Raw genomic sequence first — 71,888 nt, forward strand, 5'->3', positions numbered from 1 at the left:
CAGTATACAGCAGCCAAGAGAAAGTAGTACATCTCTTAAGGTAGTTCTCTTAAGGTGGAACAGGTTACATACACCACAGTTACATCAGTTGCTATGTCAAGGCAAAATATGGAAATGGACTGAACTGTGCAACGAAGCTTTCGCCCAAGCAAAGAAAGCATTGCTGAAATCGGAGGTCCTGACACACTTCGACCCAAAGCTACCCGTGCAGCTAGCATGTGATGCATCACCATATGGTGTGGGAGCAGTCATATCCCACATCATGCCTTCGGGTGAAGAGAAACCTATCGCCTTCGCATCACGCACCTTGAACAAGGCCGAGAGTAACTATGCGCAGATCGAGCGCGAGGCCTTGGGAATCGTTTTTGGAATTCGAAAATTTCATCAGTACCTGTTTGGGAGAAGGTTCACACTCCTGACGGACCACCGTCCATTGACTTCAATCTTCGGGCCCCACACCGGAATTCCGTCTCTCGCTGCAAGCAGGATGCAAAGGTGAGCTTTACTGTTGTCAGGACACACATACGACATCAAATATCGCAAATCAGACTTGCACGGCAACGCAGGCGGTCTCTCGAGGCTACCCTTGCCTGTTACTCCCCCAGAGCCTCGTCAGATAGACATCTTCTACTTTTAGACAAGTGGAGGGAGCACCTGTCACTGCAGTTCAGGTGCGAAGGTACACCCGCAACGATCCAGTCCTGTCTGAGATAATGGACGATGTCATTCGAGGGAGAGCTATAGGAGATTCTCCTAGTTTGAAACCTTACGTTTCAAAAAGAAATGAGCTCTCCGTCCAGGCAGGTTGTCTTCTTTGGGGACGCCGTGTCATCATTCCGCCACCTCTGAGGGAACCTATACTGCAACAACTTCATACAGGCCACAGTGGGATGGTTCGGATGAAGGAAATGGCAAGAAGCTACTTCTGGTGGCCAGGTCTCGATGGGAATATTGAGGAGAAAGCCAAAACATGTTCCCCATGTCAAAGGGTCCGGAATGTTCCACAGCTGGCAACCCTACACCCCTGGGATTGGCCTGCAGAAGTGTGGCAGCGAGTACATGTGGACTTCGCCGGTCCTTTCGAAGAGAAGATGTTTATGGTGGTTGTGGACGCTCATAGCAAGTGGCCGGAGGTCGCTGTGATGAGGTCTACCACGGCAGAGAAAACAATTGAGAAACTTGGTGAGATGTTCAGCCATTATGGCTCACCGGAACAACTTGTAAGTGACAACGGTCCACAATTTGTATCACAGGAGTTTGCAACCTTCCTGCATGTGAATGGTGTCCAACACATCAGGTCTGCGCCCTATCATCCCTCTACTTACGGCCAGGCAGAAAGGTTCGTGCAAACTTTGAAGCACGCCTTGAAGGCATCGCAAGGTCAGGGCTCAATCCACCAACGTCTGAACAGCTTCCTGTTGTCCTACAGGAACGAGCCGCATGCCACAACCAAAACTTTCCCCGCTTCGCTCATGATGAAGAGGCAGTTGCGGACAAGTTTTGACTTACTCAAACCTCCAAGGGCAGAACAGGTTGTCCATTGTCAACAACAAGCTCAAGTTGAAAAGAGAGAGAAAAGAGCCAAGGAGAGACAGTTTCACCCTGGAGAGCACGTCCTAGCTCGAAACTACAACACTGGACCGAAATGGGTTCCTGCTACGGTGATCGCGCAGACGGGCCCTGTGTCTTACACGGTTGAGACTGCTGAGGACGTCGTCTGGAGAAGACACACAGATCAACTGTTGCTAGGAGCAGAGACAGCCACAGAGGCTCCAACGGCTGGTTGGCCTGAACTGTTTCCGGATGATACCGCAAACCAGCATCCTTTGCCACAGTGCTCTTCTCCAACACAGGAAGTCAAAGAGACTGTTCCACCTGTGCAAACTCCTGACTTTCAACTGACACAGGCACCTTCTCCATCCAGGCCTGTGTCAATGCCTACTGCTGTGGAAGCCAGCGATGACCGCCGGTATCCTGTCAGAGAGCGGCGGCCTCCAAGACGCTTGGATCTGTAGGCTTAGTGACTTACCCACAAGACTGGGGCAGAATAAACCTCAGGGTAAAGTCAGGGGTTGAGGCAGTCTACTTCTACCCTTGGTTCGTTGAGTGCATTGAAATTAACTTACCTGTTGAGGAATAATGTGGACCTTCCATTTAAGAGGGGAGGAAATGTTATGTATTGTGTGTTCTATTGTGTGTTCTCCTCCCACCTGTGGCGGCGCTGTCACAGGAGATAAGTGGTTGGGTGTTCTCTGTTAAGTTTAGCTCTCTTTGTTCAGAACTTGCCAGAACTTCCTTTCCTTCCAATAAAGCACTTCATGTTTGAATCTCTGAGTTCTGAGTCCTAAATTGTGACTAGGTAGAAAGGTACTGACACAACAGGGAGGAGGCTCGAGTGGAGCATAAATGGCGGAATGGACTGGTTTGGCCAGCATGGACTGGTTGGGCTGGCATGGACTGGTTGGGCCGAATGGACTGGTTGGGCCGAATGGCCTGTTTCTGTGCCGTATATCCTGTGTAAGTGGAAGTGCTTCACAGATCTAACAGCAGGGCCAAGAGCAGCGTTGCTGCAATCCACTGCAGATTAAATTCTGCTAACTGCCTAGTGATTCCAACACATCGAATCCTTCAGTGAACCTTGGGTTTCCAGCTCCTGATCCCTTGTCAAAATGTTTCTGTGTAGCTTTAAGCGTTATCCTACGTGGTGTCAAAAACTAAATACAGTATAAAAAGCATGGCCATACAGAGAGGGTGGTGGTATTTTGCTTACATCCAGCGGTGCTGTCACGCATAATAGTGATCCACACGCAAAGTCGGTTGTCAATTTGCACCTGATTGGTTCAAATATCATATTCATAAAACAACAACAAATCACACCTATGAATGATCAAGTAGAATCATAGAATGATACAGCACAGAAGGAGGCCATTCAGCCCATCGTGCCTGTGAAAGAGCTATCCAAATAGTCCCATTCCCCTGCCCTTTCCTCACCCCTTCATGTATTTATCCAATTCCCTTTTGAAAGTTACTATTGAATCTGCTTCCACCGCCCTTTCAGGCAGCGCATTCCAGATCATTACAACTCGCTGTGTAAAAAAGAAAAAAAAATCTCAGATCACCTCTGGTTCTTTTGCTAATTACCTTAAAACAGTGTCCTCTGGTTACCGACCCTTCTGCCACTGGAAACAGTTACTCCTTATTTACTTTGTCAAGACCCTTCATAATTTTGAACACCTCTATTAACTCTCCCCTTAACCTTCTCTGGTCTAAGGAGAACAAACCCAGTTTCTCGAGTCTCTCCACATAACTGAAGTCCCGCATCCTTGGTACCATTCTAGTAAATCTCATAGAATTATAGAAATTTACAGCACAGAAGGAGGTCATTCGGCCCATCTTGTCCGTGCCGGCCGACAAAGAACTATCCACCACCCTTTCAAGCAGTGCATTCCATATCATAACAACTCACGGTGTAAAAAAAAATCTCCTCAGCTCACCTCTGGTTCTCCTCTGCATCCTCTCCAAGGCCTTGACATCTTCCCTGAAGTGTGGTGTTCCTAAAGCTGAAAAGTATCATCTTTGTTTTAAGAAAAGCTTATAATTGACCTTGGGATGTGTCTAACCACTGGGTCCAGGTTAGTGGTCAGCCAGATGCAGAGCTGTAACATCTGTTGCAAGGACACCTGCAGCTACCAGGCAGCACAGGACTTGCACATTCAGTGATAGTAACGGTCAGTTGTTGCCTGAAACTTGGCTCTACCCTCTTGTACGCATGTTGCAATTCTGGCCTTTGCGGACAGTGCTGTGAAATTGGCTCCCGGTCCGGCAACGCCTCAATTAAAAAAATTCTCATCCTTGTTCTCTGTAGCCTCGTCCGCCCCTACAAGCCTTTAAGATCTCTGCGCTCCTCCAATTCTGGCTTCTTGCGCATCCTTGATTTTAATCACTCCAAACTTGTCGGCCGTACCTTCAGCTGCCGAGGCCTGAAGCTCTGGAATTCCCTGCCTAAACCTCTCCGCCTCTCCCTCCTCCTTTAAGGCGCTCCTTAAAACCTACCTCTTTGACCAAGCTTTTGGTCATCTGTCCTATTATCTCCTTTTGTAGCTCGGTGTCCAATTTTGTCTGATTAAGCTCCTGTGAAGTGCCTTGGGACGTTTTACACCGTTAAAGGTGCTATATAAATGCAAGTTGTTGTTGAATGATGCAGAGTATGATGCAGCACTGCCTCCACTTCAGTAACCATCAAATAGGGGGAGGCTGGGGTCGGTCAGGTGCTGGGTTGCTCTGTCGCTTTCCTAATGGGTCGATATACCTTCTGAGCTTTTCCAAAGGCTTTTGGAATTTTTTGTCCCCTTATTCTGATGCTCCCCTTTATTGACCCTTTTCCTTTAAATTTCATGTTATCACGTTTAAGCAGTTGGTCACACCACAGGCAAAGGTTGGAAAGGCAGAAAGGGAAGGGGTGACCAACAGACAGAGTAGTAGGCGCAGGCAGGTAGTGCAGGGGTCCCCTGTGGACATCCCCCTCTCAAACAGATATACTGTTGGGGGGGATGGCTTATCAGGGGAAGGCAGCAGCAGCCAACTTCCTGGCACCAGGGGTGGCTCTACTGCACAGGACAGGAGGAAAAAAAGAGGGGTAGAGCTATAGTAATAGGGGATTCTATTGTAAGGGGAATAGATAGGCGTTTCTGCGGCCGCAAACGAGACTCCAGGATGGTGTGTTGCCTCCCTGGTGCAAGGGTCAAGGATGTCTCAGAGCGGCTGCAGAACATTTTGGAAGGGGAGGGTGAACAGCCAGTTGTCGTGGTGCATATAGGTACCAACGATATAGGTAAAAAATGGGATGAGGTCCTAAAAGCTGAATATAGGGAGTTAGGAGGTAAATTAAAAAATAGGACCTCAAAGGTAGTAATCTCAGGATTGCTACCAGTGCCACGTGCTAGTCAGAGTAGAAATAGAAGGATATTTCAGATGAATACGTGGCTAGAGGAATGGTGCAAGGGGGAGGGATTCAAATTCCTGGGACATTGGAACCGGTTCTGGGGGAGGTGGGACCAGTACAAACCGGACGGTTTGCACCTGGGCAGGGCCGGGACCGATGTCCTAGGGGGAGTATTTGCTAGTACTCTGGGGGAGGGTTTAAACTAAAATGGCAGGAGGTTGGGAACCTGAGCAGGGAGACAGAGGAAAGGGAAACAAGGATAAAAGCAAAAGATAGGAAGGAGAAAAACAAAAGTGGCAGTCAGAGAAATCAATGGTTTAAATCAAACATGGCCACAGTAAATAATAATTCTAATAGGTCTAAGAGTGTTAAAAAAACAAGCCTGAAGGCTTTGTGTCTTAATGCGAGGAGCATTTGTATTAAGGTGGATGAATTAGCTGCGCAAATAGAGGTAAACAAATATGGTTTGATTGGGATTACGGAAACATGGCTCCAGGGTGGCCAAGGCTGGGAACTCAACATCCAGGGGTATTCAATATTCAGGAAAGATAGGCAAAAAGGAAAGGGAGGTGGGGTAGCATTGCTGGTTAAAGAAGGGATTAACAAAATAGTAAGGAAGGATATTAGCTCTGATGATGTGGAATCTGTATGGGTAGAACTGAGAAATACCAAGGGGCAGAAAACGTTAGTGGGAGTGGTATATAGACCTCCAAACAGTAATGCGGAGGTTGGGGATGGCATTTTAAAAGGGAAATTAGAGAAGCATGCAATAAGGGCACAGCAGTCATCATGGGTGACTTTAATCTACATATAGATTGGGCTAACCAAATTAGTAACAATACTGTGGAGGAGGAATTCCTGGAGTGTTTACAGGATGGTTTCCTGGACCAATATGTCGAGGAACCAACCCGAGATCAGGCCATCTTAGACTGGGTATTATGTAATGAGAAAGGATTAATTAGCAATCTTGTTGTACGAGGCCCGTTGGGTCGGAGCGATCATAATATGATAGAATTCTTCATTAAGATGGAGAATGAAGTAGTTGACTCAGAGACTAGGGTCCTGAATTTAAATAAAGGTAACTATGATGGTATGAGGTGTGAGTTGCGTAGGATTGATTGGGGAAGGTCACTCAAAGGATTGACGGTGGATAGGCAATGGCAAACATTCAAAGACCGCATGGATGAGCTACAGAATTTGTTCATCCCAGTTTGGCATAAAAATAAAACAAAAAAGGTGACTCAACCGTGGCTAACAAGGGAAATCAGGGATAGCATAAGATCCAAGGAGAGGGCATATAAATTGGCCAGAAAAAGCAGTAAACCTGAGGATTGGGAGCAGTTTAGGATTCAACAAAGGAGGACAAAGGGATTAATTAAGAAGGAGAAAATAGAATATGAGAGTAAGCTTTCAGGGAACATAAAAACTGACTGTAAAAGCTTTTATAGATATGTGAAGAGAAAAAGATTGGTGAAGTCAAGCGCAGGTCCCTTGCAGTCAGAATCAGGGGAATTTATAATGGGGAACAAAGAAATGGCAGACCAATTAAATACATATTTTGGTTCTGTCTTCACAAAGGAGGACACAAATAACCTCCCAGAGATGTCGGGGAACATAGGGTCTGATGAAAGGGAGGAACTGAAAGAAATCAGTATTTGTAGGGAAATGGTGTTAGGGAAATTGACAGGATTGAAGGCTGATAAATCCCTAGGGCCTGATAATCTACATCCTAGGGTACTTAAGGAAGTGGCCCTAGAAATAGTAGATGCATTGCTGATCATCTTCCAACATTCGATGGAATCTGGAACAGTACCCATGGATTGGAGGGTAGCTAATGTTACCCCACTATTCAAAAAAGGTGGTAGAGAGAAAACGGGGAATTACAGACCAGTAAGCACATCGGTAGTGGGGAAAATGCTAGAGTCCATTATAAAAGATGTAATAGCAGAGCACTTGGAAAACAGTGACAGGATCGGACAAAGTCAACATGGATTTACAAAAGGTAAATCGTGCTTGACTAATCTACTGGAATTTTTTGAGGATGTAACTGGTAGAATAGATAAGGGAGAACCAGTGGATGTAGTGTATTTGGACTTTCAAAAGGCTTTCGATAAGGTCCCGCATAAGAGATTAGCATGTAAAGTTAAGGCACATGGGATTGGGGGCAATGTATTGACTTGGATAGAGAACTGATTGGCAGACAGAAAGCAAAGAGTTGCAATAAATGGGTCTTTTTCCGAGTGGCAGGCAGTGACTAGTGGGGTACCGCAGGGATCGGTCCTTGGACCCCAGCTGTTCACAATATATATTAATGATCTAGACAAGGGAACTAGATGTAATATCTCCAAGTTTGCAGACGACACAAAGCTGGGTGAGCGTGTGTGCTGTGAGGAGGATGCCGAGAAACTCCAGGATGATTTGGACAGGTTGGGTGATTGGGCAGAAGCATGGCAGATGCAATATAACGTGGATAAATGCAAGGTTATCCACTTTGGTGTCAAAAACAGGAAGGCAGATTATTATCTGAGTGGCAATAGATTGGGAGAAGGGGAAGTGCAACGAGACCTGGGTGTCCTTGTGCACCAGTCGCTGAAGGTAAGCATGCAGGTGCAGCAGGCGGTTAAGAAGGCAAATGGTATGTTGGCCTTCGTAGCGAGAGGGTTTGAGTACAGGAGCAAGGATGTCTTGCTGCAGTTGTACAGGGCCTTGGTGAGACCACATCTTGAGTATTGTGTGCAGTTTTGGTCGCCTTATCTGAGGAAGGATATTCTTGCCATGGAGGGAGTTCAGCAAAGATTCACCAGGCTGATCCCTGGGATGGCAGGAATGACGTATGAGGAGAGATTGGGTCGATTGGGCTTATACTCACTGGAGTTTAGAAGAATGAGAGGGGATCTCATTGAAACTTATAAAATTCTGACAGGACTAGACAGACTAGTTGCAGGAAGGATGTTCCCGATGGTCGGGGAGTTCAGAACCAGGGGTCACAGTCTAAGGATAAGGGGTAAGCCATTTAGGACAGAAATGAGGAGGAATTTCTTCACCCAGAGAGTGGTGAACCTGTGGAATTCTCTACCACAGAAGGCAGTAGAGGCCAATTCTTTAAATATATTCAAGAAGGAGTTGGATGTATTTCTTAAGGCTAAAGGGATATGGGGAGAAGGCAGGGACAGGGTACTGAATTTGGATGATCAGCCATGATCTCATTGAATGGCGGAGCAGGCTCGAAGGGCCGAATGGCCTACTCCTGCTCCTATCTTCTATGTTTCTATGTTTCACTTGCACGCAATTTTCTGTTTCCACCATGAGTGTACTCCCTGCACCCAGCCTGAAGCTACGCAAATAAACTACCCTCATAAAACTGGGTGTAAAGGATACACTTTCATTTGAGTCTGTCTAAAACCCACCACTTTCTTGGGAAATTTGTGTGAGTATACCTTGTGTCAGCTGTGTCTCAGCGGGTACCCCTCTACCCTCTGAGTCAGACGGTTGTGGGTTCACAGTCCCACTCCAGGGACTTGAGCACAAAAATCTAGGCTGACACTCCCAGTGCAGTGCTGGGGGCGTGCTGCACTGTCGGAGGTGCCGTCTTTCGGATGAGACGTCTGCTCTCTCAGGTGGACTTAAAAGATCCTGTGGCACTATTCCGAAGAAGAGCAGGGGAAGTTATCCCCGGTGTCCTGGCTGATATTTATCCCTGAATCAACATAGCAAAAAAAAAACAGATTACCTGGTCATTATCACATTGCTGATTGTGGGAGCTTGCTGTGCGCCAATTGGCTGCCGCCTTTCCCACATTACAACAGTGATTACGCTTCAAAAAGTACTTAATTGGCTGTAAAGCGCTTTGAGACATCCGGTGGTCGAGAAAGGCTCTGTATAAATGCAAAGTCTTTCTTTCTTTTAGTCAGAAGCTGTGTCCTACTTCATTATCTAATTCCATATCCCCAAGTTGGTACGCAGCGACGATGAGATATATAGTGGCAAGATGATGTGCTGGCATTTTCGGATCCTGTATTTATTTACTGTACAGTCTTGTTTCTGTAAATGCGATATTGATATAGGTTTTCGAAGCTATTAACACTGTTATTTAACCTATATCTGTGTGACAACCAAAAGAAGAGAACTGCTATTCTGTTGCCTCATCAAAACAATTCATCCGTTGGATGCAAAGTCAGCCAGAAAGGCAGGCTGATTGAAGAAAATCAAATCCCACATATTATGTGTTTTGTTTGAATGATGGTGGGACCTGTTGACAAAGACAGTATACATGGAAAACATGCAACTTGCCTACTCAGTCATAAATATGTTAAGCTGCTACTTTTAATTTAATCCCTTTTTAAAAATGTTAATTCCTACCCATCTATACGCCTTTCACAGTAGCATGTGCCACTTACGGGTGAGAGAGAAGGATGAGACTAAACTCTGTTTTAATCACCATCATGATGTTTCTTTCAGGCGGGTAGGATAATAAGTGTGCAGCAGTGGGCTCCACGCTATAGGTAGCACTCTCTCTCACCTCTGAGTCAGAAGGTTGTGGGTTCACAGTCCCACTCTACAGACTTGAGCACATCAAGCTAGGCTGACACTCCCAGTGCAGTGCTGAGGGAGTGCTGCACTGTCGGAGGTGCCGTCTTTTGGATGAAACGTTAAACCAAGGGCCCCGTCTGCTCTTTCAGGTGGACGTAAAAGATCCCATGGCACTATTTCGAAGAAGAGCAGGGGAGTTATCCCCGGTGTCCTGGGGCCAATATTTATCCCTCAATCAACATCACTAAAAAAAACAGATTATCTGGCCATTACCACATTGCTGTTTGTGGGAGCTTGCTGTGCGCAAATTGGCTGCCGCGTTTTCCTACATTACAACAGTGACTACACTTCAAAAGTACTTAATTGGCTGTAAAGCACTTTGGGACGTCCGGTGGTTGTGAAAGGCGCTATATAAATGCAAGTCTTTCTTTTCTTTTTACTTAGTATAATAGCATCTGAAAGAAATATCAGCATTGTGTCATTTGAATGCTGTGGGACTTTTAATATTTGTGGTTATTATGTTTTTAAAGTTTTTTAATGTCTGTTACATGCATTTTAAAGGAACAGTAAAGGATTGTGAAATTTCAGTGATATTCCCAGAAATTCGGGTCGGGGGCTTCCTGCTGGTGCAAGCACCTGACCTGCACTTACCTTGCGCGCCGGCCGTTGAGCTGTGGGCCCGCGTGGGATTCCGATCCTGGGCCTCCTCCAACTGCCGGCGCGCAATGCTGGCGTATCCCAGGGGCGCAGTTAGTTCTATGCATCCCCTGGGATCACGTGGGCCATGGGGAGCCAATCGGAGCAGGGAAATGCCCATTCATAAGTTTGACAGGAAGGGTTGTCAAACTTAGAAATACTACGGGCCCCAAAACATCACTAAATCTTCAAATAATTTTTTTTTTTAAATCACATTTTTAAAATAAACTATAAATTACATGAAATAACTATTTTAAACAATAATTTAAATTTTTTGAAAAAAATAATTTTATTTTCTAACGGGGCTAAAAATTAACTTACCTTTCTTTAAAGTATTTAAAAATAATAAACCTGTGGAAAAAATGTTTTAATTTTAAATAATTCACCACTTACCTTGTAAAAAGCAGGCCTTACGCCTGCTTTTTAAATGTGTAACTCCTGGAGACTTACCCTCCCGGAGAAACTTGGAAAAAAAACGTAAGTTCGATGCGCATGCGCTGCCTCTCCTGCGCACGCGTTCGACCTCTGAACCCCTTCGTTCAGGGGAACGGAAGTGCCGGTTTCCCGCACATGCGCAGTGCATGCAGGAAACCGGCACTACCATTGGGCCTACGGGTGAGTACCCCGTGCGTACTCACCCGTGGAGACACGAAGTTCTGGGCCATTATCACCATAGCAACTTACATTTTATTCTTTTTACAATTCGGCCTTATCTGTCAAGTTTTAAAAACCATCACCTGCCTACACTTGTTAGGAGATACATGGGTGCTGTAAAAGTTGAAAATTGCTCCCACAGAGTCTCTCTTCGCCACTTTGGCAATGTAGGCAGTTCTTACTGAGGACCACTTCTGTTCACTGTGTATATCAATGATTTGGATATAGGCCTAGAGGGCGTGGTGACCAAATCTGCTGTTGATACCAAAAATAGGAAATCAAAAGAAGCTGAAAAGGAATATTGATAAAATGGGCTGAAAAATGTCAGCTTAAATTCAAGGTAAGCGTGAGGCGATGCATTTTGGTAAAAAAAAATAACAATATTATATTCTGAATTGAAGTAGGTTTGCTGGTATGGAAGAACAGAGGGATTCGGAGCCACAGATTAAAGGCAGCACCTTGGGTTGGTTGATAAGGCTGTAAGAAAGTGAATTCTAGGTTTTTAATCACAAGAGGTATTGCCCAGAAATTCGGGTCGGGGGCTTCCTGCGGGTGTAAGCCCCCGACCTGCACTTACCTTGCGCGCTGGCCGTTGAGCTGTGGGCCCACGTGGAATTCCGATCCTGGGCCTGCTCCAACTGCCGGCGCACAGTGCTTGTGTATCCCAGGGGTGCAGTTAGTTCGATGCGTCCCCTGGGATCACGTGGGCCATGGGGAGCCAATCGGAGCAGGGAAATGCCCATTCATAAGTTTGACAGGAAGAGCTGTCAAAACTTAGAAATACTACGGGCCCCAAAACATCACTAAATCTTCAAATAAATTTTTTTTTAAAAATCAAATTTTTAAAATAAACTATAAATTAAATGAAATAACTATTTTAAACAATAATTTAAATTTTTGAAAAAAATAATTTTATTTTCTAACGGGGCTAAAAATAAACTTACCTTTCTTTAAAGTATTTATTAAAAATAATAAACCTGTGGGAAAAATGTTTTAATTTTAATTAATTCACCACTTACCTTGTAAAAAGCAGCCTTACGCCTGCTTTTTACATGTCTAACTTCTGGAGACTTACCCTCCTGGGAAAACCTGTAAAAAAACCTAAGTTCGATGCGCACGCGCAGCCTCTCCCGCACGCGCGTTCGAACTCTGAACCCCTTCTTTCAGGGGAACGGAAGTGCCGGTTTCCCGCGCATGCGCAGTGCATGCAGGAAACCGGCACTTCCATTGGGCCTACGGGTGAGTACCCCGTGCGTACTCACCCGTGGAGACCCGAAGTTCTGGGCCATAGAATATAAAAGTCAAGAGGTAATGATGAGCCTATATAAAACTTTAATCAGACCTCAGTGAGAGTATTGAGCGCAGTATTGGGCTCCACACTATGTGAAGGATATTGAGGCTTTAGATTCACTAGGATGCTGCCTGGTATGAGGAGATACAAATACGGTGAAAGACTTTGAAAAATTGAGTCTTTTATAAATTAGAATAATGCAAATTACGGAGCAATATGATAGAAGGGTTTAAAATTATGAAAGAATGGGACAGGGTAGATAGAAGCAGAGTGTTTCCAGTAGTTGAGGTCATGATGAGAAGTCAAAGATACAAGATTAAATGTAAAAGATTTAGAACAGAGGGCAGGAGAAACTTCTTTACACAGAGAGTTGCAAGGATGCGGAGTTTACTTAGTGGTCGAGAAGGAAACTGATATAAGAAAACTACTAGGCACTTGGTCTAAGCGTTAAACAAAGCTTTAATCAACTGTTTTACAACATGGAGGTCTAGTTGTGTCCTTCACTAGTTCCTGTTAAGAATGTCCTGCGCAAGCTGGGCCCGTGCCCGAGTATTTATACTCTCCCTGGACAGCGCCACCCGTAGGCCGCTCAATATTATTTCATAAGTCTTTCTTTCATGAATGACTGATTTATGTCAGAAACTGTCAACCTTTACTATAGGGATTGGATTGGGGCATGATGGAAAGGGGTTGAAGGGACATGGGAGCAGGGTGGGTAAATGTGTTCAGAACTATTTGCTCATGTGGAGGATAAACGCCAACACAGACTGGTTGGGACTGGTTGAGCAGACTGTTTCCATCTTGTCACTTCTATGTATTTCCATGTAGGCATTGCTACCCTCACCTTGCAACAGCGTAACCACCATGGGCAATGCCACGTGAGATTGCTAGCCTTTAAAGAAAACACCCACGCGGACTGGTTGGGCTGAATGTCTTGTTTCCGTGTTCTAAGATTTCTATGTATCTCACCCATTTTATAGATAAAGGCAGGAACCACATTGCCAGAAATGTTGGTCTTGGCGTTAGCACATACGCTACAAGTCTGGAAAAAACATTAGATCATATTTTCACCTAGTTTTGCAAGCCCCATCCATTATCTAATCCTAATTTACCAGTATCTCTAAAAGAACTGGTCGTTGGGAGTTTTTTAAAAATTCATTCACGTGATGTGGGCGTCACCGGCAAGGCCAGCATTTATTGCCCATCCCTAATTGCCCTCGAGAAGGTGGTGGTGAGCTGCCTTCTTGAATACAATTGAGTGGCTTGCTAAGCCATTTCATTGCTATGGGTCTGGAGTCACATATCGACCAGACCGGGTAAGGGCAGCAGATTTCCTTCCCTAAAGGACATTAGTGAACCAGTTGGGTTTTTACGATAATCCGGTAGTTTCATGGTCACCGTTACTGATACCAGCTTTTTATTCCAGATTTATTTAATTAACCAAACTTAAATTCCACAGCTGCTGATGGTCACGTCTCTGGATCATTAGTCTAGGCCTCTGGATTACTAGTCCAGTAACAGAACCACTATGCTACCGTACCCCTGTTGGCAACATAATGACGTTTACAGATTCCGTCAACAAATGTCTTGTGTCTTCCGAAGGAGTTACTGAGGCTGACAGCAAATGAAGTTAACTGTCATACACAAGGGATGATTCAGCATCAACTTCATGTGTTCAATTAGATTTCTTGCATCATCACTCTCAGCGATAATCAATGGTGAGTTTGCACGATATGTTGTTGTAAAGCACTCACTGCTTGAACAGAAATGTTCAAACAAATTAACTGCTCTTAGCTCCTCCTAGAAACATAGAAACATAGAAAAATAGGAGCAGGAGTAGACCATTCGGCCCTTCAAGCCTGCTCCGCCATTCAATATGATCATGGTTGATCCTCTATCTCAATACCATATACCCGCTCGCTCCCCATACCCCTTGATGCCCTTTGTGTCTAGAAATCTATCTATCTCCTTCTTAAATATATTCAGTGACTTGGCCTCCACAGCTTTCTGTGGTAAAGAATTCCACAGGTTCGCCACCCTCTGAATGAAGAAATTTCTCCTCATCTCAGTCCTAAATGTCCTACCCCGTATCCTGAGACTGTGACCCCTCATTCTAGAACCCCCAGCCAGGGGAAACATCCTCCCTGCATCCAGTCTGTCTAGCCCTGTCAGAATTTTATACGTTTCAATGAGATCCCCTCTCATTCTTCTAAACTCTAGTGAATACAGGCCTAGTTGACCCAATCTCTCCTCATACGACAGTCCTGCCATCCCAGGAATCAGTCTGGTGAACCTTCACTGCACTCCCTCTATGGCAAGTATATCCTTTCTTAGGTAAGGAGACCAAAACTGCACACAGTGCTCCAGGTGTGGTCTCACCAAGGCCCTGTATAACTGTAGTAAGATATCCTTGCTCCTGTACTCAAATACTCTTGCAATGAAGGCCAACATACCATTTGCCTTTCTAACTGCTTGCTGCAACTGCATGTTTGCTTTCAGTGACTGGTGTACAAGGACACCCAGGTCCCTTTGTACATCAACATTTCCCAATCTAGCACCATTTAAATAATATTCTGCCTTTCTGTTTTTCCTACCAAAGTGAATAACTTCACATCCAGATCCTGCTGAAAGCGACTGACTAAGTAATCCAGGTTCAAAACTAACCACTCTAAATCTAGGCCCTTCCTATAAAATTTGCACCAGTTGCAGCATTATTTGGCTCGACAATCCTCATACAGAGCTATTGATTGACCAACTTGGCCTCTCTGCCAATAATGAGACCTGCCAAATGGGCAGCTAGAAACTGGAATAACACTACACTGCCTCCAGCATAGCGCACCAAGAAACCAATGCAGGTCCTCAACTCAGTGTCATGCCGCACAGTATGAAACTGCCCGACCTCAAAATCATGAGGGTCTAGACAGGGTAGATAGAATGAAACTGTTCCCATTGGCGGAAGGGTTGAGAACCAAAGGACACAGATTTAAGGTGATTGGCACAAGAACCAAAGGCGACATGAGGAAAAACTTTTTTACGCAGCGAGTGATTATGATCTTGAATGCACTGCCTGAAAGGATGGTGGAGGCAGACTCAATTGTGGCTTTCAAAAGGGAATTGGATAAGTACCTGAAGGAAAAAAATTTGCAGGGCTACGGGGAAAAGGCGGGGTAGTGGGACTAGCTGGAGTGCTCTTGCAGAGAGCCGGCACGGGCTCGACGGGCCAAATGGTCTCCTTCTGTGCTGTAACCATTCTCTGATTCTATAATAGTTAGCCAACACATCCATCCTCAGGGCACACCAACTTCCCATGCCAATTGGAAAGCAAACAGACTCGTCATTACCCGATTAGATAGTCTCGACTGTCTTTTTTTCCCCCATCTCCGATATTTTTACAACTAGTAAACAAAACTGTTCATAGAAAAAAAAAACTTTTTTTTAATACCTCTATGATTTTTATTTACTGGGTTGTTCGCAGCAGTGGCAACCAATGCTCCCTCTAATTTTTTTATGTGCGTGGTCCCTTTAAATTTGCTGCACGGTAACTCTTCCAGCGGCAGCAGCCGGTGAGTGGCCTGGGCGGGACCTCGCGATTGATGCGCGGCCGCGCCCCTTTAGGGGGAACATTGATGGCAACCCTAAATGCATGGACCAGTTGAGGGCGAATGGTCTGTTTCCTGTGCTGTACAATCTACCTGCCAGACAGGAGACCCACAGGATTTGGTGGACAAAGCTTGGAGACAGAGCTGGGAGATCGCAAACGGAGTGGATCGCCAGCAGAGTGGAGGGATTTTGTGAGCACAGCAATTCGGTGGAGAGGAGGAAGGCGGTGTAGACGTCTGACTGAAAAGGAGGAGTGGAGCCACAGAGCCCAAGGTCTCTAAGTTAATAAGCATGAGAGCGGACCTGCGGGAGAGCGAGAGGAGAGGCCGAGACTCCAGGGTGGTATGTTGCCTCCCTGGTGCAAGGGTCAAAGATGTCTCGGAGCGGCTGCAGGGCATTCTGGAGGGGGAGGGTGAACAGCCAGTTGTCGTGGTGCATATAGGTACCAACGATATAGATACAAAATGGGATGAGGTCCTAAAAGCTGAATATAGGGAGTTAGGAGGTAAATTAAAAAATAGGGCCTCAAAGGTAGTAATCTCAGGATTGCTACCAGTGCCACGTGCTAGTCAGAGTAGAAATAGAAGGATATTTCAGATGAATACGTGGCTAGAGGAATGGTGCAAGGGGGAGGGATTCAAATTCCTGGGTCATTGGAACCGGTTCTGGGGGAGGTGGGACCAGTACAAACTGGGCGGTTTGCACCTGGGCAGGACCAGGACCGATGTCCCAGGGGGAGTGTTTGCTAGTGCTGTTGGGGAGGGTTTAAACTAAAATGGCAGGGGGTTGGGAACCTGTGCAGGGAGACAGAGGACAGGGAATCAAGGATAGAAGCAAAAGACAGGAAGAAGAAAAGCAAAAGTGGAAGGCAGAGAAATCAAGGGTGTAAATCAAACAGGGCCACAGTAAATAATAATTCTAAAAGGACTAAGTGTGAAAAAAACAAGCCTGAAGGCTTTGTGTCTTAATGCGAGGAGCATTTGTAATAAGCTGGATGAATTAGCTGCGCAAATAGATGTAAACTTCAATATTCAGGAAGGACAGGCAAAAAGGAAAAGGAGGCGGGATAGCATTGCTGGTTAAAGAGGAGATTAACACAATAGTAAGGAAGGATATTAGCTCTGATGATGTGGAATCTGTATGGGTAGAGCTGAGAAATACCAAGGGGCAGAAAACGTTAGTGGGAGTTGTATACAGACCCCCAAACAGTAATGCTGAGGTTAGGGATGGCATTAAACGGGAAATTAGAGATGTGTACAATAAGGGCACAGCAGTTATCATGGGTGACTTTAATCTACATATAGATTGGTCTAACCAAATTAGTAACAATACCGTGGAGGAGGAATTCCTAGTGTGTATACGGGATGGTTTCCTGGACCAATATGTCGAGGAACCAACTGGAGATCAGGCCATCTTAGACTGCGTATTATGTAATGAGAAAGGATTAATTAGCAATCTTGTTGTGCGAGGCCCCTTGGGGAGGAGCGATCATAATATGATAGAATTCTTCATTAAGCTAGAGAGTGAAGTAATTGACTCAGAGACTAGGGTCCTGAATTTAAATAAAGGAAACTGATGGTATGAGGCATGAGTTGGCTAGGGTGGATTGGGGAATGTTACTTAAAGGATTGACGGTGGATAGGCAATGGCAAACATTTAAAGATCGCATGGATGAACTACAGAATTTGTTCATCCCTGTCTGGCATAAAAATAAAACAAAAAAGGTGGCTCAACCATGGCTAATGAGGGAAATTAAGGATAGCATAAGATCCAATGAAAAGACATATAAATTGTCCAGGAAAAGCAGCAAACCTGAGGATTGGGAGCAGTTTAGGATTCAGCAAAGGAGGACAAAGTGATTAATTAAGGAGGGGAAAATAGAGTATGCAGGGAACATAAAAACTGACTGTAAAAGCTTCTATAGATATGTGAAGAGAAAAAGATTGGTGAAGTCAAGCGTAGGTCCTTTGCAGTCAGAATCAGGGGAATTTATAATGGGGAACAAAGAAATGGCAGACCAATTAAATACATACTTTAGTTCTGTCTTCAGCTATTCACAATATATATAAATGATCTAGACAAGGGAACTAGATGTAATATCCCCAAGTTTGCAGACGGCACAAAGCTGGGTGGGCGTGTGTGCTGTGAGGAGAATGCAGAGAAACTCCAATACGATTTGGACAGGTTGGGTGATTGGACAGATGCATGGCAAATGTAGTATACTGTGGATAAATGCGAGGTTATCCACTTCGGTGGCAAAAACATGAAGACAGATTATTATCTGAACGGCAATAGATTGGGAAAAGGGGAAGTGCAATGAGACCTGGGTGTCCTTGTGCACCAGTCGCTGAAGGTAAGCATGCAGGTGCAGCAGGCGGTGAAGAAGGCAAATGGTATGTTGGCCTTCATAGCGAGAGGATTTGAGTACCGAAGCAAGGATGTCTTGCTGCAGTTGTACAGGGCTTTGGTGAGACCACACCTTGAGTATTGTGTGCTGTTTTGGTCACCTTATCTGAGGAAGGATGTTCTTGCCATGGAGAGAGTGCAGCGAAGATTCACCAGACTGATACCTGGGATGGCAGGAATGACGTATGAGGAGAGATTGGGTTGATTAGGCTTATATTCGCTAGAGTTTAGAAGAATGAGAGGGGATCTCATTGAAACTTATACAATTCTAACAGTAGACAGACTAGATGCAGGAAGGATGTTCCCAATGGCGGGGGAGTCCAGAACCAGGGGTCACAGTCTAAGGATAAGGGGTAAGCCATTTAGGACTGAGATGAGGAGGAATTTCTTCACCCAGAGAGTGGTGAACCTGTGGAATTCTCTACCACAGATGGCAGTTGAGGCCAATTCATTAAATATATTCAAGAAGGAGTTAGATATATTTCTTAAGGTTAAAAGGATCAAGGGATATGGGGAGAAAGCAGGGACAGGCTACTGAATTTGGATGATCAATCATTAAATGGCGGAGCAGGCTCGAGGGGCCGAATGGCCTACTCCTGCTCCTATCTTCTATGTTTAAAGGTAGGCCCGAGAGCCCGGAGGGAGTGCGAGCGTCAGGGAGCGAGGTAAGTGACGTTCGTGCAAGTGAAGGAGCTGATTGGTGAGTAGTTGGTGAGTGGTTTTTTTGTCTTATGTTTATTTCTGTTAAGTTACTTAATAGTCTATTATGTAGGGGCATGGCAGGGCACCTTGGTCCCGTGGAATGCACATCTTGTGCCATGTGGGGACTCCAAGGCGCTTCCCGTGTCCTGGACAACCACATGTGCAGGAAGTGTCGTTAGCTGGAGGAGCTATTGGGTTAGAGTTGAGAAACAATAGAGGTGCCACTACACGACTAGATGTATTCTATAGGTCACCAACTAGTGGGAAAGATATAGAGGAGCAAATTTGCAGGGAAATTACAGAGAGGTGCAAGAACTATAGAGTAGTGATAATGGGGGACTTCAACCATCCGAATATAGACTGGGATAGTAATAGTGTAAAGGGCAGAGAGGGGGAAGAATTTCTGAAGTATGTTCAGGAGAACTTTCTTGATCAGTACGTTTCTGCCCCAACAAGGAAGGAGGCATTGCTGGATCTGGTTCTGGGGAATGAGGTGGGCCAAGTGGAGCAAGTGTCAGTAGGGGAACATTTAGGGAACAGTGATCATGGTATCATAAAGTTCAGATTAGCTATGGAAAAGGACAGGGAGCAATCTAGAGTAAAAATACTTAATTGGAGAAAAGCCAATTTCAGTGGGTTGAGAATGAATCTGGCCCGGGTAAATCAAAGTGTTGAATCAAAGATTGACAGGCAAAACTTTAATCGAACAATGGGCTGCCTTTAAAGAGGAGATGGTTCGGGTACAGTCGAGGTACATTCCCACGAAGGGGAAAGGAAGGGCAACCAAAACCAGAGCTCACTGGATGACGAAAGAGATAGAAAATAAGATGAAGCAGAAAATGGGGGCGTATGACAGATGTCAGGTTGAGAATACAAGTGCAAACCAGGCTGAATATAGAAAGTTCAGTGGGGAAATGAAAAAGGAAATAGGAGGGGCGAAGAGAGAGTATGAGAATAGATTGGCAGCTAACATAAAGGGGAATCCAAAAGTCTTCTATAGACATATAAATAGTAACTGGTGAGTAAGAGGAGGGGTGGGGCCAATTAGGGGCCAAAATGAGACCTGCGCATGGAGGCAGAGGGCATGGCTGAGGTACTAAATGAGTACTTTACATCTGTCTTTACCAAGGAAGAAGGTGCTGCCAAAGTCATAGTGAAAGAGGAGGTAGTTGAGATACTGGATGAGATAAAAATTGATAAAGAGGAGGTACTAGAAAGGCTGGCTGTACTTAAAGTAGGTAAGTCACCAGGACCAGATGGGATGCATCCTAGGATGCTGAGGGAAGTAAAGGTGGAAATTGCGGAGGTACTGGCCATAATCTTCCAATACTCCTTGGATACGGTGTTAGAAACTAGGGGTGCCTAAAAATATATATGGTTATGCGAATGAAACTGTATCGCAAATAATACAGTGTTTAAATGATTGTATTAGTGCTCGAGACAAGTAAGGGGTTATGTATAAGTTGTGTTTTACTGGAATGGTGTAAGTTTCATTTTCCTGGAGGCTTGTATTAGACTTTGAGACAAAATGTCTTCAGTTAGTTAGATTAGATGAGGCATAACATCCCACACAGGGGCCCATCGTATGGCCGTGTCAGCTAACAACAGGCTAGCTGTCTGTTGTTTGTAAGTTTAGGATGTTGACTCTGTTGTTGTGTCTTTAATTTGGCCAGTGAAGGCCCAACCTATGTTTCTTCCATTATTACATATAACCATATTATAATGTTAAGGTAGAATTTGAAGTTTGTTTAACAGAACTGCTTACGAAGATAATTAAAAGTTAATTAATATAAAGGACATAGAATAGAAGGAATTTATGGGAATTAAGGTACCATTTCAGTCTGTTAGATTAAAGGGGAGATAAGGGGATGGCGGCTGGTTGAGTAAGACAGCTCTGGCTTGGGCCTCTGATTTAATGGCCCAAAGCTGTGCCTGGTACACGCACTGGCTGCACCAGGGGGGTCAAAACAGGATGAGATAAGAAACTATTGCTTTGGAAGGAAAGGGCCAGATGAGATCAGGGAGGACAGTCCTCAACATGCTGTAAGGCCATGATTGGTCAAGTACAGAAAGCACGTGTAATGGTTGTGAAGACCCCTTGAGGGAGGGTCTTCCTCGGTAGGTTTAGACAAAGAACTCGACATGCTATTGGGCACCTTGTTTTAAGGGGAACCTCTATAGGTTAAATGGTCTTGTCCATTATTCTACCTCAGGCCCACCCCTGAAAAGAGAATAAAAGGAAGAGCTAAAGAACTCTTAGCTCAGACCGTGGAGTGAGGGGATCCCAAGGGTGGAAACGGTGGTCTAACACTCTTCAGAGAGTGGACCCATGCGGACCCTAGTCTAACACTCTTGGGTAGTTCAGAGAAAGAGAGAGAGAGACACGTGAGACAAGAAGGAGAATGAATAAGAAGAGTTGTTCGTGCCTGCCAGCCGTCTGTCTGATCGGGACCGGTACCAGCTGCTTGTCACGGTCGTATGTTTTTGCTGTACAACTAGTGTGTTATATTCCATCCTAAACTCTGAATAAACACAGTATACAGCAAGCAATTAGGAAAGCAAATGGTATGTTGGCCTTTATTACAAGAGGATTTGAGTATAAGAGTAAAGACGTCTTACTGCAATTATATAGGGCCTTGGTCAGACCACACCTGGGGTATTGTGTACAGTTTTGGTCTCCTTACCTAAGGAAGGATATACTTGCCATAGAGGGAGTGCAACGAAGGTTCACCAGACTGATTCCTGGAATGGGGGGATTGTCCTATGAGGAGAGATTGAGTAGACTAGGCCTATATTCTCTAGAGTTTAGAAGAATGAGAGGTGATCTCAGTGGAACATACAACATTCTTACAGGGCTTGACAGGGTAGATGCAGGGAAGATGTTTCCCCTAGCTGGGGAGTCTAGAACTGGGGGTCACAGTCTCAGAATTAGGGGCCGGCCATTTAGGACTGAGGTGAGGAGAAATTTCTTCACTCAGAGGGTGGTGAATCTTTGGACTTCTCAACCTCAGAGGGCTGTGGAGGCTCAATCATTGAGTTTATTAAAGACAGAGATCGATAGATTTTTGAATATTAAGGGAATCAAGGGCTATGGGGATAGTGCAGGAAAGTGGAGATGAGGTAGAAGATCAGCCATGATCTTATTGACTGGCGGAGCAGGCTTGAGGGGCCAAATGGCCGACTCCTGCTCCTATTTCTTATGTTCTTATGTACCCACCATATTGGTTTGCACTCGATCCTGTTTACCAGAGATACGTGAATCGCTACAACGGGGTGGTACCAGAGGACTGGAGAATTGCAAATGTTACACACTTGTTCAAAAAAGGGTGGAGGGATAAACCCAGTAACTACAGGCCAGTCAGTTTAATCTCGGTAGTAGGGAAGCTTTTAGAAACGATAATCCTGGACAAAATTAACAGTCACTTGGACAAGTGTGGATTAATTAAGGAAAGCCAGCACGGATTTCTTTAGAGCAAATCGTGTTTAACTAACTTGATTGAGTTTTTTGATGCGGTAATGGAGAGAGTTGATGAGGGCAATGCGATTGACATGGTGTACATGGACTTCCAAAAGGTGTTTGATAAAGTGCCACATAATAGGCTTGCCAGTAAAGTTGAAGCCCATGGAATAAAAGGGACAGTAGCAGCATGGATACGAAATTGGCTAAGTGGCAGGAAACAGAAAGTAGTGATGAATGGTTGTTTTTCGGACTGGAGGAAGGTATACAGTGGTGTTCCCCAGGGGTCGGTTCTAGGACCACTGCTTTTCTTGATATATACTAATGACTTAGACAGGGCACAATTTCAAAATTTGCAGATGACATAAAATTTGGAAGTACCGTGAACAGTGAGGAGGATAGTGATAGACTTCAAGAGAACATAGACAGGCTGGGGGAATGGGCGGACACGTGGCAGATGAAATTTAATGCAGAAAAATGCGAAGTGATACATTTTGGTAGGAAGAACGAGGAGAGGCAATATAAACTAAAGGGTACAATTCTAAAGGGGGTGCATGAACAGAGAGACCTGGGGTATATGTGCACAAATCATTGATGGGTAGGTTGAGAAAGCGGTTAAAAAGCATAAGGGATCCTGGGCTTCATAAAGAGAGGTAAAGAGTACAAAAGCAAGGAAGTTATGATGAACCGTTATAAAACACTGATTCGGCCTCAACTGGAGTATTGTGTCCAATTCTGGGCACTGCACTTTAGGAAGGATGTGAATGCCTTAGAGAGGGTATAGAAAAGATTTACAAGAATGGTTCCAGGGATGAGGGACTTCAGTTACGTGGATAGACTGTTGAAGCTGGGGTTGTTTTCAGGAATTGGCGTAAGGACAGAAAACAGCGAGTTGTGGTAAATGGCTGTTTTTCAGAATGGAGGATGGTAGACAGTGCTGCTCCCCAAGGGTCAGTGCTGGGGCCACTGCTTTTTTTGATACATATAAATGACCTGGATATTGGAATACAGAGTAGAATTTCTAAATTTGCCGATGACACCAAACTTGGGGGTGTGGCAAACAGTGAGGATGATACCAATCGACTGCAACAGGACATAGAAAGGCTAGCAGAATGGGCAGACAAGTGGCAGATGGAATTTAATACAGAGAAGTATGAGGCGATGCATTTTGGCAGAAGGAACAGGGAGAGGCAATATACACTTAATGGCACAGTTTTAAAGAGTGTACAGGGGCAGAGGGACCTGGGAGTTAATGTGCATAGGTACCTGAAGGTGGCAGGATATATTGAGAGAGTGGTTAACAAAGCATATGGGATCTTGGGCTTCATAAATAGAGGTACAGGTAGACTATCCTTTATCCGAAAACCTCGGGACCAGCCGTGTTTCGGTTTTTGGAAAATTTCGGATTTCAGAAGGTATTTTATAAGACTGGGAAATTTGTCGGGGGTGGGTCGGCAGGGGTCAGGGTCGGCGGGGGGGTCGTCGGGGGTCGGGGGTGGGGGGGGGTCGGGGTCGGCGGGGGGGTCGGCGGGGGTCCGCGGGGGGTCGGCGGGGGGGTCGGCGGGAGTCGGGGTCGGCGGGGGGGTCGGCGGGGGTCCGCGGGGGGGTCGGCGGGGGGTCGGCGGAGGGGTCGGCAGGGGGGTCGGCGGGAGTCGGGGTCGGCGGGGGGGTCCGCGGGGAGGTCGGCGGGGGGGTCGGCGGGGGTCCGCGGGGGGGTCGGCGGGGGTCCGCGGGGGGGTCCGCAGGGGGTCGTCGGCGGGGGTCGGGGTCGTGCGTACGACTTACGCTGACCCTCTGCTCAGCGTAAGTCGTGCGCCACTCTGGTCATGTCGTGCGCACGACTTACGCTGAATGAAAAAACCTTTGGTTTTTAGAGGGTTTCGGTTTTCGGAAGTTCGGATAAAAGGTAGTCTACCTGTATTGAATACAAAAGTAGAGAAGTTATGCTGAAACTTTATAAAGTGCTGGTTAGGCCACAACTGGAGTATTGATTCCAGTTCTGGTCACCACACTTTAGGAAGGATGTGAAGACCCTTGAGAGGGTGCAGAGGAGATTTACCGGAATGGTTCCGGAGATGGGGGATCTTAGCTACAGAGACAGGTTGGAGAAGCTGGATTTGTTTTCATTAGAGCAAAGGAGGTTGAGGGGTGATTTGATCGAGGTGTACAAGATTATGACGGGTTTGGATAGGCTAGACGGGGAAAGGCTGTTCCCACTAGTTGATGGTACAAGGACTAGGGGACACAGATTTAAGCTTTTGGGCAAGAGATACAGGGGGGATGTGAGGAAAAACTTTTTTAGGCAGCAAGTGGTGATGACCTGAAACTTGCTGCCAACGGAAGTGGTGGAAGCGGAGACACTCAAGGAGAGACTGGATCGGCAGTTGAGGGAAATAAACTTGCAGGGCTACAGGGATAGAGCGGGGGAATGGAACTGACTGGATTGCTCTGCATAGAGCCGACACGGACTCGATGGGCCGAATGGCCTCCTTGTGTCGTTATGACTCTATGACTCCTAAGAGTAAAGAAGGTTGAGAGGAGATTTGATAGATGTGTTCAAAATCATGAGGGGCCTAGACAGAGTAGATAGAGAGAAACTGTTCCCATGGGCGGAAGGGTCGAGAACCAGAGGACACAGATTTAAGGTGATTGGCAGAAGAACCAAAGGCGGCATGAGGAAAAACTTTTTTACGCAGCGAGTGAATAGGATCTGGAATGCACTGCCTGAATGGGTTGTGGAGGCAGACTCAATTGTGGCTTTCAAAAGGGAATTGGATAAGTACCTGAAGGAAAAAAAATTGCAGAGCTACAGGGAAAGGGCGGGTGAGTGGGACTAGCTGAGGCGCTGTTGCAGACAGCTGGCATGGGCCGAATGGCCTCCTTCTGTGCTGTAACCATTCTATGATTTTAACTCGGGTTTTACACACTGCCCAATAGTCATGGTGAGTAAAATCAGGCGGGGTGTACTCTTTTGATGGGGGTGGATAAACAAATTATCTGTAACTTAATAAAACTTTAAATAATACTTAACAAATTAAATTAAAATTTGGTTCCCGGTGGTGATAATGCACTCCAGTCCCCGCGGCGCCCACCGGTCGCGGAAGGCCTTAAGCGTGCCGGCGGACACCGCGTGCTCCATCTCCAGGGCCACCCGGGCGCGAACATGGCCACGGAAGAGAGGCAGGCAATCGGGCCGAACGACCCCCTCAGGTGGGGTGTAAAACCAGCTTTGCACCTTCAATTTCCTGACGGCAAGGTTGCCCCCAACACTCCCAACGACCCACCCCATGCAAGTCTTTGTAGGCTGCAGTGTGCTCCTGCTAGCGGCAGATGGCGCTGCCCTACACTAAACAACAACTCCGCCCCTCCCCAGGTGCTGTGCACCTCTCCCACCGAGAGGTGGCGCACACTCACCCCCCCCCCCCCACCCACCCCGGGGAGCCGCAGGTTGTTCCTCCCGGCGGCAGGGGGCGCGGCCGTGCACCGAGGCCCGAAGCCTGGGTGCCTAGCAACGGGAGCCGGGCGGCCTGAGGCCTGGCTTTACTCTCACTCCGTGTGCCGGCTCTGATGGACATCCCGCCCATACACAGGTGTCTGCAGGTGAGTGAAGTGACACGGGGTGGGGGGGCTCGCACCTGAACCTCCAGCGGCCGCGGTCCCTCTGAGACCGGGCACCTGGATCGGAGTTATACTGCTGAAAGTGTCACTTGACAATTCCCTGATATCACCTGCTGTGGGATAAACAAAAGACTTTCTTTACCAAAGTCACAATAGCAATCGTATGGACACCCATCAATATGTTTAAAAAAGGACTTTTTTATTTATTACGGCGCCTTTCACACCCTCAGGACAGCGCAAAGCGCTTTACAGCCAATGAAGTACTTTTTGACGTGTAGTCACTGCTGTAATGTAGGAAACGCGGCAGCAAGCTCCCACAAACCAATGACAATGGCCAGATAATCTGCTTTAGTGATGATTGAGGGATAAGTATTGGCTAGGACACCGGGGATAACGCTTCAAAATAGCACTGTGGGATAAGAACATAATAAATAGGAGCAGGAGTAGGCCATACGGCCCCTCGAGCCTGCTCCGCCATTCAATAAAATCATGGCTGATCATCGACCTCAACTCCACTTTCCCGCCTGACCCCCATAACCCTTGATTCCCCTAGAGTCCAAAAATCTATCGATCTCAGCCTTGAATATATTCAAAGACTCCGCATTCACAGCCCTCTGGGGCAGAGAATTCCAAAGATTCACAACCCTCTGAGTGAAGAAATTCCTCCTAATCTCGGTCTTAAATGGCCTACCCCTTATCTTCAGACTATTCTTCTTCTTAGGCAGTCCCTCGGAACCAAGGATGACTTGCTTCCACATTAAAAATGAGTTCTCAGGTGACTGGTGAGTCCAATGCGGGACCTACAGTCTCTGTCACAGGTGGGGCAGACGGTGGTTGAAGGGGCAGGTGGGTGGGGTGCTTGGGTTGACGTGCGCTCCTTCCATTGTTTGCGCTTGGCTTCCACTTGCTCCCGGCGAAGAGACTCGAGGTGTTCGGCGCCTTCCCGGATGCTTCTCCTCCACTTTGTGCGGTCTTGGTGTCGGTGGGGATGTTGCACTTTTTCAAGGAGGCTTTGAGGGTGTGTTTCCTCTGCTGTGTCGGAGCTCCGAGCAGAACGCTTGTTTTGGGAGTCTCGTATCGGGCATGTGGACGATGTGGCCCGTCCATCGGAGCTGATTGAGCGTGGTCAAAGCTTCGATGCTGGGGATGTTGGCCTGAGTGAGAACACTGACGTTGGTGCGTCTATCCTGCCAATGGATTTGCAGGATCTGGCGGAGGCAGCGTTGGTGGTACCTCTCCAGTGCTTTGAGGTGCCTGCTGTACAGGGTCCATGTCTCTGAGGCATACAGCAGGGTGGGTATCACTACTGCTCTGTAGACCATGAGCTTGGTGCTGGGTTTGAGGTCCTGGTCTTCAAACACTCTCTTCCTCAGGTGACCGAAGGCAGCACTGGCACACTGAAGGCTGTGTTGGACTTTGTCATCGACGTCTGCCCTTGTTGACAGTAGGCTCTCGAGGTATGGAAAGTGGTCCACGTTGTCCAAGGCCTTGTCGTGGATTTTGATAATCGGGGAGCAGTACTGTGTGGCGGGGGCAGGTTGGTAGAGGACCTTTGTCCTACGGATGTTTAGTGTAAGGCCCATGCTCGTACGCTTTGGTGAAAGTGTTGACGATGGTTTGGAGTTCGGCCTCGGAGTGTGCGCAGACGCAAGCGTCATCTGCATACTGTAATTCGATGACAGAGGATGGGACAACCTTGGATCTAGACTGGAGGCGACAGAGGTTGAACAGTTTCCCGTTTGTTCTGTAGATGAACTCCACTCCAGCGGGGAGCTTACCGAGGGTGAGATGGAGCATTGCAGCCAGGAAGATCGAGAAGAGCGTTGGTGCGATGACACAGCCTTGCTTGACCCCGGTCCGTACGTGAATTGGGTCTGTGGTGGAACCGTTGGTCAGGATCACGGCTTGCATGTCGTGAAGCAGGCGGAGGATGGTGACAAAGTTTTGAGGGCAGCCGAATCTGAGGAGGACACTCCATAATCCCTCACGGTTGACGGTGTCGAAGGTCTTTGTGAGGTCAAAGAAGGTCATGTACAGCGGTTGGTGCTGTTCCTTGCATTTCTCTTGTAGTTGACGCGCGGTGAAGATCATGTCCATTGTGCCCCTTAGTGGACGGAATCCTGAGACTATGGGGGAGAAATTCAGTTGTTTGCGCCACCCATTAGCGCCTTAAGAGGGCGATAAATGGGGCGCGAGGCGGCTAGCGCCCGGGCGCGGCGAGACCTGCACCTCTCGCGAAATTGAGCGGACATTTAGCGGCGGCGCAAAACTGCAACGGCCGCTCAGTTGCGCGCGCAGATCCTGACGTCATTTCATGGTGCAACGCCCTTGGGGCGCCCCGAACTGGAAATTCAGTGGCGCCCCCCTCCTTTCCGCCTGGCGCTCCCAGCAACTGGTTGACTGGAACGGTTCCCAGTGGCTGGGGGGGCGCTATTTAAAGGGGGCTCTTCCTGGCTTCTTTGTGGTAGCCATTTTTGGACCACTCCTTCTGTGAGAGAGAGAGAGATTTGCAGAGAGACAAAGGAGAGAGCTTTCTGCATTGAGTCAGCGCTCGCAGAGGTACTTCTGGCTTTGGCCCAGCACTTTGTAGTTGGTTTGCTTTTTCACTGGCATAACCTTGAGTGACCACATACTATGGGGGCTGCAATGGGTGGGAACGTTGGGCTTCTCCATTACATTGAGAGGGCTCAGAGACGCAGAGAGAGAGTGCCAATCATGGCCAGACGGAGGAGGGCCAACAGGCGTCGACACACGAGACCTTACCCTCCCAGGGTTTTCCACCAACAGTTATCATACCTCAACATGTTTGAGGAGCAGTGTTTTCGGAGGCTGCGATTCAGCAGGGAGGTGGTCACTGAGCTCTGCCACCTGCTTCAGCCAGATCTGCAGCCTCAACTGAGGAGCAGGACGTCTCTGTCGGTGGCAGTGAAGGTGACAGTGGCTCTCAACTTCTATGCCACCGGCTCCTTCCAATCCGCTACTGGGGACATTGCCAATATCTCCCAGTTCGCGGTGCATTGCTGCATCCGTCAAGTCACGAATGCCCTCTTTAAAAGGAGACATCAGTACATTTCCTACCCCATGACCCCGGACAAGCAGCAAGAGCGCGCAATGGGATTTGTAAGAATAGCGGGCTTCCCCATGGTCCAGGGCGCCATTGACTGCACGCATGTGGCTTTGCGGGCACCGCAAGAGAATGCGGAGGATTACCGCAACCAGAAGGGGTTCCATTCGTTGAACGTCCAGTTGGTGTGTGACCACAGACAGCTGATACTAGCTGTCAATGCCAGCTTTCCAGGCAGCAGCCACGACGCCTTCATCCTGCGCCAGACTTCTGTGGCAGACCTTTTCGAGGCCCCGGCTCACCCAGGAGGCTGGCTTCTCGGGGACAAGGGCTATCCTCTGTGCACCTGGCTGATGACCCCGCTCCGTGCGCCCAGCACCCCTGCTGAAGAATGATACAATGAGAGCCATCAAGCGACCAGGAACATCATTGAGCACACAATCGGCGTGCTCAAGCAACGGTTCCGCTGTCTGGACCATTCCGGGGGAGCCCTTCAGTACTCACCTGAGCGAGTCTCCCATTTCGTTGCAGTGTGCTGCATGCTGCATAACCTGGCAATCCTCAGGACTCAGCCACTGCCACCAGACATTGGAGCACCAGCAGAGGAGGAGGAGGAGCACCAAGACGGGAGGGAGGCACAAAGTGCAAGGGCCGTCCGTCAGCGGCTTATTGCAAGTCGGTTCTAGGCCCCCTCTGAGGGAATGGCTTCTGCCATTGAAAGAACATGAATGGAACCATTCCGCAACCCCTAAGCCGGTCAAGGCAACAAATAGTTCAAAGAGCAAACATGCACATTCTGAATAAAGACACTTCTTTAATTAACAAACTGTGTGCCCTTCCCGCATGACAAAGTAATGGCGAGAAACCCAAAAAAAATCAGTCAGACACATAACTGGCTCTCACAACCTGGAGACAATGAACATAGAAACATAGAAGATAGGAGCAGGAGTAGGCCATTCGGCCCCTCGAGCCTGCCCCGCCATTCAATGCGATCATGGCTGATCATCCAAACTCAGCACCCTGTCCCTGCCTTCTCCCCATATCCCTTGATCCCTTTAGCCTTAAGAAATATATCCAACTCCTTCTTGAATATATTTAATGAATTGGCCTCTACTGCCTTCTGTGGTAGAGAATTCCACAGGTTCACCACTCTCTGGGTGAAGAAATTCCTCCTCATTTCTGTCCTAAAAGGCCTACCCCTTATGCTTGGACTGTGACCCCTGGTTCTGGATTCCCCGACCATCAGTAACATCCTCCCTGCGTCCAGTCCTGCCAGAATTTTATAAGTTTCAATGAGATCCCCTCTCATTCTTCTAAACTCCAGCGAGTACAAGCCCAGTCGACCCAATCTCTCCTCATACATCATTCCTGCCATCCCAGGTATCAGCCTGGTGAATCTTCGCTGAACTCCTTCCATGGCAAGGATATCCTTCCTCAGATAAGGTGACCAAAACTGCACACAATACTCAAGAAGTGGTCTCGCCAAGGCCCTGTACAACTGTAGCAAGACATCCTTGTTCCTGTACTCAAACCCTCTCGCTATGAAGGCCAACATACCATTTGCCTTCTTAACCGCCTGCTGCACCTGCATGCTTACCTTCAGCGACTGGTGCACAAGGACACCCAGGTCTCATTGCACTTCCCCTTTTCCCAATCTATTGCCATTCAGATAATAATCTGCCTTCCTGTTTTTGACACCAAAGTGGATAACCTCGCATTTATCCACGTTATATTGCATCTGCCATGCTTCTGCCCAATCACCCAACCTGTCCAAATCATCCTGTAGTTTCTTGGCATCCTCCTTACAGCACACACGTCCACCCAGCTTTGTGTCATCTGCAAATTTGGGGATATTACATCTAGTTCCCTTGTCTAGATCATTAATATATATTGTGAATAGCTGGGGTCCAAGGACCGAACCCTGCGGTACCCCACTAGTCACTGCCTGCCACTCGGAAAAAGACCCGTTTATTCCAACTCTTTGCTTTCTATCTGCCAACCAGTTCTCTATCCAAGTCAATACCTTGCCCCCAATCCCATGTGCCTTAACTTTACATGCTAATCTCTTATGTGGGACCTTATCGAAAGCCTTCTGAAAGTCCAAATACACCACATCCACTGGTTCTCCCTTATCTATTTTACTAGTTACATCGTCAAAAAATTCCAGTAGATTAGTCAAGCACGATTTACCTTTTGTAAATCCATGTTGACTTTGTCCGATCCGGTCACTGTTTTCCAAGTGATCTGCTATTCCATCTTTTATAATGGACTCTAGCATTTTCCCCACTACCGATGTCAGGCTTACCGGTCTGTAATTCCCCGTTTCCTCTCTACCACCTTTTTTGAATAGTGGGGTAACATTAGCTACCCTCCAATCCATGGGAACTGTTCCAGAGTCTACAGTGTGTAAAGTGCTGAATGTGCGTGTGAGTTTCATGAAAGGCCCATAGGTGTTGGATGAGGGCTGGGCATTGGGGCTTTCAGGACCCTTTGGCCATAAAGTGAGGTGGACATGCAGGGATGAAGAGGATATTGAAAAGGGTACTCACCCTGACAACCCGAGTGAGGTCGTTGAACTTCTTCCTGCATTGCACAGGGGTCCTAGGCACCATGCTGCTGGAGGTCACTCTGTGAGCCACCTCCCTCCAAGCTTTGCGATAGTCGTTGGGCAACGGCCTCCTGCCACTGTCCGGGAACAGGATAGATCGCCTGCGCTCCACCGTGCCAACCAGAACCTGCAAGGCCCCCTCACTGAACCGCTGCGCTTGCTCCCAGGCCCTCTCCATGGTCCTAGGTGTAAGAATGTGGCAGCAGGTCTGTCCAGGCCGAGAATCAGGGCTCCGATGTGCAGTGTGTGGCTGCAATCCAAGATTGAACCTCCCCTTTAAGAGCTGACCGGCGCCAGCGTGTCTGCGTGCAATCGCTAACTGGCCGCACCTGCGCTGCGCCCGCCCTCGGTGGTAGCTCCTCGCTTCTCCGGCTTAGCGCCTTAAGACAGTCGTGCAGCGCCTGTTTTAGCGCTCCAAGCACCTCCTGGGGCGAAGCAGGTCAATTTAGCAGTAGATGGCGATAATTTGCGCCGGGCGCTGAATTTTGCGCCCGCTCGAGTATTACGCCCCAAACGTGGCGATAGAGTTTCTCCCCCTATGTCCCTTATCCTGAGACTATGCCCCCTAGTTCTAGACACTCCAGCCAGAGAAAACAACCTCTCAGCATCTACCCTGTCAATCCCCTTCAGAATCTTGTATGTTTCAATGAAATCACCTCTCATTCTTCTAAACTCCAGACAATGTAGGCCATATCTACTCAATCTCTAATCATAGATCGGACAGCCCTCTCATCCCAGGAATCAGTCTGGTGCTCCGCCTCCAAGGCAAGTATATCCTTCCTTAGATAAAGAGACCAAAACTGTGCTCCAGGTGTGGTCTCACTAAGGCCCTGTACAATTGTAGCAAGACTTCCTTACTCTTATACTCCAACCCCCTTGCAATAAAGGCCAACATGCCATTTGCCTTCCTTATTGCTTGCTGTACCTGCATGCCAGCTTTCTGTGTTTCTTGCACGAGGACACCCAAATCTCTCTCAACACCAACATTTAATAGTTTCTCAGCATTTAAAATATTCTGTTTTTCTATTCTTCCTACCAAAGTGAATAACCTCACATTTCCCTACATTATACTCCATCTGCCACCTTACTGCCCACTCACTTAGTCTATCTATATCCCTTTGCAGACTCTCTGTGTTCTCCTCACAGCTTACTGTCCCACCTAGCTTTGTATCGTCAGCAAACTTGGATACATTTCACTCGGTCCCTTCATCTAGGTCATTAATATAGATTGTAAATAGCTGAGGCCCCAACACTGATCCTTGCAGCACCCCACTAGTTACAGCCTGCCAACCTGAAAAAGACCTATTTATCCCTACTCTCTGTTTTCTGTCTGTTAACCAATCCTCTATCCATGCTACTATATTACCCCCAACCCCATGAGCCCTAATCTTGTGTAATAATCTTTTATGTGGCACCTTATCAAATGCCTTTTGGAAATCCAAATATACTACATCCACTGGTTCCCCTTTATCTACCCTGCTAGTTACATCCTCAAAAAACTCGAATAAATTTGTCAAACACGATTTCCCTTTCATAAAACCATGTTGACTCTGCCTAATGTTATGATTTTCTAAGTGCCCTGTTAACCACTTCCTTAACAATAGATTCCAGCATTTTCCCGATGACTGATGTCAGGCTAACTGGCCTGTAGTTCCCTGTTTTCTCTTTCCCACCTTTCTTTAATAGCTGTTACATTTGCTACCTTCTAATCCGCTGGGACTGTTCTAGAATCTAGGGCAATTTGGAAGATCAAAACCAATGCATCCACTATCTCTGCAACCATCTCTTTTAGAACCCTAGGATGTCGGCCGTCAGGTCCAGGGGATTTGTCGGCTTTTAGTCCCATTAGTTTCTCTAGTACTTTTTCTCTACTTATATTAATTACGCTAAGTTCCTCACCCTCATTAGGTCCTTGGTTCCCCACCATTTTTGGTATGCTTTTTGTGTCTTCTACTGTGAAGACAGATACAAAATACTTGTTTAACGTTTCTGCCATTTCCTTATTCCCCATAATAATTTCTCCTGTCTCAGCCTCTAAGGGACCAACATTTACTTTTGCTACTCTCTTCCTTTTTACATACTTGTAGAAGCTCTTACAATCTGTTTTTACATTTCTTGCTAGTTTTCTCTCTATTTTTTCCTTTTTTATCAACTTTACATACACCTCAGTTTAACGTTTCATCCAAGAGACGGCATCTCTGACAGTCCCTCAGTTGCTTGTAATGTTATTGGATCAAAGTGTCTGAGAGTTTATATTGGTGTAGCGTGTTCATCACATAAATTAACACTCCAGGACACTCATCATTATGCAAGGGTATTAAGGGTTACGGTTATTCACAATATAAATGATCTAGACGAGGGAACTAGATGTAATATCTCCAAGTTTGCAGACGACACAAAGCTGGGTGGGCGTGTGTGCTGTGAGGAGGATGCAGAGAAACTCCAGTATGATTTGGGCAGGTTGGGTGATTGGGCAGATGCATGGCAGATGCAGTATAATGTGGATAAATGCGAGGTTATTCACTTTGGTGGCAAAATCAGGAAGACAGATTATTATCTGAATGGCAATAGATTGGGAAAAGGGGAAGTGCAACGAGACCTGGGTGTCCCTGTGCACCAGTCGCTGAAGGTAAGCATGCAGGTGCAGCAGGCGGTTAAGAAGGCAAATGGTATGTTGGCCTTCATAGCGAGAAGATTCGAGTACAGGAACAAGGATGTCTTGCTGCAGTTGTACAGGGCCTTGGTAAGACCACACCTTGAGTATTGTGTGCAGTTTTGGTCGCCTCATCTGAGGAAGGATGTTCTTGCCATGGAGGGAGTGCAGCGAAGATTCACCAGACTGATACCTGGGATGGCAGGAATGACGTATGAAGAGAGATTGGGTCGATTAGGCTTATATTTGCTAGAGTTTAGAAGAATGAGAGGGGATCTCATTGAAACTTATAAAATTCTAACAGGACTAGACAGACTAGATGCAGGAAGGATGTTCCTGATGGCAGGGGAATCCAGAACCAGGGGTCACAGTCTAAGGATAAAGGGTAAGCCATTTAGGACTGAGATGAGGAGGAATTTTTTCACCCAGAGAGAGGTGAACCTGTGGAATTCTCTACCACAGACGGCAGTTGAGGCCAATTCATTAAATATATTCAAGAAGGAGTTAGATATATTTCTTAAGGCTAAAGGGATCAAGAGATATGGGGAGAAAGCAGGGACAGGGTACTGAATTTGGATGATCAGCCATGATCTCATTAAATGGCGGAACAGGCTCGAGGGGCCGAATGGCCTACTCCTGCTCCTATCTTCTATGTTTCTATGTAACCCAAGGCAAAGGTTGTGGGTTCAAGTCCCACTCCAGAGACTTGAGCACAAGTATCTAGGCTGACACTCCAGTGCAGTACTGAGGGAGTGCTGCACTGTCGGAGGTACCGTCCTTCGGATGAGGCGTTAAACCGAATCTCCGTCTGCTTTCTCAGGTGGACGGAAAAGATCCCATGGCACTATTTCAAAGAAGAGCAGGGGAGTTATCCCTGGTGTCCTGCCCAATGTTTATCCCTCGATCCCAACATCAGAAAAAACTGATTATCTGGTCATTGTCATAGTGCTGTTTGTGGGAGCTTGCTGTGTGCCAATTGGCTGCCACGTTTCCTACATTACAACAACGACTACACTTCGTAAGTACTTCATTGGCTGTAAAGTGCTTTGGGATGACCTGAGGTTGTGAAAGGCGCTATATAAATGCAAGTCTTTTTCTTTATAGATGGAGTCAAGATGCAGATCAGCCATGATCTAATTAAATGGCGCAACAGACTCGATGGGCGGAATGGCCTCCTCCTGGTCCTATGTTCCCATCATAAGGGGGAGGGAGAGTTGGGTTTGGAGCAGGGAGGGGAGGAATTTAGGGAAGAGAGTGCAGGCACAGTCCAAGAGAGAGGATTATATAAGGCTTTTGAAGATAGGGAGAGAGGTGTCAAGGCAAAAGTAGTTTAGGAAGAGATTAAGGTTGAATGGAGAGGCCAGGGAGTGAGCAGCAGACTCGGTTCAGGCGATGCAAGCTGGATGGTATGATTGGAGAGACTAGAGAAGCTGGGATTGTTTTCCTTAGAACAGAGAAGGTTAAGGGGGATGTTCAAAATTATGAAGGATTTTGACAGAGTAAAGAAGGAGAAACTGTTTCCTGTGGCAGGAGGTTCGGTAACCAGAGTAACAGATTTAAGATCATTGGCAAAAGAACCGGAGGAGATGAGAATTTTGTTAATGCAGCGAGTTGTGCTGGAACACACTGCCTGAAAGCGCGGTGGAAGCAGATTCAATGGCCCAGATATTCGGGTCCCCGCGGGTGAGTACGCGCTGGGTACTCACGCGTCGGCCCAACGAAAGTGCCGGTTTCGTGCATGCACTGCGCGTGCGCGGGAAACCGGAACTTCCGTTCCCTTAAAGGAAGGGGTTCACAGGTCGAACGCGTGCGCCGGAGAGGCAGCGCGTACGCCTGGAACTTCCTTTTTTTGGCAGCTTTCTCCAGGAGGGTAAGTCTCCAGGAGCTACGCTTGTTAAAAGCAGGCCTTGCGACTGCTTTTTAAAAGTTAAGTGGTGAATTAAATAAAATTAAAACATTTTTTCCACAGGTTTATTGTTTTTAAATACTTTAAAGAAAGGTAAGTTTATTTTTAGCTCCATTAGAAACTGTAATTAATTTTTTCAAAAATTTAAATTATTGTTTAAAATAGTTATTTTATGTAATTTATAGTTATTTTAAAAATGTGATTTTTAAAAAATTTATTTGAAGTTTTAGTTATCTCTTGGGGCTGATTTGTATTTATAGTTTTGACAGCTCTTCCTGTCAAATTTATGAATGGGCATTCCCTGCTACCATTGGCTCTCCATGGCCCACGTGATCCCAGGGGACGCATCGACCTAACTGCGCCCCTGGGATACGCAAGCACTGCGCGCCGGCAGTTGGAGGAGGCCCAGGATCGGAATCCCACGCGGGCCCACAGCTCAACGGCTGGCGCGCAAGGTGAGTGCAGGTCGGGGGCTTGCACCCGCGGGAAGCCTCTGACCCGAATTTCTGGGCCATTAATAACTTTCCAAAGGGAATTGGATATATACTTGAAAAGGAAAAACTTAGTGCTATGGGGAAAGAGCAGAGGAGTGGGACTAATTGGATCGCTCTTTCAAAGAGCCGGCACAGGCTCAATAGACTGAATGGCCTCCTTCTGTGCTGTAGGATTCTGAGTTCCTTAGTAGGATTGAGACTGAAGTGGTGGAAGGATTTATAAATCCATAAATCCCTTCATGGACTGGCAGAGGTGTAATTTTAAAAAATGGATGTTGTTCCAAAGAAGGAGATATTAGGAGGGATGACTAAAATCTTGGTCAAAGAGATGGGTTTTAAAGAGGGTCTTAAAGGAGGAGAGGGAGGTTGCAAGGCGGAGGTGCTTAAAGAAAGAAAAATTTGAATTTCTAGCACCTTTCACGGCCTTAGGATTCCCAGAGCGCTTTACAGTCAATGAAGTGCTTTTGAAGAGTAGTCACTGTTGTAATGTAGGTAGGGAATTCTCAAGCACAGGGTCTAGGTAGCTAAAGGCACGGCCATTCATAATGGGGCAAAGGAAGGGAGGATGCGATAAAGGCCAGAGTCAGCGCGGTGGCATAGTGGTTAGCACTGTTGCCTCACAGCGCCAGGGACCCGGGTTCGAATCCGGCCTCGGGTGACTGTCTGTGTGGAGTTTGCACATTCTCCCCGTGTTTGCGTGGGTTTCCTCCGGGTGCTCCGGTTTCCTCCCACAGTCCAAAGATGTGCGGGTTAGGATGATTGGCTATGATAAATTGACCCTTAGTGTTAGGGGGGATTAAATACGTGGGGTTACGGGGATCGGGTGGGATATGTATCGGTGCAGGCTCGATGGGCCGAAATGGCCTCTATCTGCACTGTGGGGTTTCTGTGATCTGTGAGTCGGAGAAACTGAGTTTGGGGGATGGGTTGTAGGGCTGGAGCATTATTACATAGATAGGAAAGGCTGATCATTTTAAATTGGAGGGGCTGGGGACCGGTTGCCAATGTAAGTCAGCAAGGACAGGAGTGATAGGTGAGCAGGAATCGGAGCTGAAGCTTACAGATGGTGGAGGATGGGAAGCCAGCCAAGGAGAGCATTGGAATAGTCGAGTCTGGTGCAGCAAAAAGGATGAATGAAGGTTTCAGCAGCAGATGGGCTGACTCGGGTGAAGGCAAGTGATTTTTTTTTTATTCGTTTATGGGATGTGGGCGTCGCTGGCAAGGCCAGCATTTATTGCCCATCCCTAGTTGCCCTTGAGAAGGTCTTATGGAAGTGTAAGTAGGTGGTGTTTGTGATGGAGAGGATGTAGATTTGGAAGTTCCAGCTCAGGATCAAATATGTCTCTGAGATTGTGAACCGCCTGGTTGAGCCTGAGACGGTGGTCGAGGAGGGGTTTGAAATCGGTGGAAAGGATTTGGAGTTTGTGGCGAGGGGCAAAGTCGATGGCTTCGGTCTTCCCGATGTTTAACCGGAGGAAATTGAGGTGCATCCAAGACTGGATGTTGGATAAGCAGACTGACGACACAGTGGTAGGTTCGAGAGGGGTGGTGAAAAGGTAGAGCTGGGTGTTGTCAGCGTACATGTGGAAGCTGACCGCATGACCGTGGATGATGTTGCTAAGGGGCAACATGTAGTTGAGGAAGAGGATGTGCCTTAGGGGGATTCCTGCGGGGCGAGAAGAGAAGCCCGTGCTGCAGATGGTCTGGCTACAACTGAGTGGAACTAAGCATGGGCAGTCCCACTGCACTGGACAACGGAAGAGATGGTGTAGTCGACCACATCAAAGGCTGCAGAGAGGTTAAGGAGGGATATTGTACCATGGTCACAGTTATAGAGGATATCATTGCATGGGATAATACAGTGAGTCACCTTGAGAAACTTCATGGGAGATCAGCATATGTCTGTATAATTAGTGTAAAACTACTTCACAGTGCAAATATACTCCCAGATACAATCCAAGTTTAGAAGGACAAATCTATAATTGCACTTGGATATTTCTCAGTTTAAATGGATATAGTATGAAAATTTTACACATCGACTACTATGCTTAATCAAAGTACTAGTAACAGCACTGATTTAATAACTAGAGGATGGATTTGCTTTGTCAAAGCAAGTGACAAAGATTAGATTATTCTGTCCCTTCTAAGGGAAGCTGAGATTGACTAGTGTGGTAATTTGCAACACATGGCCCACGAGCTAAACCCAGACCTCAAGATCTTTCAACCTTGTCGGTGAATGCTTTGTCTGTTGAATATTGACATTGGAACCTTTTGTCAAGGACAACTTGCCTGAGCACTTCAAACGTCCCAGGCCTGGATTAGAAAAGGATGTTTACATTGTGTGTACAGCACAGAAACAGGCCATTCGGCCCACCTGGTCTACACTCCACATGAGCCTCCTCCTACCCTACTTCATCTAACCCTATCAGCATAAACCTTCTATTCCTTTCACCCTCATGTGCTTATGTAGCTTCCCCTTAAATACATTTATGCTATTTGCCTCAACTACTCCTTGTGGTAGTGCGTTGCACATTCTTACCATTCTTTGGGTAAAGAAGTTTCTCCTGAATTCCCTACTGGAGTTATAGGTGCATCATACTTGGTTTAAAAATACTGCTTCTTCCTTGGTCTTATTGGGCCAAACAGGTAGCAGCTTCTTGGCCTGAGGAGTTTAAACAGGCTGAAACCCACTGATGGACAGGTCACGAATAAAGCACCATGGCTGAGGGGTGAAAGAACAGATAGGGTTAGGTAGCGGAAGAGGATGTGGGGAAGTAAACATAGAAACATAGAAGATAGGAGCAGGAGTAGGCCATTCGGCCCTTCGAGCCTGCTCCGCCATTCAATGAGATCATGGCTGATCATCCAAATTCAGTACCCCGTCCCTGCCTTCTCCCCATATCCCTTGATCCCTTTAGCCTCAAGAAACATATCCAACTCTTTCTTGAATATATTTAATGAACTGGCCTCCACCGCCCTCTGTGGCAGAGAATTCCACAGGTTCACCACTCTCTGGGTGTAGAAATTCCTCCTAATTTCTGTCCTAAATGGCTTACCCCTTATCCTTTGACTATGACCCCTGGTTCTGGACTTCCCGGCCATCAGAAACATCCTTCCTGCATCTAGTCTGTCCAGACCTGACAGAATTTTATAGGTTTCGATGAGATCCCCTCTCAATCTTCTAAACTCCAGTGAGTATAAGCCCAACCGACACAATCTCTCCTCGTACGTCATTCCTGCCATCCCAGGTATCAGCCTGGTGAATCTTCGCTGCACTCCCTCCATGGCAAGAACATCCTTCCTCCGGTAAGGTGACCAAAACTGCACACAGTACTCAAGGTGCGGTCTCACCAAGGCCCTGTAGAGCGTACCAGCTTGGATACAACAAAATGATGTGAGGTGCAGTCTTTGTGTGAGAGAAGGGTGGGGGGGGGGGGGGCACGGAGGTTAGCTTTTTTGAGTTGCAGGAATGAATTTTAGGATATGTTGGGCTTGGATTTTTGGCTTGGGGGTGGATTTCTGGTCACTTGTGGCCCACTCAATGATTGTGCCCTGTAGATCCTGCCCATTGCCCCAGAAGTCTGGATACCCCTGGACTGCTGCCAGTCTATTGTGAGACCTGTGTCTGCAGATTCTATTCTTTCTTCCTTTCCATCTCCCTGCTCTTTGGCCATTTTACCCACCCAACCCCAGCAACAAATATGTGCAGAGGAACTGAACTACACCACAGTGAGCCGCCTTCTTGAACCGCTGCAGTCCGTGTGGTGAAGGTACTCCCACAGTGCTGTTAGGGAGGGAGTTCCAGGATTTTCACCCTGCAGCAATGAAGGAACTGCAATATATTTCCAAGTCAGGATGGTGTGTGACTTGAAGGGGAACTTGGAGGTGGTGGTGTTCCCATGCGCCTGCTGCCCTTGTCCTTCTAGGTGGAAGAGGTCGCGGGTTTGGGAGGCGCTGCCGAAGAAGCCTTGGCGAGTTGCCGCACTGCATCTTGTAGATGGTACACACTGCAGCCACGGTACGCCGGTAGTGGAGCGAGTGAATGTTTAAGGTGGTGGATGGGTGTCAATCAAGTGGGTTGCTTTGTCCTGGATGGTGTCGAGCTTCTTCAGTGTTGTTGGAGCTGCACTCATCCAGGCAAGTGGAGAGTATTCCATCACACTCCTTACATGTGTCTTGGAGTCAGGAGGTGAGGCACTCGCTGAATACCCAGCCTCTGACCTGCTCTTGCAGCCATAGTATTTATGTGGCTGGTCCAGTTAAGTTTCTGGTCAGTGGTGACCCCCAGGATGTTGATTGTGTGGGAGGGAGTGAATTAACATTAAGTAATGGCGGTGGAGGAAGACGAAGCTCTGATTTTATTGAGCCATGATGCGGAGTTTCAAACCTTAGAAGGGTGGGAATGTTGAGAGAGAGGCATCCCAGTGTCACTGCCACACATTTTCAATGGGCTGGCTCAGGGTGTCATTGATAGAGGCCTAGGAGTAGGCTTGCCTGCCTTCTCAGTCACAGGGAGCATGTAGCTCAGGGCGATCAGGATTAGTGGGAAGGAGAATAGAGGATTTCATACCACCAAAACTGCAGATTCCTTTCCCCGATGGAAGAGCGAATGTTCCAAAGGTGTCAACAGAAGTAAGCTTTAGGAGTGCGCCTATTCCATTTGTGAATGGCTTTAACCCCACTTCCATGTGTTTCCGTAGCTTTGTGCTGAAAATGAGCACATACAGAGAAAGTTGAAGCAACTTCGGCGGAAGAATGAACGGTTGGGGAGTGAGCTATCAGAAATCCAGGAAAAACTGCGACTGCAACAGCTGATGAAGGACTTTGTAACAACCAGAGAGTAAGAGCCCTAAAGGCATCCCCAAAAAATTGTTTTTTTCTCTACCTGTGCAAACATACTTAGGTATTGTAGTTAAATTGTTGGTGCTACATTACCATATATACCCGAGTATAAGACAACTCGCATATAATATGCTCCCCCCCGCCAAAATCCACCCAGGAAAAAGAAAAACATTCGGTGACTGTTGTATAAGACGAGGGCCATGTTAGAAAACCTCGATCCACCCAAATTCTTACGTTCAGTGTTGGCTGGATCCACAAGTATGTTTTTGTTCTGTTCTTTCTCATTGCAACCAGCGCCTTGGTATTCTCGATTGGTTTAAATGACTTTTAGTTGACGTCATTGTAAACCTCTCAACTGAAGGTTTAAATAATTAAATAATCCTACATTACAACAGTGACTACACTCCAAAAAGTACTTCATTGGCTGTAAAGCACTTTGAGATGTCCGGTGGTCGTGAAAGGCGCTATATAAATGCAAGTCTTTCTGTCTTTTTATAATTCTCGTGCCTGGAACTAGTGATGTTACTGCATCTGCTTTTTAAAATGTTTTAATCCTTCTGTAAAGTTTAGGTTTAACTGTAAATATGTAAGTGCCTTGGAGTGACAAGGGACACATTATGTACCTTGAGTCCTCACACATTGAGTCCCTGCTCTCTACTATGCCAAACAGAGACCAGGAATTTACGCCTACAAGAAAAAATTGGAGTGTCTATCACCCCAGGCTCCTTACCATCTCCTTACAATGTTAATAGAAGAAGCCTGGGCTTGTCCTAATAGTTGTTGGGGAATAATTGGGGTGATGTAGAAGACATCAAAAGATGAATACTAAATTTCACAATTTTAAATGTTTTATCAAGTGCTCAAATACAGACAGAACCTCAACCATGGCACAGAGCGGGTCTCAAAGAGGGCAATGCTTCAAAGGCAGATGAAAAGAGCAAGTAAGTATTTAATTATTGTTTTCAAAAATAATAATGTATTGAGCACAAAGAGGTAGCAAAACTTTGTCTTAAATTAGAGCAAATGGAATGAAAGAAGTGACCCAAAAGAAGCCAGGAATAGTTATCTCTTTAAAGGAGTTGGAATTGATGCAAGGTCTTAACCATAAAATTGGGGCAAAATTGCTCCAATTTCAAGTTGTGACCCAACCTGACCACCACCCCCATCCTCAGACCCACGGGGTCTAATGTAAACATGAAAAAAAAAAATTAGAAACATTTTAAAAAATGCTTCTGTGCAGTGTTGTGGAACATGATTTTTATTGTAGTGTACCAGTGCACTTTCTGTTTCTTTCTCTGTGAAGCATTGTAAAATAAATATGCGATGATAGTTGGATAAGCTATTGATTAGGTCTCAAAATTGCATTATGGAATGCAGCAGGAAAACATTTCTGCCATGGAGTAAATTGACTAGAATTGTGTATGTAGTCCAATGGATATAACAGCTACTAATCTCACTTTCAATCAGAGCAAGGCCAGTTAGGAGTGAAATCAGGAAGCACTTTTTCACATAAAGGGGAGTAGAAATCTGGAACTCCCCCCTCCAAAAGGATGCTGGGTCAATTGAAGTGTTCAAGACTGAGATTGATAGGTTTTTGTTGGGTGAGGGTGTCAAGGGATATGGAACAAAGGTGCGTGAATTGAGTTGAGCTACAGGTCATCTATGATCTAATAGAATGATGGAACAGGCTCCGGGGGCCGAATGGCCTAGTCTTGTTTCTGTGCTCCTATGTTTTCTCTTTTGAAGTTGGCTGTTCTCAGAATTTTTAAAAACATTTTTGCATGCCAGAGGAAAGAAATGATGTTGCGTGGTCTCTCAGCTTGAGACATATTTAATTACCTTGAAGTATAGTGACTTATGTAGGGAAATACAACAGCCATTCTGCACCACCAACATCTCAAAAACAGCAGTGAGATGAATGGCCAATGACCTGCTTTTTATTCATTTTTATGGGATGTGGGCGTCGCTGACAAAGCCAGCATTTATTGCCCATCCCTAATTGCCCTTGAGAAGGTGGTGGTGAGCTACCTTCTTGAACCGCTGCAGTCCGTGCGGTGAAGGTACTCCCACAGTGCTGTTAGGGAGGGAGTTTCAGGATTTTGACCCAGCGACGATGAAGGAATGGCGATATACTTCTAAGTCAGGATGGTGTGTGACTTGGAGGTGGTGGTGTTCCCATGCATCTGCTGCCCTTGTCCTTCTAGGTGGAAGAGGTCGTGGGTTTGGGAGGTGCTGCCGAAGAAGCCTTTGGCGAGTTGCTGCAGGGTATCTTGTAGATGGTACACACTGCAGCCACGGTACGCCGGTGGTGGAGGGAGTGAATGTTTAAGGCGGTGGATGGGGTGCCAATCAAGCGGGCTGCTTTGTCCTGGAGTTGGTTGAGGGCCAGATATTGGTCAGGACAGCAGGTGAGCTACCTGCTCTTGTTTGATTTGTGCCACAGGACCTTGAGGATACACCCAAACTACTGAAACAGGCATATGCGTAGTCTGGTGGTTATGGTACTGGACTAGCAGCCCATAGATCGTGAGTTCAGAATCCCACTATAGCCAGTTGTGGAATTAAATTCAAAAAATTTGTCAGTTTGTTGGTTAGCACCGGAAAAACCCAATTTGTTCACCAATGTCCTGTCACACCTACCTACTTAGTGGACTCTTTATGCCCTGAGGGTAGCAAAGTGTATTATTTCAGATGGTGATCCTGTTATAGAATCATAGAAATTTACAGCACAGAAGGAGGCCATTCGGCCCATCGTGTCTGTGTCGGCTGAACGAGTGATCCAGCCTAATCCCACTTTCCAGCTCTTGGTCTGTAGCCTTGTAGGTTACGGCACTTCAAGTCCATATCCAAGTATTTTAAAAATATGATGAGCGTTTTGGCCTCTACCGCCCTGTCTAGTAGTGAGTTCCAGACCCCCACCACCTTCAACTCCCTTCTAACCCTTCTACCAATTACCGTAGATCTATGCCCCTCTCTGCTAAGCGAAACAGGTCCTTCCTATCCACTCTATAATTTTATACACCTCAATTATGTTTCCCCTCAGCCTCCTCTGTTCTGGAACTAAACATAGTGTCTCTGTTTTCCTAGTCGGCTGCTACAGATGTACAATGCCCTGCAGAAACGTTACGAAAAAGAAATTAAAACCAACAAGGAGCAGAGCGAAATCATCTCGAAACTCACTGTACGTTCTGCATTTTTGTGTCACAACTGCATCGCAACTCATTCTTTATATAGTGAATGTGTATACATGACATATTGTTGGCTGGGGATGAGCATAAAATCTATAACAGAATAACCCAGGTTCAGAGTCGATACTGAATTTGATCTAAAACAGGACTACAAGCTTATTTATGATGGCCTTTTCTTTTTACTTACGGATAAAAAATTGGTCAATTCAAGGAAACCTTTGGCTGTTAGCCTGAACTTACAGATGAAATTCTTTATATTGATAATGGGAGTTATATAAAAAGAATGTGTATAAATCATAGTTTCCAACCATTCATTTTTTTCCTTATGTGAAACACCTTGGAATGTTTCTTCTACATTAAAGATGCCATATAAATGCAAGTTGTTTTTCGATTTTTACAGATGTCAGCATTTACAGCCTCTGTTCATGCAGGGACTGAAATGCCAGCTGTTTTCGAGACTGCTGAACTCGCCCCATAATTATAGGGAGCATAGAAACAGGAGTAGGCCATTCAGCACCTCGAGCATTATATTATGAGCAGTCAGATTAGCACTTTTTAACAATTTTATATTCTGCACTTTGCTTGGAACCACAGTATTTTCAGAGACTACTTTGCCATTAAGTGTTGATAGTGTATTTTGATTCAAACTTCTTTGTTAACTTTGCTAATAATTCAAATTAGTGTCGGCCATGGCTCAGTTGGTAGCACCCTCGCCTCGGAGTCAGAAGGTTGGGGGTTCAAGCCCCACTCCAGGGACTTGAGCACAAAAATCTAGGTTGACACTTCCAGTGCAGTACTGAGGGAGTGCTGCACTGTCGGAGGTGCCGTCTTTCGGATGAGACGTTAAACCGAGGCCCCGTCTGCTCTCTCAGGTGGACGTAAAAGATCCCACGGCACTATTTCGAAGCTGATCGGGGGAGTTTTCCCCGTTGTCCTAGCCAATATTTATCCCTCAATCTACATCACTAAAACCGATTATCTGGTCGTTATCGCATTGCTGTTTGTGCGAGCTTGCTGTGCGCCAATTGGCTGCCGCGTTTCCCACATTACAACAGTGACTACATTTCAAAAGTACTTCATTGGCTGTAAAGCGCTTTGGGACGTCCAGTGGTCGTGGAAGGTGCTATATAAATGCAAGTCTTTCTTTATTCAAATTCTATTGAAATGATCTTTGCGTTCCTCTTTATCAGACTGCATTTAGTGAAAATATGCCGAAGCCTCGAATCTGGGCTAGCGTTACCTCAATTTTGCTGTGTTAATGCTTCTCCATGAGTTTCTGCACTTCTAATTTTTCTTTTTCCTCTGCTGCCAACTGGGCTAATTGTCGCTCGCTTTAGGTTTTTCTGAGCCCTCTTAGACATTTTTGAACACTGCTGTTTACTACTATCCGTTTTACTTAAAATTGAGACTGTTTGACTAATCTTTGGATTGTAAGTGATATTCTAACCCAACCTTTGCTCCCGCCACTGTTATCTGTTTGGGTTTCAGTACTTTGTTCTGGTTCAACATCACAGACTACTCCTGTAAGTGAGCTTTCACTCAACAACAACTTGCATTTATACCGCGCCTTTAATGTAGTAAAACTTCCCAAGGCGCTTCACAGGAGCGTTATCAAATAAAATGTTATACCGAGCCACATAAAGAAAGAAAGACTTGTATTTATATAGAGCCTTGTACGACCTCAGGACGTCCCAAAGCACTTTACAACCAATGAAGTACTTTTGAAGTGTAGTCACTGTTGTAATGTAGGAAACGCGGCAGCCAATTGCACACAGCAAACTCCCACAAACAACAACCTGATAATGACCAGATAAACTGGGTTTTTTTGTTATGTTGATTGAGGGATAAACATTGGCCAGGACACCGGGGATAACTTCCCTGCTTTTCTTCGAAATAGTGCCATGGGATCTTTTACATCCACCTGAGAGAGCAGACGGGTCCTCGGTTTAACGTCTCATCCAAAAGACGGCCCCTCCGACAGTGCAGCGCTCCCTCGGTACTGCACTGGAGTGTCAGCTGAGATTTTTGTGTTCAGGTCTCATGGAGTGGGACTTGAACCCACAACCAAGGAGATACTAGGACAGGTTGGTCAAAGAGGTGGCTTTTAAGGAGCGTCTTAAAGGAGGAGAGAGAGATAGAAAGGCAGAAAGGTTTAGGGAGGGAATTTCAGAGCTGAGGGCCTAGGCAGCTGAAGGCTTGGCCACCAATGGCGGAGCGATTAAAATCGGGGATGTACAAGAGGCCAGAATTGGAGGAGCGCAGAGATCTCGGAGCCCAGAGTATGCTTTAATTTATTTTACATCTAGGTAAATGTAGTGAGCCCAGGGGTCAAACAGAGGACATTTGTCATTGTACATTGACCACCGTGTGGTTTCCTCTTCAGAAAGGAAGAAGAATAAACACTCTTATCAGATCGTGGTCTAGAAGACAAACTACTAAGCAGATTATTGAACATTAACCAAATAAATAAGTTGCATCAAATATAAACAGTAGATTTACAGCAAATACAACATTTACTATTCCTGCATGGAATATTGAAAATAAAGTCCTTTCTCCTGCGCTAACCCTCAGACTAAACTGTAGCAGAAGCTTAGTCTCTGACTAATCTTATGTGGCAATTTATAGTGGGCTGCACCACAGAGTCTTTGGCCTGCTTTACAATGCTTTCAGAATAACTGCTGTCTAGCAGCAAGTCAGCCTCAGATAGATTGAAATCCCTTTGAAGATATAATTTAATTTCTTTTATATCTGTTGATTTCAATTAGAGATGCCAATCAAACATACACCATAAAACGTACAAAAGATGTTTATATATAAATTGAATGGATTGGACTCAACCTGGGGAATACATTATCCTGTGCCATCTGAATGCTTATTATTAAAAGCATTATGAAAGCATTTATGATCATGTAAACAGGTACTGAGTTCCAATTTACATATGTATCAGACATTATCTGAGTCTGGCAATGGTTTCCATCAAAAATCCTGCTTATTTTTCTTTTAAGTGAATCTTGATTTTGACCTGGAGTGTACTGCAACCCAAGGTGGAAACAAATTCTGTAGTAGTATTCAAAAGAGAACTGGATAAATACTTGAAGGGAAAAAAATTACAGGGCTCTGGGGAACGAGCAGGGGAGTGGGATTAATTGGATAGCTCTACCAAAGGCACGATGGGACATAAGGACATAAGAAATAGGAGCAGGAATAGGCCACTTGGCCCCTCGAGCCTGCTCCGCCATTCAAGATGATCATGGCTGATCGTGGGCTCAAAGCCACTTCCCTGCCCGCTCCCCATAACCCTTCACTCCCTTATCTTGTAAAAATCTGTCTATCTCCACCTTAAATGTATTTAATGACCCAGCCTCCACGGCTCTCTGGGGCAGACAAATGGCCTCCTTCTGTGCTGTATCATTCTATAATTCTAAGAAACACAAAATAATAGACAAAAAAGCTTATCTTTCATCACAATTACCTTGATCCTTCATTTCAATTATACTTGGGGGGGAAATGTTTTGGCTCTTCACTCTTGTTCACATCTTCCAGGTGAATGTTCATGAGTTAGAACTACAGCTTGTGACATCAAAGCAAAGAATTCAGCAACTGGAAGACACTCCCACAGGGAGAAGGCGAAGGACTCCAACGCCAGACCAGGGCTCCGCATCTCACAAACGCAGGTCTGGTGGCAGGAAAGGTTGCTCACCTGACTGCATTCACATTGGTGAGGCTTCAACTGAATGTTTTCCCTCTTGCAGATGTTAACTCGTATTGGGGTGTGGTTCCACAGGCACTGGCTCAAGTGGCCATTCCTGGGATGAGAGGGTTGTCCTATGAGGAGAGATTGAGCAGATTGGGCCTATAGTCTCCAGAGTTTAGAAGAATGAAAGGTAATCTCATTAAAACATACAGGGGGAAAAATTGAGTCGCACCCTCTTAGTGCGCTAACGGGAGGCGCAAAGCAACCAAATTTTCCCCCCATAAGATTCTGAGGGGACTTGACAGGATAGATGCTGAGAAATTGTTTCCCCTGGCTGGAGAGTCTAAAACTAGGGGGCATAGTCTCAGGATAAGGGATCGGCCTTTTAAGACTGAGATGAGGAGGAATTTCTTCACTCAGAGGGTTGTGAATCTTTGGAATTCTCTGCCCCAAAGGGCTGTGGATGCTGAATCATTGAGTATATTCAAGGCTGAGATAGATAGATTTTTGGACTCTAGGGGATTTGAGGGATATGGGGATCAGGTGGGAAAATGGAGTTGAGGTCAAAGATCCGCCATGATCTTATTGAATGGTGTAGCAGGCTCGAGGGGCCGCATGGCCTACTCCTGCTCCTAATTCATGTGTGGACGGAGTGCTGGCAAACTTTTCAACTGTGAGGGCGAAGGGGGTATCACAGGCAAAGGCCTCCTCCTGGTCTCGCCTGATGACGGGAGTCATTTGACTGGTGATCAGGAATGGGAATTCCCCCCCCCCTCCCCCTCAAGCCTTAAGGGCAATCAGGCCATTTGTGGCACCCCATTATCACCCAGGCTGTGATCAGCTAACTTAGCATAGACCATGGACCGAGCCTTGGATCTTTTCTGGTCTATATGGCTTAGCAGCACATTAACCCACTGAGTCATTTCTGGAAATTCAGCTGAATTGAACCTTTATAAAGGTACACTATGCAACTTGCAGATGTATTTACAATCTATGGCAGCGTAAGAAACTGTGGAGTGAAATAAGGTTGTTTGGCCCAACAAGCCCACTTCTGCAGACCATGTGCCTAATCCATCCCACTACTTAACCTGAGGAAAAGTTCTATATCATTTCTCCCTGATCAGCAACGGTAATTGCAGGGACATGGGGAAAGAGCGGGGGAGTGGGACTAACTGGATTGCTCTTCGAAAGAGCCGGCGCTGACTCGATGGGCTGAATGGCCTCCTCCTGTGTTGTACTATTCTATGATTCTATATGTATCCATTGGTATGTCCCCATTTCCCCACTTTTGAGTGGTGCATTCAATTAGAACACTGTCCACATCTCTTGGGTCTGGATGAATCTAGCACACAATGCAGGGACGAAAGTCCCTTTTTCTGCCAGATGTAAGGCTCCTGAAAGAAACAACATTTTGGGAAACTTTGAAACCAGTTCCTAATGGGCGTGCATCCCAAACACAAAACTGTCCATAAGTGGGCTGCAATATCCAAAGCAATTCAATCAGACCGTAAGGATATCTGGTATGAAAATTGGAAATGTTGCACTGTGGCTTTTTTGAAGTTGGTGTTAAAGGCACATTGTTGGGGAGAAATGTCTTCTGCAACTAACGTGTAAGTATCTGAAATAACAACAGAAAATGCTGGAAAAACTCAGCAGGTCAGGCAACATCCGTGGAGAGAAATTTGAGTTGACGTTTCGGGTCGAAACCCTTCTTCAAAACTGGAATGAAAATAGAATAGATCGAAGGCAGGGCTGCGATTGAACAAAAGAAGTAAAAGAGACAATAAAAGGTATTCGAAACCAGACGAGATGGTAATAGGCCAGTGAAGACAAAAGACAGCTGAGATTAGGTGTGACTTGTACTGGCAGGATAAGAGATAGCTGCCAGGTGGGAGTATTTTGCTATCGTACTAGTGAAGTATCTGATGTTGACATTGAGTTCTATTTTCCAGCTCTGATATCCTTCACCGTATACAAAAAGAAAAAGAAGTTTAAAAACTAAAGTGGGATACAAATTAAATTTTCCCCGTCAGCCAACTTTGTCGTAGCAAAGCTCAAAGAGGTGGTCGGACACTTCTATTCAGAGAAGGGATCAGAGAGAGGCTCATTCCCGGGATGCTCTCGTGCTTCATAGGACCAGTTCAGAGTGGGTCTTGCTCTCACTTGGTGTGTGGGAGAAAGAGCTGAGGAAAATCTGTTAAAAAGGGACTCACAAAAAATACAATCAACATGCTGGCAACCACCAACAGAGCCTTCTACTGTGGACAAAGAACATTTCAGACTGTTTCAGCAGGTTATCCCTTCTGCGTTTGCAATCCTGTCATTTACGTTTAATATTTGTGGTTTTCTAGAGCTGTTGTTGGAGATAGAAAGGCTGCAAAAGGAAAGGGACAGACTGACAAAGGAGAAAAGAAGCCTGAAAAATGAGCTGGCTGGACTAGACAAGGTACTGATTGATGTTTCACAAGTGATTTGCTGTAGACATTATTTAGTTGAGCGGTCTTCCACATCTGTCAGTTCATTTTACGCGCATTGTACCAGTCCATGCACGTGGGTTGCGCTCATGACTTCCTGCTCTCGGTGATCCACCGCTCCTACAATTTATTTAAGTAGCCATTTTACTTCCCTCCCTTCTACAATCTTTTGCTTTTAAAACCCATCATCTAATCGCTACTACAAAAGCAAAACACTGCGGATGCTGGAAATCTGAAATAACAACAGAAAATGCTGGAGATACTCAGCAGGCCAAGGCAGCATCTGTGGAGAGAGAAACAGAGTTAACGTTTCAGGTTGATGACTGAAGGTTCTGACGAAGGGTCACAGACCTGAAACGTTAACTCTGTTTCTCTCTCCACAGATGCTGCCTGACCTGCTGAGTATTTCCAGCGTTTTCTGTTTTTATATCTAATCGCTACTTCCTGACTTAACCTTTTCTTCCACTTTTTCTGTATTCCTTCACCTTGGACCTAAGTTTCTCAACTTAAAAAAAACCTTTTAAAACCAACTTTTGTACAGTTACTTTGATGAAGATATAAATGAAATAAGTACCTGTTGAGCACCTGTTTTTAATACTGTGTCTAATCCAATAATGATGAGTCACCTTGTAGTTCAGCTGTTGCTATGAATGTGGTTAGGCTATAAATTGCCTGGATTTCATGGCATTCGGTGGGTGGTATTTAGCAGGATGATACTTTACTCCCTGACTATTAACCACTTCTGATCAGATTCCAACCCACATTGATCCCAATAGAATATCATTTATGTTTCATTTTGTGTGGGAACAAGGATTGTGTGGTATCAAGATATAGTTCTATTTAATATCCAAAACTATATTATGCTGGCATTTCAATCTGGGAGGGATTTTTTTTGTCACTTCATGTTCAGTACAATAAATATGTTAAGACATACATTTTTAATGTGATTTCCTGATAATTACATTTCCTTGACTAAGTTTATGTTTTGCGTGTGCATTATAGGGTTTCTTTGAAGAAATTGAAGATCTAAAGTATGCTGTGCAAGAATCTACTAAACTGAATAAAGAATATGAAAAGTGTCTACGAAAAATGTGTGAAAAATATGGACTTCCATTTCCGCAACCATCACATCCAGTGGCCACAAAGTGAAAAAAAATTGAATTCATAGTGAATCAGATTAACCTTTTTGTTTTTATGTACAAAAATTGTCATTTTTAGTATTTAAGGAGCCGCATCATGTTGGCGTGTAGACATGCTATGTGATATGGTGATAGTAAAGCAATTTAAACCAATGGAAAGTTACTTATCTAGGCTGGGCTGTCAAGCGGACAGCAAGCAAAAACTAGATCTTCCTCATTGGAAAGGGGGAAACATTGGTGGACAATTCAACCCACTTTGTGGTTGGGTACCTCCTAGCAACGTTGGCAAAGGCCTGTGACTAATTACTCTCCCACCCTCTTGCAGGGAAATATGTAGATGAACTAAATAAAATAAATGAAGTTAGCCACTGAGTAGGAGACGGGACAGGACTGAAACCAAATAGTCTATTTTGCAGCAAACAGAGTCTATTTTGCAGCAAACAGAGTCTATTTTGCAGCAGAGTCTATTTTGCAGCAAACAGAGTCTATTTTACAGCAAATAGTCTATTTTACAGCAAATAGTCTATTTTGCAGCAAACAGAGTCTATTTTGCAGCAGAGTATTTTGCAGCAAATAGTCTATTTTACAGCAAACAGAGTCTATTTTGCAGCAAAGAGTCTATTTTGCAGCAAACAGAGTCTAATTTGCAGCAAACAGAGTCTATTTTGCAGCAGTCTATTTTACAGCAGAGTCTACAGCAAATCATATCTATTTTCTTAGCACAGTCTATTGAAAGAGACTGTATGAACTACAGCAAAAAGAACTCATGAACAAACTACAGCAGAGTCTCCCGATAAAAGCAGGGTGATTTCTCCAGCAAAATACAGTGAGTTAATGATAGTTACATAATACAAATTATGTGTGTAAAATCAATCCCAGTCACTTACAGCAGTGCGGTCTCCAGGCGTGATTGACGGGGGCATTACGCAATCATCTCCACTCTGGCCGGGACTTGTAATTGTAAAGTCTGTGGGTTGTGCAGTAAATAAATACACAGACTTTTGAAGTACAAACAAACAGGTCTTTACTATTCAGAGGTCAGGGCGAATCTGCCCTAGTTATCCTGTAACATCACTTATATACTGGTGTGGTCACTGTCGGTATTACCGTATACAGAAGCCAATCAAATAGTGCCACACCTAAAGTAGTTCTCTTAAAGGTGAACGGTTACACTCAATCGTTCCCTTAAAGGTAGACGGGTACATACACTACAATCCTCCCTTTTTAGCTTATTACTTACAGGGTCCCCGTTAAACATACATATCTTCAACTTCACATAACAATTTACAGATATACTCTCGGTGGAGAACAAACAATTTACAGAGATAATTCCGGTGGAGTCAACGTCATATAAAACAGTTTACAGATATACTTTCGGTGGGAACAGTTCACAGGTTCAGTCTCTGCGGAAACAGTTCATAGATTCAGTCTCTGATCTTGACTCATTCCGAACAGCATCTCTTTGGTGTAGCCGGTTCACATGGCTAGCGTGACTCCTCCATAGCCTTTTTCTTAACGTAACAGCTTGACCTTCCGTCCTGTTGAACCAGCAGTGCGGACTTTTACAACCAACTGGCTGTCTTGATAATTTTCGGGTTTTCAACTAATTTAGCTCCTTTCATGGTGTCCCGCCTGAGATGATAGTATTTTAGACAGTTATTACCTCCTGCTTCTTCTTTTTCTTTTCTGCCTTTTTGAAACTCTCGGAGCTCCTTTCTCTGCGGCCATCTGTAGCGCCACCAACTCTCTATGTTCATTAGACCTTAAGTGCTTCATGCGGATTTCTGTACTTTGGGAGTTTTCATCACAAACTGGGCAGACCAGATCCTCGTAATATTCAGTGTCACTCAATAGGTCATGATAGTATTCGGGGTCGTCCTGAGTTAGGCCAGTGAGGGGCCCTTCTACTTCCTTCTTATCCAACTGGACGTTAGCCGACGGTGGTTCCTTCTCTGACCATCTTTCTTGAAAAGACTTCTTCAAGCATTCATATTCATCCCGCTCTTCCTGGGATGTCTGCCATTCCTTCACGCCTGGCCTCATTTGTGAGTTCAATACCTTCCCTTCCATCGGGGATTCCGTTATCAGGCTATTTAATCCTTCTACTGAAGTAGCTGTTTCCGCATTCTTCTGTTCCCCTTGACGTAATTCAGCATACTTTTGACATCCATGTGCAAGCTGTGTTGCCCCCTCAGCTCTCTCCGTGACTTTTGGAAGCTCCGAATTCTTTCCCTTTGAAACCTGAAACTCGTGTTCCCATTTTGGAGTCTTGTCCCTCAGCGCGTATAAGAGTTGGCTGGCCGTTAACTCTTCTACGGGGACACTGTGGATTAGCGCCTTCTCCATTTCATCCACCTTTCCCTCCAATGTTTTCACCTTCCTTTCCTCCGGTCCTTTGGTTTTAAGCGCTCGAAGAAATTGCGCCTTGGTGTTCTCTAACTCCTGATCAGGGGCCATTCCTACAGTCTCTGTGTTCCTTCCATTGGCCTTTCCTTCCACTGCCCGGATTCCTAGTTGAATATGTTCTTCAAGTTGTTGGACCTCTGCCATTGCCGCCTCATATTTGTCTTGGGTTTCCTTCAATAATTTAACGAGTTCTTGGACATCTTGAATTTCACGTTCTGCTATGTCTTCCACCTCTAATTTTCCATCTACGGATGGAATCTCTACCGATGAGTCTGTCTTGGCCTGGAGCTCGTCAAACATGTCCTGCAGCCTTTGTAATTCTCGCTCATGTTCAAACTTTAGTTGTTCATATGCTTTCACTAAAACTAGCTTTTCGGAGGTTGCCGAGTTAACCCCTTCCAGGATTGTAGTCTGGGCCCGTTCATACTGTTCCTTCAACTTGTTACACTCTGCTTGCAACGAGTCGTAGAGATGAACTGGGATAAAATCCTGGCTTCCTGAAGATTCCTCTTCCTTTAGGTCGTTCTGTAAATAGTCTAGTTCCTGAACAGTTTCAGGGAGATGTGATCGGTACTTGGCCACGATGGCTCTATGGTCGCTCTTTTCTCGAGCTAGCTGTCTCTGTTGTCTTTCCAGGTTCTCCCATTCAGTGTCCCAGAACTTTTCCATATTTTTCATCTCTTGTACGAGACGGTCACTCCACTGTTCTAATTGTTGTCGTACTTTGACATAAGTTTGAGTCCGAGCTCGGTGTTCTTCCGTCGTGGATGAATCCTTAGCTTGAACAGGCTCAGAATTCTCTGTCAACCTGGAGTTCTGCTCTGTAACTTTATTCTTCTTGGTGACATAAGTCTTTCTGCATGTCTTTGTTTCCTTCCCCATCGTCGGCAAGTCCCCTTTAGCCTTGTCATGCATATTTGAATTGGTCTTATCGTCATCCATCTCAGAATCTGAGCTGATAGCTTGCACCGAATCCTCCTTCATTATGGCTTTTAGGTAGTGCCATTCCATGTCTATTTTCTTAATCCACTCCCGTCCTAGAAGTGGTGGTCCTCCCTCAGGTAATACGTACAAATTCATTCTTGGGTGTTCTTTCCCTCTATCTCTCACCTTGACTCTTATTTTCCCCATGGGGTATACATTATGCCCCGTGTATGTCTGTAATACGAACTTGGTATTTCTCAAAGGTATGTGAGAGAATAGCCGGTGGTAGTCCCTTCGGTTGATGACTGATAGAGCTGATCCAGTGTCCAGCTCCATTCGTACTTGGACTCCAGCTATTTTTAGTACGACCCAAATCGTTTGTAGATCAGTTTCTTTCCCCACATTGTGGATCTTCAGACTACCCAGCTCCTGGTTGTTTGGGTCTGAGTCTGAATTCTGTTCGTCTGAACTCTTTTCAGCCACCTTGTGTACCTTGTTGTACTTTTCTTGTGGTGGCTTCCGTTGATTGTTGGTCTTTTTCCCGGACCTGCATACCTTCGCGATGTGACCCAGTTTGCCACATTTCCGACACTCTTGGTTCTTAAACCAGCAGTGATTCTGGTCGTGCGTGGTCTTCCCACAACGGTAGCATTTTGTTGTGCTCGAAGTAATTTGGTCCACCCCGAGTGCCGCCGCCTTTAGCTGCATTTCGGCCGTTCCTTTCGCTGCGGCTTCGTGTGATGCAGCTATGAGGACAGCCCTGTCCAGTGTGAGGTCATTTTCTTCCAGTAGTCGCTTCTGCGTTCCTTCTTTGGACAATCCGCATACGAACTTGTCCCGCAGTGCCTCTGTCAGATTCCCTCCGAACTGGCAGTATTTCGCTAGCCTACGCAGTTCGACCAAGTATTCCGCATTGCTTTCGTCTTTCCTCTGCGTTCTTGCGTAGAATTTGAATCGCTCAGCCAGCATCAACGGTGTGGGGTTCAAGTGGTCCTTCAGCACAGCCACAATTTCTTCGAAGGTCTGATCCGCTGGTTTAGCTGGTGTTATTAGATGCTTCAAGAGCCCATATGTTTTTGCCCCCATCGAGTTTAGCAATGTTATCGCCTTGTCGTCTTCCTCTATTTTGTTGGCTTCGCAATAGATCTCTATACGTTCCACGTACGTGGCCCAGTCTTCTATTTCAGAATTAAAATCGTTAATATTCCCTCGCTTAGGCATCTTTCTTTCTTTGAAGCAGCACAGTATTTCTTTAAGTATTATTTATTATCTTTTTTTTTTCTAAAATGGCGGTTTTCCTGCGAAAATGGCGGTTTCCCGCTCTTCCCTTCTCTCTCTCTCTCTGCCCACTTCAATGGCAGTTAAGATGGCGGTTCTTTTCCTGTGAAAATGGCGGTTTCCCGCTCTTCCTTTCTCTCCCCGCCCACTTCAATGGCGGTTTCCCGCCTCTGTCGTCTTCTCCGCCTAATGGCGGCTTTCCGCGTTTCTCCCTGGTGTAAGGGGTACGCTTTCCCCACAGCGGACAGGTTCAGCCGCTGGGCTGGCTCTCGCACAGCTCCCCTTACTCGGCTCTGTCTTTTCCTCCCGCCCGCACGGCTCTACCGGCGCTGGGTACACCCCGTTAACGGAGGACAGTTCAGCCGCTGGACTGGCTCTCGCGCAGTCTCTCTCTCTCCCCGTGCTCGGCTCTGTCTCTCCCTCTCCCGCACGTTCGGTTCTACCGGCTCTGGGTACTCCGTAGGTGGAGAACAGTTCAGCCGCTGGACTGGCTCTCGCGCAGTCTCTCTCCCCGTTCTCGGCTCCTGTTCGCTCTCCCACTCCCGCACGTTCGGTTTTGCCGGCCCTGAGTACCCCGTTGGTGGAGAACAGCTCAGCCGTTGGACTGGCTCCTCGCAGTCTCTCACTCCGCACCCGGCTCTCACCCGCACGGTTCCCGTTCGCCTCCCCAGCCCTCTCGCAGACCGGTGTTTCCCTCCCCGGTTGCGGCTGGGTTTCTCCTCCCGCGCCTACTCGCAGGCTCAGCGCTTCGTGGCTGCGGTCGCTGCCCGGATTTTTCCCGCCGATCGCGGTCTGGCTGTCACCCGACGCCGTTGGACCCGACTTTTGGCCGGTACAGCTCCCCCTCGACCGAGGTCGAGTGCTCTGCCCTTCTCCTCCGGATACTTCTACCCCTTCCCCTACTCACAGTCTCTTCGGCCGCCTTGTTTCTTGCTGGTCGGCTCACTCCACACCGTGGTAGCAGGGTAATCAGTGCCTGTTGCTGATGAAGCTTTTGTTGCTAGTCTTCCAGCTTCTGTAAAGTACCACACTTTCTGTTGTTGTAGCCTCGTGTTTTCTTTTGGTAGCACGACGAGGGCGGTTGCCTCTCTTCGACGCTCTTTGTTACTTTGCTATTCTTGCCGCAGGGTACGATCGGACTCATCGCCACTGTAAAGTCTGTGGGTTGTGCAGTAAATAAATACACAGACTTTTGAAGTACAAACAAACAGGTCTTTACTATTCAGAGGTCAGGGCGAATCTGCCCTAGTTATCCTGTAACATCACTTATATACTGGTGTGGTCACTGTCGGTATTACCGTATACAGAAGCCAATCAAATAGTGCCACACCTAAAGTAGTTCTCTTAAAGGTGAACGGTTACACTCAATCGTTCCCTTAAAGGTAGACGGGTACATACACTACAGTAATGTCACTATATGCGGCCTAAATCAAATGTTAGGAGAATTTTGTGTTTTTTCTAATAAAATGTTTAAGTAATTATTTGGGTTATTTTAAGTCTGTTTAAAAAAAAAAATGAACCTTCAATGGCAGCACTAGAAAGTAACTGCTCCAGAAGCAGCCTGACAGTCAAGCTCGTGACTCAGACCACTGACAGAGGTTATGTCTTGGGTGCAAAACAGAATGGGGGAAAAATTCGGTTGGTTTGCGCCTCCTGTTAGCGCCTTAAGAGGGCGCTAATGGGGTACAAAGCAACTAGCGCCCGGGCGCGGCGATGTTTGCGCCACTTGCGAAATTGACCAGACATTTTGTGGCGGCGCTAAACACTACCGCCACGATCTCCTGTGCCTGCAGATCGTGACGTCAGTCGAGTGTGCAACGCCCTGGTAGCGCCCCGGACCGGATATTGAGTGGCACCCCCTACCTTACCGCCTGCCGCTAGCAACGACAGGTTGAGGGGAGCATTTTGCAGTCAGGAAGGGACTGGGGAAGCGCTATTTAAAGGCGGCCGCTTCCTGCCTTTTTTTGTCGGCGACATTTTTGCACCACGCATTCTGAGAGAGTGAGAGCGAGAGGCCTAGAAATTCATTGTAGCCACTTTTGGGGCGGTAAAGTGGGGCGGCCGCTAAAGTTTGCGCCCGCCGCCAAATCGAGGCCGATATTCATTAGCTTCGCCCTAAGAGTTCGCTCGAGCGCTAAAACTGGTGCTGGATGCCTCTCTTTGGCCGCTAAGCCGGAGGTGCTGATCGATCGCGCCGAGGCCGGGCGCAGCGCAGGTGCGGCCATCTCGTGATTGACAACAAACACCCTGGCGCCGGCCAGCTCTTAAGGGGGAAGGGTCGACTGTGTCTGCTGCCACGCCCTGGATAGTGGAGCCCTCCAGCTAGGCCTGAACACTGCTGCTGGACCCAAATAGCGCCTGAAGCCATGCAAAAGGCCCGTGAACGTGCGCAGCGCTTCTCAGAGTGTGATCTGAGTGTGCTGGTTGGTGCTGTGGAGAAGAGGTGCCATGTTTTGTACCCGGACAATGGCAAGAGGGCGCCGTTCTGCGTCTACAGGAGAGCCTGGAGGCATGTCGCCAGCAAGCTGTCAGCCAACAGCGAGGTCCCCAGGAGCGGTGTCCAATGCCGCAAAAAGTTTAATGACCTCACTCACATTGTCAGGGTGAGTACACTTTCCAGTGACCTCCTCATCCTTGCATGTGCACCTCACATTATGGGCAAAGGGACCTGAAAGCCCTAATGGCCAGCCCTCGTCCAGCAGCGATGGGACAGGCATGAACATCAATTGCACATTCTGCACTTAACACACTGGCCAAACTATTCCACCATGGGAGGCAGTGCACACAAGATCAGGGCGACACACTGGCCAGGCTATTCCACCATGGGAGGCAGTGCACACAAGATCAGGGCGACACACTGTACTTAGAGGCCGTCCTTTCTCTTGCAGGCCAAGCTGGCGAATAATAGGAAGAGCCGGACTGCGACCGGGGGAGGCCGACCCCATATCCAGCCACTCACCGAGCTGCAACATCGCGTGGAGTGCATCATGGGTGGCCGGGTGATTGGGCCCGTTGCATGTGGAGATGCCGACCCTGTTCTGGCCAGCAATGGTAAGGACATCACCTTTTGGACCTCTCTCGCCCACTTGCGCATCAGATCTACATCCTTTGCCACTGTCCGACCAATGCGCTGAATGCCAACACTCATGCATCCCTTGCTGATGCCCTCTCCTCACTCTAAAGCTACTCTTGTGCCTTCCTGCTTTCAGATGGTGAGAAGGAGGTCCCTGAACTTGCCAGTGACAGCCCCTCAGAAGAGGAGTAGGAGGAGGAGCAAGAGGAAGGCAGCCCATCAGGGGAACCCTCAGCCGCGGCCACCCAGGCCAATGTAGGGGACACGTCTTCCCTGGAGGGGAGCGTGGCGGAAGTGTCGAAGGGGAGGGGAGCTCATGGGACCTGCGGCCTGCAGAAATGCGGGAGGGGGGTGGAAGCTCGGCGGCCTTCTCCCCAGTGGGGGGATGCGTCGGAGGGGAGTCCAATTGCTGGGCCCAGCGGCGTCCAGCAACGCAGGAAGGGTCGGCCAGCTCGGCGGTCTTCTCCCCAGAGGGAGAGTCCGGCCTCCAGTCCGGAGATGGTCTTCGCCGAGGAGATGGAACGCCTCGAGGACTTGTCCGCGGACTCGGAGCGCCGGCACACGGAGCTCATGGCGGCAGTGGCACGGTTGCCTGAGGCCATCGAGTCCCTCTCTCGGAGTGTGACCGAGTTCGGGCCCTCAGAGGCCACCAGTCGGGCGGAATTCCGGGCAGATCAGGCAGCGAGTCGGGCGAAATTCGGGGCAGATCAGGCAGCGAGTCGGGCGGAATTCGGGGCAGCTCTGGCAGCGACTGGCCAGGTGATCAGTGGTGCCGTCCAGTCACTGGCTGCTCTGATGCGGTCAGTGAACAGGTCAACACGGGCACTCACTGCTGCCACACTCGCTGTGTCAGCCAGGCATCGCCAGGGCACCCGGCGCGCTGCAGCAGCACAGCGGTCTGTCCCTCGGCAGATTGGTGCGCATGCTGCAGTGCTGGCCCGGGCGAGTGCCAGTGTCTCAGGCAACCAGCGAGCGCCTGCCATCCGCCAGCTTGCCCCCATTCCTCCAGCCGCCACTGCCACTCCCCCAGTGGAGCTGCCAGGAGCTGCTGCAGCGACTGATGCTGGCCAGCCACAGCTGCAGCATTCAACAGCCACCCGCTCGATGGCCAGACCTCGACTAGGCCGACCCCCAAGGGCATCTGCCATCACGACATGTGCCCCTCAGGAGCCTGCCCCCAGCCTTGCAGCAGCCAATGGCCTTACTTTGAGGAGGAGCAGCAGGGCGGGCAGGGGCCACACAAAGATGGCCAAGGCATCGCCCTAGCGGGCCAAATAGTCAAATGTGTGGCCAGTTGTGTTTGTTTTTTGAGGCCGAGAATTGGATGTTTGTTTTTTGAAGGCCGATGATGTGATGTTTGTTTTTTACGAAGGCCGAGAATGACGGCCATTTTAGTTGCACTGTTTTGTTAATCCTCTCCAGGTTGTGGGAGCGAGTAATGTGTTTGAGTGTTTTTTGGGGGTTTCGTCTGTTTTTGGTTTTCATGTGGGAAGGGACCTGAGTTTGAACAATAAAGCATTTTATTTATTAACGTTGTCCATGTTTGATCTTTGAAGTGTTTGTTGCCTTAACCGGCTGAGGGCTTGCGGAGCGGCTGCAATCATGTTCTTTCATTGGCACAAGCCATTCCCTGACAGGGGGCCTAGAAGTGACGTTCAATAAGCCGCCGACGGGCGGCCCTTGGACCTTGTGCCTCCCTCCTGGGCTGGTACTCCTCCTCCTCCTCCTCCTCATGCTCCTCCTGCTCCTCCTCCTGAGGTGGTGGTCCAACGTGAGGTGGCAGTGCCTGAGTCCTGCGGATAGCCAGGTTGTGCAGCATGCAGCAAACGACGACGAATTGGGAGACTCGATCCTGCGAATACTGGAGGGCTCCCCCGGAGCGATCGAGACAGCGGAACCGTTGCTTGAGGACGCCGATTGTTTGTTCTATGATGTTCCTAGTCGCTTGATGGCTCTCGTTGTATGCCTCTTCAGCAGGGGTCGTAGGCGCGCGGAGCGGGGTCATGAGCCAGGTACACAAAGGATAGCCTTTGTCCCCGATAAGCCATCCTCTTGGGGGAGGCTGTGCCTGGAACATGTCAGCCACAGTTGTCTGTCGCAGGATAAAGGCATCGTGGCTGCTGCCTGGAAAGCGGGCATTGACAGCTAGGATGCGCTGCCTGTGGTCACACACCAGCTGTACATTGAGGGAATGGTAGCCCTTCCGGTTGCGGTAATCCTCGGCATGCTCAAGAGGTGCCCGCAAAGCCACATACGTGCAGTCAATGGCGCCCTGCACCATGGGGAAGCCCGCTATTCTTGCAAATCCCACTGCACGCTGCTGCTGCTTGTCCAGGGTCATGGGGAAGGAGATGAATTGATGTCTCCTTGTGAAAAGGGCTTCGGTCACCTGGTGGATGCAGCAATGCACGGCGAACTGGGAGATGTTAGCGATGTCCCCAGTAGCAGATTGGAAGGAGCCGGTGGCATAGAAGTTGAGAGCCACCTTCACTGCCACCGACAGATACGTCCTGCGCATCAGCTGTGGCTGCAGATCTCTCTGAAGCAGCCGGCAGATGTCTGCAACCACCTCCCTTCTGAATCGCAGCCTCCTAACACACATCGCGGCAGACATGGTCAGATAGGAGGTCTGCTGGCGGTATACCCTGGGTGGGTAAGGCCTCAGTTGGCGACGCCTGTTGCCCCCTCTGCGTCTAGCCAGGGCTGCCACTCTCTCATGGCGTCTGTAAGCCCTTCTGGCATAAGGCTGAAAGTCAGCGTTGCCACCCAATGCAGCCCCCATTATATGCTGGCAAACACTGAGCTCTCAATGAAGGCAAAGATAATTGCTAAGCTCTGGCCTGAGCCAAAAATACCTGTCCTAGTGTTGGTCCAAACCAGTAAGCTCTCCTCCTTGGTCTCTGTCCAAAAAACCGTTGCACAAGAGTGAATGCTGCAAAATGGCGGCCCTTTATAGTGCAGGGTAAGTGCCCTTTAATTAGCGCTCCCCGTGGCCCGGCTCGGCTGTGTACCGTTCCACTTCACAGTCGTTAGGGCCGCCCGGCGCACAATGGGCCGGCGCGAGTGAAGTTCCGGTTTGGGGCGCACAAAGGGCGTTGCACTAGTAAATGACGTCATGATCTGCGCGCGCAGCAGGGCGCGCGCTAAGACTTTGCGCCGGCGCTAAATGTATACTGAAGTTGGGGCGAGGCGCAGATCGCGCTGCGCCCGGGCGCTAAGCGCCTAGCGCTCGAGATCTATTCCTCCTAAGGCGCTAACGGCTGGCGCGCCCAACTGAATTTCTAGGCCAGAGACTTCTGGAGAGATTCAACGCTGTGTTGAGGAGTTTTGGGTACTGAGCAGCACTTTGCAGATTCATTTTGATTTGATCTTCCTTGCATCGATTTAGAAGACTATGGGGGCTGCACTCTGAGCTCTTTCCCTGGGCCTCTCCATTGTTCTTTCCAGCAGATTTGATGTACAGGTCTCTCCAGGCCGAGATTCAAGGCTGCAATGAGCAGGGTGTGGATGGAGAGCAAGATCAACCCTCCCCTTTAAGAACTGGCCGGCGCCAGTGTGTCTGTGTTCCATTGCTGACTGACATCACATGAGCTTCGCCAGCGCTCTGAGGTAGCGCCTCGCTCCTTGACATTAGCGCCTTAAGACAAGTGTGCAGCGCCTGATTTAGGGCTCCAATCACTTCCAGGGGCGATAGAAGCCAAGTTTGCAGTCGGCGGCGATAATTAGCGCCAGGCGCTAAACTTTGCGCCTGGACGATAATTGCACCCCAAACGGGGCGATACTGAATTTCTCCCCCAGTAGATGCTAACAGCAATAGGGACATTTTATGGGTACATTAAAATACATTGTGCAAATTGTTTGCCCGTGTACATATTTGTGTTACAGGTTGCACTCATTGTTAGTCAACTAGCAGAAGAAAGGTATTGCTAGCCAAAAACAGTTTAAAAAAAAATATTTGGAGCAATTTAGGTCACAAATATAAGACAAGTCACTAATAAATCCAATAGGGAATTCAGGAGAAACTTCTTTACCCAGAGAGTGGTGAGAATGTGGAACTCGCTACCACAGGGAGTGGTTGAGGTGAATAGCACAGATGCTATTACTTAATTACTTGAAGGAGTAAAAATTGCAGGGGAGCGGGGGAGTGGGAAACTGGATTGCTCTTCGAAAGAGCCGCTGCAGACTCGATGGGCCGAATGTCCTCCTTCTGTGCTGTACTATTCTCTGATTCTATGCATTTAAGGGGAAGCTAGATAAGCACATAAGGGCAATAGGAATAGAAGGATATGCTGATGGGGTTAGATGAAATAGGGAGGGAGGAGGCTGGTGTGAAGCATAAACACTGGCATGGACCTATTGGGCTGAATGGCCTGTTTCTGTGCCGTACATTCCAGGTAATTCTATATACTGTAATCTGATTGGTTTGCCATCTTCATTCCTTTATTGTTACCTGTTGCTGCCTGCCCATTGTTTACTCATAGTGCTTTGGGTTTCATGATTGAGTGTTTCATTTTTGCTTACTCCTTTCTGATTAGTATGTTGCCAACCTGTTGAGTTCAAATTAGTTGCTGATTTATGAACATGTAATTTGAGCCAATCAGACAAAAGTGTGACACATGAATCTTGCCTAAAATGTGACGGACGCTAAAGCGTGGTGGACAATGTGCACTAGCTCCATAGACCAGCTTATGTTGAGTCAGAGGCTACGCTATTGTGGTGGTGGTGGTGGGGGGGAGGGAGGTGTGAAGAGTTGCTAGGAGATGAAGATTTGGTGAGAGTTCAGCCCAAAGACAATACAGCAAGTATTTCTGATTGCTTCCTGGAAAGTGAATGAGTGATCTGCACACCCACTGCAGCGACATAAATAAACCTGTTTTGTAAACAATTAGTGTAATACTGCAGGATTTGGGGGATTGCTGTTACCTTTGTCTTGTTTTGCACACTTTGTACAAAAATAATAAATTGCAGGACAACGGAGTATTACAGTTTAACTCTTTATTTAAGCATTAGGTCTGATCTGACGCATATAGCACAGTGGGGACAAGATGGAGTTAGGACCCCTTACATATGCCTGCAGGCCAATGACAACTCAGCATGTGATCACATGTGAATATAATAGGTATTCCTTACAGATGCCTGCGGGCCAATGATAATTCAGTATGCAAATGTTACATCCCCTTTCTTTTAAAAGAAAAATATTATGCATTACTTTTAAACTTTTCTTCTACATAATGTTCTCAGTAGCATAAACATATAAGTAAACTCAGCATTTAACTAGCACTGAGAACGTCTCAACGTTTCAATAACGATGTACAGTTTTTTTTAGGGCAGCGATCCGCCTACACCCTTTGACAGTTCACAAGTCAAGGATAACTCTAGGCTTGACCTCTCGTCCCGACCTTGTGTGGTATGGAACTGAGCATGCTCCTGAATCGGTCAACAATTCTGGTTCAGGTTTAGGTTCATGTAAGTATGATGTGTTTTGTGTATTGCTCTGTTCATCACTCTGTTGAACTGATCCTCTCGTCAGAATGACGGTGTTGTTCCTTGGTGTTCAGGAGGTGCCTGCGATTGCGGCGGTACACCTGTCCTTCTGGGGTGCGGACGTGATACGATCGCTCAGTGTCAGCTGGCTGGATGACGACTGCTGGCTTCCAGTAGTCATGCTCCTGGATTCTGATGGATTCTCCATTGTGCAGCGGCGGCAGTAGTCTAGCTGACCTGTCATAGTATCTCTTTTGGTGTTGCTGTCTCTGTACACGTTTTTGCATGCACTTGCTTGCAGCTGACGACCTCTGGCTGCAGCTGCTGGTTGGTGCTTGGAAGGATTGAGCGAAGTCTGCGGCTCATGAACAGCTGTGCTGGTGACTTGAAGTTGTTTGATGGGCGGCGTTCTAGACAAATGGAACATTTTCCAACAATGTCCTCAGTGTGTTTGCACATTCCGGGCCAAAACATAATGTCACGTGCTCTTTGTTTGCATTTTTCCATGTCCATATGTCCAGCATGAATTTTTGTCAACATCTCTTCTCTGAGACTGGTAGGAACGATGATTTTCTCCCCTTTGAAGACGATTCTGTTGATTTGTGACAGTTCGTCTCTGTGGTTCCAGAATTCAGATATGCTCTGAGGGCATTTCCTCCTTTCCTCGGGCCATCCTTCATGTATGACTTTGCTCAGCAGTGTGAGTTGTGCATCTTTCTCTGTTTCTGCTCGGATCTCCTTCAGTTTTGAGTCACTCACAGGTAAGCTGTTGTACACCATGTGCACCTGCACATCCATGCCTTCACTGAGGCTGTTGTCCTGGTAGCTAAGAGACTTTCTGGAGAGCGTGTCTGCGACAGGAATGTCTTTGCCTGGACGGTGAATGATTGTGAAGTCGTACTTCTGTAGCTGAAGGATCATTCTCTGTAGCCTTGGTGGGGCTGCGGCTAGTGGTTTCCTCATAATTGACTCGAGGGGCTTGTGGTCGGATTCCACAATGACTTGTCGGCCATAGACATACTGGTGGAAACGCTTACATCCTAACAGAATTGCATATAGCTTTCTCGATTTGAGCATAGTTGATTTCACTGTCTGTGAGAGATCTGGAAGCGTAGCCGATGGGCTTTCCTTCTTGCAGTAATACTGCGCCTAGTCCGTACTTTGATGCATCCACTTGTAGTCTGAGCTCTTTGTTGGGGTCGAAGTAGGCAAGAACTGGCCCTGGTTCTCTGGTGATTAGGTCTTTCATTTTCTGAAATGCTGTGTCATGTTGTTTGTCCCACAGGAACTCATTGGATTGTTTGAGCAACTGACGCATGGGTGCGTTGATTTCGGAGAGGCTCGGGGCAAACTTGGCTAAGTAGTTAACCATGCCTAGTACTGTCTCTAGCTCTGCGCGGTTCTTCGGTGGCTCCATCTTCTTGATGGCGGAGATTTTCTCTGGATCTGGCTTAATGCCATCAGTTGAGAGGCGATGCCCGAAATAACTGATCTCGGTGGATCCGATTATGCTTTTCTCGGGGTTGAGCCGGATACCTTTCTCCCGTGATCTTTGTAGCATCGCACGAAGGTTCCTGTCATGTTCCTATCTATTCCTGCCATAGATGAGGATGTCGTCTACGATTGCGACTACTCCCTCGAGGCCTTCATAGGTTTCGTCGATCTTCCGCTGGAATTCATCCTGAGCTGAGATAAGACCAAATGGTAAACGCAGAAATTGGTAGCGTCCAAATGGTGTGTTGAATGTTGTTAGCTTAGATGACTCTTCCGTGAGCTTGATAGTCCAGTATCCTGATCGTGCGTCCATTACACTGAAGTAACGTGCTCCCACTAGCTTGGGTGTGATGTCATCTAGTGTTGGTAGAGGGTAGTGAGGGCATTTGATAGCCTTGTTCAAATCTCTGGGGTCGAGACAGACTCTGAGCTTGCCTGTACGTGGTTTCTCAACCACAACTAATGCGTTGACCCACTCTGTCGGTTCTGTTTCCCGGACGATTATTTCTATATTCTCCATGCTCTGCAGCTCCTCCTTCAGGCGACTACGTAGAGCAAGGGGTATCCTTCTTGGTGGGCAAACCACAGGGGTTGCTGCTGGGTCAAGGTGACGAGTGCATTCACCTGGGAATAGTCCGATTCCTTTGAAAACGTCAGCAAACTCCTCCATGACTGTCTGCTTCTCAACTGGTGCTGTCAATGATAGCACTAGCTTGACGAGGTCCATGTCCAAACATGCCTTTAGACCTAGCACTGGAGGTGCTCGAGTGTCAACAATGTAAAAGTCCAACATCATGTCGCTTTCTTTGTACTTGCATTTCATCACGCATGTGCCTTTTACAATGAGCTGCTCACCCCCATAGCCGGTCAGTCTGCATGAGGTGGGCTGTAGCTCCCACTCATCCTTCAAGCTGTGATACTCACTCAGAGGAATTACATTAACCTGAGATCCAGTGTCTAGTTTAAACCTAAGCTCTGTGCCCTGTTTTCCTATCTCAATATCGGCAAAAGCTTGCTCAATCTCTGAAATCTGTTTTTTCTGTGACACAGAATCAATAAACAGTTCCTCTGCATTTGGCTCTCTATCTGGCATTTGGCTGTCACTCACTGTGTGTACTGTTTTTCCAAAAACAGTCCTGCAGACTTTAGCAAAGTGGTTCCGTTTACCACATTTAGCACATTGCCTTCCTTTGGCAGGGCAATACTCCTTTCCCCCGTGTATCTTGTTTCCACAATATCCACAGTTTTTGAAGCGTTTTATGTCTGTGTCGCTCATTTTTAGAACTCTCTCTGTTCTTTCTGTTCTGAAACACGCTCTCTGGGCGGTGTTCTTTGGTGTGTGTCTATTAACTGCGTGCACTGTCTGTTCACACGAGCTGTTCGTGGCGCCGGTTATAGTTTTCAACTGTGCTTGGGCTATCTCGTGCGATCTAGCTATGTCCATAGCTTTGTCCAGCGTTAGCCCGGACCCAACATTCAAAAGTTTCTCTCACACTTTAGCTGAATGTATTCCAAACACGATGCGATCTCTGACCATCTCATCTTTATCTGAGTATTCACAGTCTTTTACCAGCAGTTTTAGCTCCATCACGAACTGTTCAAACGACTCACTAGCTCCTTGTACTTTCTCCTGAAACTTGTACCTAGCGAATATCGTATTTGTCTTGGGCATCACATATGCTTCAAAACAGTCAAATTAACTTTTCAGTACCTTTGCTTCGTCCGTGGTGAGAGACCATGTGTTAAAAATGTCTCTCCCTTTTTATCCGATCCACAGGAGTAGGTAGCTGCATCCTTCTTCCTCCCCTTTGCTTTTCAACGGACCTGAGAACATCAATTCCACGTGTTGCTTGAACTTGCGCCATTCTCCAAGTAAGTTCAAAGATTTCCAATCCATTCGAGGCAAGGGAGCTCCAACGATGTCCATTTCAAATCCCTGTTCTGACACCATGTCTTGTTTTGCACACTTTGTACAAAAATAATAAATTGCAGGACAATGGAGTATTACAGTTTAAGGCCTAGAAATTGGGTTGGTAGCGCCGGCACTGAGCGCCTAAAGAGACCTAGAATTGGGGCGAAGCGCTATGTTGGGGCGGACGCTATGAAGATAGCGCCAACTCAGATATTGACTATACATTTAGCGCCTGCGCTAAGTATTTGCGCGCGCCCGCGAGCGCAAGCAGCTCATGACATTATTTCAGTGTGCAACGCCTTTTAGGAGCGCCTGAGCGCATATTGGGTGGCGCCCGGAGCCTTAGCACCCAGCGCTATTAGTGACAGTTCGAGGGAGGGCTAACAGGCCCTTCTCGGAGTAGGGGGGCGCTATTTAAAGGGGACAGCTCTACTGCAGAATCTTCTGCCACTTGGCCTGCTCATTGCGCTCGCTGCTAGAGAGAGTTGGCGAGCTAATGTGGAGCGGAGTTCTGGGATTTGAGCTTTACAGTACTTGGTACCTTCAACCCTGTCCGAAGCACTTGCAGCACTACACCTAAAAGCCTTTTGACCAACTGGCATCGGAATGGGAGCTTGTTTGGAGGGCGACGGACCTCATCTGCACTCTGTGCAGCAGTCATGACGACCTGCCTTGCCCTGCAGGGAGACGGTGGCCGAACTTGCCTATCCCCCCTGCGTTGCTCCATGCCACTTGGTCCGGCAACTGGTTCATCCTCAGAGCCACCCCCCCTCCCCTCCAGGGGACTACTATCCCCAGTCTGCAGATGTCTCCGCTCCCCGGATTCTGCAACGGCTGGTCCGGATTCCTCCTGGTCCTCGCCTCCGGTGGCACTGGCACTGGCAGCTTCAGCGCGTTGAGCCCGAGTTGGTGCTGCTTCATCTGAAAGTGGGAGGTGGAAGAGTGGCTTTAGCAAAAGGACAGGTTTGCTGAAAGGCATGCCAGATTGCGGCAAGGCTCTGACATGGCTGCACACTGAGGATGCATGCTGGCGGGGGGACCAAGTGGAAGGCAACAGGTGGAAAAGGTGAGAGTCTTACCCTCGCTGTCGGTAATGGGGTCGGCAGATGCAGTGGTCACTGGACCAGACAGACGTCCTCCAAGTATCTGGTGCACTCTCTCCTCCAGATCCGTGAGAGTGACCACTTGTGCAGGTCCGCCACCGGTTCGACGCTGCTCCTTTCTAATCTGTGCCATCTTGGACTGCAGGGGAAAGAAGGGGAGGTTCTGTTACATGAGGCCTTGAGACCTCATCGCATGCCCCCCATGGTGCAAGAGCCCTTACATGAGGCCTTGAGACCTCATTGCATGCCCCCCATCGTGCAAGAGCCCTTACATGAGGCCTTGAGATATCTGTCCATGTGTGTGGCCAGAAAGGGCCATGGGTGCATACTGACAGATGGCCATTGGCGCATCATTGCAGCAGGGTGCCCGAAGTCAGCTGCAGATGGAGGGAAGCACAAGTTTGGTAAACCATCACTCACCCTAACGATCCGTGTGAGGTCGTTGAATTTCTTCCTGCACTGAACAGGGGTCCTGGTCGCCATGCTGCTGGAATTCACCCTCACAGCAACCTCCCTCCAAGATCGTCGATAAGCCTTCTGATTTGGCCTTTTGCCATTATCCGGATACAGGACCTCTCGACGGTGTTCAACTGCAGCCACCAAGTGGTCCAGAGCCTCAGTGCTGAAGCGCTCTGCTCTCTGCCTAACCTTCTCCATAATGCACAAGTTTCTAACGCCAGACAAGGGCGAGCGCCGAATCTGAGGCCTACAGGGCATTGGGTGTTTAAGCTCAGTCTGACTGACCCACCCCTTTAAGAGCCGGCCGGCGCCTGTAGGTTTCGTGCTTTTCCGTAATTGAGTTCACCTGCGCTGCGCCCGTCCGCGTCGATATTGAGTAGCGCCTGACCTTTTGCGCCTTAAGAGCACCGTGCAACGGCTGATTTAGCACCTCAATCCCCTTTGGGGGCGATGCAACCCAGGCGGCGATAAGTTTCATCTGGCTATAAACTTTGCACATCGCCAGTTCTAATGCCTCAAGCTATACCCAATTTCTAGGCCAAACTCTTTTATTAAGCATTAGGTCTGATCTGACGCATACAGCACAGTGGGGACAAGATGGAGTTAGGACCCCTTACAGATGCCTGCAGGCCAATGACAACTCAGCATGTGGTCACATGTGAATATAATAGGTATTCCTTACAGATGCCTGCGGGCCAATGATAATTCAGTATGCTTACCCCTTTCTGATTAGTATGTTGCCAACCTGTTGAGTTCAAATTAGTTGCTGATTTATGAACATGTAATTTGAGCCAATCAGACAAAAGTGTGACACATGAATCTTGCCTAAAATGTGACGGACGCTAAAGCGTGGTGGACAATGCGCACTAGCTCCATAGACCAGCTTATGTTGAAAACACACAACACCAGGTTATAGTCCAACAGCTTTATTTGAAATCACAAGCTTTCGGAGCGCTGCTCCTTCGTCAGGTGAAGTGGAGAGATGCATAAAAACACAGCTTATATAGTCAGAGAATAATGTCAGATGTTTACAGGTAATCTTTCTAACTGCCATTTATCACACCTCGGCAGAGAGATAATCACAGCAATCAAAGGTGTAAATGGTGTCCAAACAGGTCAGTCAGGAAAACATTACATCAAAGAGCAATGAGGTGGGGTCACAAGGGGTCAAATGTTGCAGATGCTGGGGTCTGTATGAAAAACAAAAAGCAGACAAAAAACAGTTTTTTTGCTGGAAATCACAGCAGGTCCGGCCGCATCTGTGTGGAGAGAACAAGCCAACGACGACTCGAGTCTGGATGACCCTACGTCAGGTGGGGTTACATGTAGCATGACATGAATCCAAGATCCCGGTTCAGGCCGTCCTCAGGGGTGCGGAACTTGGCTATCAGTTTCTGCTCGGTGATTTTGCGTTGTCGTGTGTCTCGAAGGCCGCCTTGGAGAATGCTTACCCGAAGATCTGAGGCTGAATGTCCTTGACTGCTGAAGTGTTCCCCGACTGGGAGGGAACACTCCTGCCTGTCGATTGTTGCATGGTGTCCGTTCATCCGTTGTCACAGTGTCTGCATAGTCTCGCCGATGTACCATGCTCCGGGGCATCCTTTCCTGCAACATATGAGGTAGACAACATTGGCCGAGTCACATGAGTATGTACCATGTACCTGGTGGGTGGTGTCCTCACCTGTGATGATGGTATCTGTGTTGATGATCTGGCATGTCTTGCAGAGGTTGCTGTGGCAGGGTTGTGTGGTGTCGTGGTTGCTGTTCTCCTGAAAGCTGGGTAATTTGCTGCGAACG

At 47.1% G+C, this 71,888-nt stretch overlaps 1 protein-coding gene across 1 annotated transcript; it reads left to right on the plus strand.

Annotated features, from left to right (window-relative positions):
- The first annotated feature begins 25,702 nt into the window (after positions 1–25,702).
- Positions 25,703–53,182, plus strand: LOC147114578 (uncharacterized). Its single transcript, XM_085992349.1, has 7 exons — positions 25,703–25,878; positions 41,322–41,461; positions 42,321–42,404; positions 44,551–44,644; positions 48,195–48,369; positions 50,697–50,791; positions 51,822–53,182. The coding sequence occupies exons 1-7, from the start codon at positions 25,846–25,848 to the stop codon at positions 51,966–51,968; spliced, it is 768 nt and encodes a 255-aa protein (XP_085848475.1). The 5' UTR covers positions 25,703–25,845; the 3' UTR covers positions 51,969–53,182.
- The last annotated feature ends 18,706 nt before the right edge of the window (positions 53,183–71,888 follow it).

Source organism: Somniosus microcephalus, chromosome 7 (genome assembly GCF_052327205.1).
Source record: "Somniosus microcephalus isolate GS21.2 chromosome 7, FLI_Smic_1.0, whole genome shotgun sequence".
NCBI lineage: Eukaryota > Metazoa > Chordata > Chondrichthyes > Squaliformes > Somniosidae > Somniosus > Somniosus microcephalus.

What these genes read in the sequence shown, in the direction of transcription:
- LOC147114578 (XM_085992349.1), top strand. Translation starts at nt 25,846, where the DNA reads ATGGACATCCCGCCCATACACAGGTGTCTGCAG. An exon ending in CCATACACAGGTGTCTGCAG is followed by an intron (nt 25,879 to 41,321) that starts GTGAGTGAAGTG and finishes GTGTTTCCGTAG; the next exon opens with CTTTGTGCTGAAAATGAGCA. An exon ending in ACCTGACTGCATTCACATTG is followed by an intron (nt 48,370 to 50,696) that starts GTGAGGCTTCAA and finishes GTGGTTTTCTAG; the next exon opens with AGCTGTTGTTGGAGATAGAA.